The sequence below is a fragment of the Neovison vison genome, chromosome 5 (genome assembly GCF_020171115.1).
Source record: "Neovison vison isolate M4711 chromosome 5, ASM_NN_V1, whole genome shotgun sequence".
Lineage (NCBI taxonomy): Eukaryota > Metazoa > Chordata > Mammalia > Carnivora > Mustelidae > Neogale > Neogale vison.
In genome coordinates this window covers 40,886,292-40,958,380 of record NC_058095.1, presented here as the reverse complement: position 1 = coordinate 40,958,380, position 72,089 = coordinate 40,886,292, and positions in this window count along the sequence as shown.

Genomic DNA, 72,089 nt, shown 5'->3' with positions numbered 1-72,089 from the left:
TTGAATTCCTGGATTGCAATTTGTCCAAGTTTTAGATATATGTTGCATTAATTTTTTTTTGATTTGACAGATTATATTTATTTCTTAAGTAGTCCTTTATTTTAAATTTCGAGATAAAGTTTTAAAAAATGGACTTGCTGAGAAGATGAAGTTCCCTGATGATTATAAGTAAAAAAAATCTGGTTAAAGTTATTATGAAAGAAAAGCAGAGTTATATTATAAAAAATTAAATAGAACTTCAAGGGTCCTGTTCCCTGATATTGAATCATGATCCCCAGGAGCAGAAACTTTAAACTCTCAGCTGACTCTTATGAATTTTATGTCCTTATTTCTAATATGCTGAAAAATACTGTTTTTCCAGTTTTAGGCATGATTTTACTGACTTTCTGTACACAACATTCTCAGCTCCCATTCTCCTGATCTACAGCTGTGACAGTTTTTTTCATGGTCATGATATTAATACCAACTTTTAGCTTATCCAGAAAAATCGTAATATTGGGAAGGTAGAAGTAGTATGTGTATGTATATATACATGAAGGATGTTGGTATATATAAATCTAAGTCCTTTTCATTCATCACTGGTGGATGAAATGATATACAAAAGTGAAAAAATAAAGATTGTCTAAAAAAAGGAAAGGAGGAAGGCTGCTGGGCAGACTCTGCTCTTTGATGAATATATTTGTTTTTAATTAAAATATGTATTTAAAAAATATAATCAAATACATACACAGTGAAATGTTTCTCTTTTGAATAAGCTTTTGTTTTTTCCCAGCATTAATCATTGCCTTAATTTTTGGTTTGCCTGTTTTTCCAAACATGTCTATCGCTAATTCATTCTAATACTCTCTGCTGGAGTTGTGTATTGTGCCTCAATACAAACATTTTTAAATAGTCTGTTAGTTCTATTCTTTTCCCTGAAGTCACCCTAGTGGGAATTTTCTAGCTTCTTGTGCCAATTTTAATAGGTTTCTGGTCTCAATGGCCAGCTGACATCCTGAGACTTCTTTTTACCTTCATTCTGAGACATCTTCCTCCTCCTGTGCGGGAGCCTCTGTTTCCTAGATCCTCTTCCTTGGGCTACTTTCTCATTTTGTAAGGTTTATTTTTCAGGTGTTTGTTAAGAAATGGTGCATGACAGTTAATTTTCTTGAGACAGTATTTCATATCCAAAAACATTTTTATTCTACTCTCTTGCACTCTTGGTTGTGTGTCTGTGTGTGTGTGTGGGGTATAGATTCTATGTGGAGATTCATTCATTTGAATTTTGAAGACATTGTTTCTTTGTCTTCTAGCTTTAAGTGCTTCTGTACCAAAGTCTGATGTTAATATGATTCACAATCTTATATTTGTAATCTATTTTGAGTTCAGTGGAATGAATTGCTTATGCCTTCTTGCCTTTCCTTTTTTATAATGTATACTTTATTAAATTCATTAACTCGGTCACCACTTCTCAATCTCTAAGTTCTAAAATTTTGCTAACATCTTTTTTTATGCTGTTATCATCTTGCACATTGTCTTTACTCTTGTGTATTTGTACCATTTTGATTTATATCAATTCAATTCCTTTGTTTCCTCCCTTTTTGGAACATTTTTGGAGACGAGAAATAAATCTGCATATTCCTGCCCTATATGTATTATTTGGGGAAATCGGGATTTAACCCTCACACACTGATCACTTGACTCAACCCTTGGCCTTTGATTTCAGTAATTTATTTTGTCAGGCTAATCTGACACTCACAATGTAATATCAAGCAGTTATTGAGAGAAATACTGTCTCTGTCTGATTAACATGCTTTTTGGATTAACATTGTTTCTACTTCTTGTTCTTTCTCCTTTGCAGGTCTCCATCATAAAGATGCATAAAGATAAAGGAGACATTTTGTCCACTTTTATTGGGACATTTAAATCATTTACAGTTAATGTGATTATTGTTATGGTTTACTTTGAATATCTGTCTTGCTCTTTGTTTGGTATTTGTACCATTTAATTTTTTTATTCCTTTTCCCCCATCTCCTGTCTTCCTTTGGATTAAGTTAGTATTTTAAATATTCCATTTCATTAGTTGGCTTATTAGCCATGTCTTTCTTTTGTTTGTGGCTTTAGAGTTTATAGTATACATTTAATTTATCGTGGAGTACCTTCAAGTAATATTATAATGTAAGAACCTTACAATTGGGGCACCTAATAGCTTAGTCGTTAAGTATCTGCCTTTGGCTCAGGTCATCATCCTAGGGTCCTGGGATCAGGTCCCATATTGGGCTCCCTGCTCAGCAGGAAGTCTGCTTCTCCCTCACCCAATCCTCCCCCTGCTTGTGTTCCCTCTCTTGCTGTGTTTCTCTCTGTCAAATAAGTAAATAAAATCTTAAAAAAAAAGTATAATTCCATTTCCCCTCTCCTGGCCTTTGTGCTACTTTGGCCATATATTTTACTCATAACTAAGTTATAAATCCCATACTATATTCTTACTACTTTTGCTTAAAACAGTCTTCTGGTGATTAATTATGTCTTTTGTAAGTCTGAAAAAATTTTTGCATTTGTTTCTGAAAGGTACTTTCTCTGGGTTTAAAATTCTAAAGTGGCAGGGTTTTTTTTTTTTTTTTTCCTTTCAGTATTTTAAGGATGTTGTCCTACTGTATTCTGGCTTACATTGCTCCTGAAGAAAAGTCTGCTCTTTTTCTTATTTATAGTCATTTGTGTGTAATGCGTCAATTTTTTTCTTCTGGTTGCTTTTATGATTTTCTCTTATTACTAGTTTTAAGCATTTTGATTAAGCATTTTGATATACCTTGGTTTATTTTTCTTTGTATTTCTTGTGCATTGGGTTCATTAAGCTTCTTGAATCTGAGGGTTTATAGTGATCATTACATTTGGAAAAAAATTTGGCCAATTTTTTTTTCAATATTTTTTCTACTTAACCCTCTTTCCCTTCCCATCAAAGACTCTGATTATATGTTATTAGGCTTCTTCTTTTTTTTTTTTTTAAGGATTTTATTTATTTATTTATTTATTTGGGGGAGAATGTGGAGGAGAGGGACAAGCAGACTCTACGCTGGGAGCATAGCCTGGTGTAGGCTTGATCCCATAACCCTGAGATGATGACCTGAGCTGAAATCGAGAATCAGAGGCTTAACTGACTGAGCCACCAGGTGCCCCTGGTATTAGGCTTCTTGAAATTGTCAACTCACTAATGCTCTATTTATTTTTTGTCTGTTTTTTTCTTTGTGATTTATTTTGTATAATTTCCATTGTTATATCCTCAGTTTCAGTAGTATTTTCTTTTGCAGTGTGCAGTCTTTTATTAATATCATAACATCATATTTTAAATCTCAGACATTATAGTTTCCATCTACAGAAGATCAGTGGGTCTTTCAGAAATATCTTCCGTATCTCCAGTGTTAGTCTTACTTCCACCATCTTGAACATATGGAATATAATAATAATAATAATAACTGTTTTAATGTTGTTGTTGACTGATTTATCACCTTTGTCTTTTTTGGTTCTTTTTTTTTTTAATTGATTTTTCTCATCAGTATAGGTTATATTTTCCTGCATCTTTGCATGCCTGGAAATTTTTTATTGGCTACCAGGCATGGCATCATTGTTGGGCACTGGATATTTTTATATTGTGACAAATAATCTTTAGTTTTGTTCTACAGTGAGTTAAGTTACTTACAAGTAGTTTGATCTAATTTTTTTCCGTTACTGAGGTAGTTTCTTTACGAATGCTAATTTATGAATTATAAGGTTTTCCACCCCGGCTTGTGAAAATGCATGTGAACCCAGCAGTTGTTACCTTCTTTGCCTTGTTCTTGCCACAGCTTCATGTGTTTTTCTTTTAACATGCATTTGCTGGTCAGTACTCAGTTGAATATTTGGGTGGGATCCTTTGAATATTTCTGGAACTCAATCTATCTCTGTGGATATTGTCTCTCAAGGGATTTATCTTGCAAACTGTAGGCATCTTTATCTCCTTGAACACCCTGCTCTTTCTCCTCTATTTAGGAAGATGCATTTGCTTAACCTTGGTTCCACCTTCCTGTACTGCTGCCTGGGAGATCTCCTTGTGGTTTTTTTGGGGAGCCGGGGGGGGAGATTTTATTTATTTATTTGAGAAAGTACGTGTGTGTGAGAGAGAGCACAAGTGGGATGAGGGACAAGGGAGCAGACTCCCCACTGAGCAGAGAGCCCAATGTGGGGCTTGTTCCAGGGACTCTGGGATCATGACCTGAGCTGAAGGCAGATGCTTAACTGACTAAGCCACCCAGGTGCCCTGTGGAAGATCTCTTTGGATAGTAAACTTGGATAGTTGTGCTTCTCATATTTGGTTGCTATCTTTCAGGGATCTCTGTCCTGCATTGCCTTACAGCCAGTGCTTGAAAACCATTGCTATATACATATATTCTTTTTTTTTTTTTTTAAGTGGAAGTTAGATCCAGTCTCTTGGCTCTGAACCACTCAGTTCTACTTTGGAAAGTTTACACAGGCCACTCTAGGTGGCAGCATTGGGCACCATGCTATCATTATAAAAGCTGCTGTGAAAGGTCCTTATTTCTAGTCTGTGAAGCAGTCCTATTCCTGCCTCAACAGATGTTTGTTGAATACTGAGTTACCGATACTTGTGATCAGAAATGAAGAAGACAGATGAGGCTCTCTCTTTAAGAGGAGAAAACATTAATTAAATAACAACAACAACAACACAGTAGCTCCCTACTACTATCTGCTTACCCAACTTTATTTTTCTGTATAATCCCCTTTGGCACCTGATATACCATATGTCCGTTGATTTAATTTTTGATATTATTCCAGTAAGATTGTAAGCTCCATGAGAGCAGAACCTTTTTTAAAAAAATTTTTTAACTGCTATACTCCATTGTCTAGAAAAATATCTGGTGTAGAGTGAGCACTAAAAAATAAGCTTGTCAGATGAGAGTGCTGAATGAAAGTGCTAGAAAGAGGAAGGCAAGGGTATAATGAAGTTCTGTGATCTGGTATACTTCTAAGAACGTGGTACTTCAACCACCTGCCTCAGTCATGTTGGCTGATTGTTTAATATTCACGTTTTTTATTCCACACCCCAAGCCCCGCTCCGCCCTGACCCCAGATCCACTGATCCTGAATTTCTGAGGGTGAGGCCTGGCAATTAGAAATTATAACCTTTCCAAATAATCTGTACACACCTTGAATTTGAGTTACAAGAAAGGGTGAAGAGAAGTAGTTGTGTAGATGCAACTCTGAATGGTGTGGTGTGTGTGTGTGTGTATGTGTGTGTGTGCGCGCGCACATGTGCAGCCTCCAAGTGGAAAGGAGCTATTTCAGGAAGTTTTGTGTTTTTGTTTTTTGTTTGTTTGTTTTTTTAGCAAGAAAGTGACAGGATTAGATCTGTGTTTTTAAAAAGATCACTCTGGCTGTAGTGAGGTCATTTTGTTTAGTTCAAAAGTTGTCCTGCCTAGAAGCTGAGAGTTCCTGTATAGAGAGAAAAAATCATGAGCTTTGTAATCAAATAGACAAACATGACCTCTTATTAGCTGTGTGAGAGAAAAAGGCTATAATTTCTTTTATTTGTTTATTTTTTTAAGATTGTATTTATTTCAGAGAGAGAGAGTAAGAGAGAGAGCGTGAGCAGGGGGTACGGCAGAGGGAGAGGGAGAAGCAGGCTCCCCGCTGAGCAGGGTGTCTGACGCGGGGCTCAGTCCTAGGTCCCCAGGATCATGCTCTGAGCTGAAGGCAGGTCCTTAACCCAGTAAGCCACCCAGGTGCCCTTATAATTTATTTAGACTTACTTTCTTCCCATGTAAAATGGGATAATAATACTATTTTTTTTTAAAAATTGGATTTTCTGAAGGAGGGACTTTTAATTTATGTAAAATAGCTAGTATATACAGATCTGGGGAAAAAATGTTAGTTTCTAATGACCCTTACCCTCAGGGTGCTTTTTGTATTTTGGAAGAAAATCAGGGAAACACATCAGACACTGGCATACCCGGGGCCAACGCTGACAAGTTTGATACTAGTCACAGGTTTGAGGCCCTGAACTGTGTTGGGTAAGACTGTGGGTAAGCAAGGACTCTTAGAGTCACCTTCAGGAAAAGGAGAAGAAAGTTGTGTGGCCAGTTTTTGCTGAAAAAGATATGAAAAATTTATTCACAGTGTGTCATCAGGGACCTGGGACTGGTGGCCAACTATTTAACAAAACCTTTCAAAAACCAGCATAGGTGCGTCTGGGTGGCTCAGTGGATCAAAGCCTCTGCCTTCGGCTCAGGGCATGATCCCAGAGTCCTGGGACTGAGCCCCATGTTGAGCTCTCTGCTCAGCAGGGAGCCTACTTCTTCCTCTCTTTTCTGCCTACTTGTGATCTCTATCAAATAAGTAAATAAAATCTTAAAAAAAAAATAAATCACTTTAGTTCCAGTAATAGATTTTTCCAAACATTTCATTAGATTTCTCTCTTGTCTGGTGATACATTGCTCTTGATTGCATAGGAATAAAAATATCAAGAACATTTTGTACCTTATTTTCCTTTCATCAGTCCTTCCCTATTTCTTTCCCTTTGTCCTTCCCTCCTTCTTTCTTCCTAACTTAGATCTTAAACAGTTAGCCTCTCTACGAGTTAGAACTGTTCTACATTTTCTTGTTACTACAGCTGAGTGATGAATTGAATAGAGATTTATGTTCATAAACCTGCACCATGTGCCTCCCTCCCACACATACCCTCACTGTATCCAATCATCTCTCATTAAGTTTCACAGTGTCTGAGTATAACCTCTTTCCCTTTTTGAGGCTGTCCTTAATGGTCTTGTTAACCTGATTTCAGCTTGTTAGAATTAATGGGGAGATACGCACATACACACACACTCACATAATCTTGAGTGGTTATTATGTGCCTGGCAATATTGATAGGGTGATTAAAATGAAATCAGAATCCCTGCACTTGTGGGGGAGATAAACAAAAACGTGTACACAAGTACATGTGTAATAAGAAGTTGTGTTGAGTTCCATAAACAAAATAGTGTACAAAAACAAAGAATAATAAGAGGGAGAAGGAAAGAGGCCTATTTTAGCATGGTTCAGGGGGCATCTCTGAAAATGTGAGTTTTCAGGATGAGACAAGTCAGTCATGCAAAGAGCAGAGGGAACAGCTTGAGTGACGGTCCAGAGACAGAAAAGAGGTGTGTGTGTATGTGTGTGTGTTAGGAACTTCAAGGAGACCAAGCATGAAGAGAAGGAGTGGCTGAAGATGGAATTTTATTTTATTTTTATTTTTTAAAGATTTTATTTATTTATTTGACAGACAGAGATCACAAGTAGGCAGAGAGGCAGGTAGAGAGAGAAAGAGGAGGAAGCAGGCCCCCTGCTGAGCAGAGAGCCCGATGCGGGACTCGATCCCAGGACCCTGAGATCATGACCTGAGCCGAAGGTAGCGGCTTAACTCACTGAGCCACCCAGGCGCCCTGAAGATGGAATATTATAAGTTAATGGGAATGAAAGGTTAGATCATGTTGCTCTCTGTGGGGTCTGGGTCAGAAGTATGAGTTCTATTGAGAGGTATTGTGAAACGGCAAGAGATTATTTGATTTTTATTTTAGAAAGATTCATTCTGGCTTATGTGTAGAATATGAATTATAGGATCAAGGGAGAATGTAGGAAGCCCAGTATGGAGACTATTGTAGTGGTTCAGAGGAGATATGGCAGTGGTTTAAACCAGGTTGGTAGCAATAGTAAATAAATAAATAAATAAAACAAAATGGGTGTGTATCATGTTCATTTTGGAACCAGGAGTAAAGGAATGGATTTGGGGTTGAGAGAGAGTAATTAAGTGTGGCTTATAATTTCTAACCAGTTATTGAGAAGAGGGAAGGTGGGAGAGGAATGGTTTTGTGGTTATATTAAGAGTTCAGTTTTGGGACGCCTGGGTGGCTCAGTTGGTTGGACGACTGCCTCCGGCTCAGGGCGTGATCCTGCAGTCCCGGGATCGAGTCCCACATCAGGCTCCCAGCTCCATGCGGAGTCTGCTTCTCCCTCTGACCTTCTCCTTGCTCATGCTCTCTCTCACTGTCTCTCTCTCTCAAATAAATAAATAAAAATAAAATCTTTAAAAAAAAAAAAAGAGTTCAGTTTTGAAACTCTTAAGTTTGAGATGTCTGGGAGAAATCCAGGAGGCCAAATCAAACAGGTGATTAAATGTATAAATACAGAGTTGGAGGACAACTCAAGGCTATGATTATAAATGACAGCTCCATGGTATGTATACAGATGGGGTGTCAGTTGAGGTACCAACTAAGATCTTAAAAATGAACCCTGGGTGGCTCAGTGGGTTAGGCCGCTGCCTTCGGCTCGGGTCATGATCTCAGGGTTCTGGGATCGAGTCCCGTATCGGGCTCTCTGCTCAGCGGGGAGCCTGCTTCCCTCTCTCTCTCTCTGCTTGCCTCTCCATCTACTTGTGATTTCTCTCTGTCAAATAAATAAATAAAATCTTAAAAAAAAAAATGAACCCCTAAGTACTATGGATTAAATAAGATACAAGTTTGTTTGTCATTCATGTAGTTGTCCAGAGGTAGGTGGGAGGTCTAGGTTAGGTAGAGAGTTCTGCTCCACGAAATTATTCAGGACTTCAGTTTTCCCTTATCTTACTGATCTGTCATCCCTTTAAATATTATTCTCCTCTGTGTGGTTGAAATTGGCTCACTAGCACCAGGACTACATTCCATCATTCAGAAAAAGGGGAAGAGACAGCATCTTATTTTTAAGGAAGTGACCCCAAATGTTCACATATTACTTAGTTGCAAGACAGGCTACAACATACATTTAGAAACTGACCATGTGCCACATGGTGAGGTGTCAGTTCCACTACTAACTAGAAAGGGAGAATGGTATGTAAGATAATATGTATCTTCTGCTGTAGACACAGTATATAAAGCCGAGGGACTGGATGTGTAGGGCTTCTCAATGTAGGTACTATTGACATGTTGGAGCAGCTAATTCTTTGTTGTGGGAGGCTGTGCATTGTAGGATTTTCCATTCACCACCAATGTGTAACAGCATCTCCATCTTCTACCCTCCAGAGGCCAGTAACATCCTCCCACTCTTGAAAATCAAAAGTATCCTCAGTAATTGATTAATATCCCCTGGGAGAAAAATCATTCCCTGTTGAGAGCCACTAAGTTAAATAGGAAGAGAAGACAGAGAAAGAAGGTAAGAGTGAAGCAGCTGGGGTTTAAGGAGTGCCAAAGTTTAAGACTTGGTAGAAAAAAGTAAAGCAGAGGAGAAAAATGAGCAGAGGAGACAAGGCAAGGAGGAGTCAGTGGATTATAATGAAAACTAGAACTTCTGAGTGTCATAAAAGCTGTGATATAAAAGGTAGGAACAGTTGACTGTGTTAAACACTTTGGTGAGATCAACTGTGATAAGGAAGAAATGTGGATCTGGCAAGAAGGAAATTACTTTTGACTTAGACAAAAGCAATTTCTGTGTAGTGGTGGAGAAGAAACCCAGATTGCAGTGAATAAAGAGTAAGTGAAAATGAATAAGTGGACAAGGTTTTGTAGGCAACTCTTAAACAAAAGAAATAATACGGAAAAATGGAGACACTAGAATTTGTATGAATCAAAGGAAACAATCCAGTATAAAAGGGAGTGGCTAATGATCCAAGAGACGGAGGAAAAGACCAAATAATGAAAGTCTTGGAGGTGATGAGACCCAGTGCACTTGTTGAGAAATTGCCTTTTGAGATGAGAAAGGATACTGGGTGGTAACTGGCAGAAGATGAAGGATACAGTTAGGTTTGCCCATTTGCTGATGTGACTATGAGGGGGTTCCCACAGGTCAGGAACTTTGTGTGAAGTTGGAGATGGGCTCCTGGGTTGAGAGCAGTCGGGTCACAGAGCTGCTGTAGCGTTGTATGGATCTGCAGGGGATAGCACAGAGCTAAGCTTTGAGGCAGGCATGAAGAGGTAGGGATATTGGACAGTGTTGCAGCTGAGATCTGAGGTCACGTGTCTAGCTCCTACAACCAGCCTTTCTGGTAGCAATGGAGGGAGTTGTTCAGTATTCTAAAGAGAAGCAGCCAACAGTGCATACAGGGAACATACCCGAAAGTTTCTCTCCTGGTCTGAATGAAAGTGACTCTTGTCTTTACTCCCATTACTGGAAAGGGGCCTGGCAAGAGGAGAAAGGGCTGGAGTCTTCCACAGTCACGGTGAACTAAGGTGAGACTTGTGAATAGCAGCGAGGACAGGTTGGCTTCTCTAGAATGAGAGGCTAAGGTGGAATTTGGGCTGTAAGATGCTCACTACAGGTTGCAATAGTTAATTTTATGTGTCAGCTCAACCAGGTTAAATGTTGCCCACAACTAGTAAAACAGTATTTGTGGATGTGTCTATGAAGGTGTTTCCAGAAGAGATTAGCATTTGAATTGGAAGACTGAGTAAGGAAGGTGGCCCCATCAATGTGGGTAGGTGTCATCCAATACTCTCAGGGCGTGACTAGAGCAAAAAGGTAGAGGATGGGTGACTTCGCTCTCCACTCAAGCTGGACATCCATTTTCTCCTGTCCCTGGATGTTGGTCCTCCTGGGTCTTGGGCTTTCAGGTTTGGACTGGAATGATACCACTGGCTTTCTGGGGCCTCTAACTTGCAGATGACAGATTTTGGGATTTCTCAGCCTCCATAATCACATGAGCCCATCCTTCATAACAAATGCCTTTCTAAATAAATCCTATTGGGTTTAGTTTCTCTGAAGAATCCTGTGTAATATAGGGAGTCAATACTTGTGAAAGGAAGAGGGAAAGCAAACAAGATTGGTCAGAGGAAAGAGTAGAAGCGGGAAGCAGGCCTGACAGAGTTTTGGCTAACTCCCTGGGAACTAGAACAAGTATTGGGTCAAAATGCACTGGGTCAAAATGGCTGGACATTTATGAAGGTATCGATCTTACCACTGGCTGTGAGCTGCCCTGGGGAGGGCATGACCTTCGGGGAGGGCTATGGCAGAGGGCTCTCTGCTGCTGAGGTTCTGACCGCTGGAGGCTGTGTGCTGCCCTCATGATCCACAGCTGGGCAGCAAGTGCTTCCTTGCAGGAAGATCTGGGCCGTGTATCTCCATGCCGACCACAGCCAGTATCAGACCTGTGGCATGGAGGCCCTCTGTTTCTCCTTCTGTTTCTCCTTCCTCATCTCAGCAACGCTCACTGCCTACTCACAGGCACTTATGTGAGATAACAAATACAGTAGAGTAATAGGGCTATGTTGAACTATTTTTTCTGTTTCTTTTACCAGATCTTTCCCTTTACAATTTTATCAGGAGATAGGATTAAAAAAAATCAAAATTTAAATATATATTTTATTATATGATTTATAATATAAAGATTCTGCTTTGAGGAAAATCTGTTAGGTCTTCTACATCAAATGCTCTTTTGATGTGAATTTCAGAAAGATCTTTCTTTCTCTCTTTCTTGCAGTCAAACATACATAAAATAAAAGTTACCATTTTAGGGGTGCCTGGGTGGTTCAGTTGTTAAGCGTCTGCCTTCCGCTCAGGTGGGATCGAGCCCCACATCAGGCTTCCTACTCAGCAGGAAGCCTGCTTCTCCCTCTCCCACTCCCACTCCCCCTGCTTGTGTTGCCTCTCTCTTTGTGTCTGTCTCTGCCAAATAAATAAATAAAGTTTTAAAAAAATAAAGTTACCGTTTTAGCCATTTTAAGCGTACCGTTCAGTGACATGAAGCACATTCACAATATTGTGCAACAGTCACCATCATCCATCTCCAGAACTTCTTCATCTTCCCCGACTGAAACTCCATATCCATTAAATAACACCTCTCTTTCTTCCCTCTCTCTAGCCCCTGGCAACCACCACTCTACTTTCTCAAGAGAGAGCATATATATATTTATATATATATTTCCAGAGCATAAGTACTGTTGCTTCTGAAGAAATGAAAAGAGAAAGAAGAGTGTTTTCTCAAGGCTTAGAGCACTATCACCCTTGCATCTGGACATTCAGGGCTCAGTGATCCTGGGCTTTAGAAGGTGCCCCGTCGCCTCGTCCAGTAGTTCAGGGTGAGGAGTCTGTGGGGACAGGATCATCTGGAGTCTGCCCAGTCCCCTACACCAAATAATGGCCTGATCACCAGTCCCTCCCAGTCCCACTGAGATCTTGTAAGGGAATCCCACTACTCAGTGAGAGCACAGTCTGAAATTACTAGAACAACAAAACAGTTTCATGTTTCTACCTTGTGACTCGAGACCCCCCACTTAGACAGGCATTCTGGTTAATTACACATGTTGTATGCTGATCAGTTATCTGTCATATACGTTGCACCTGCTTTAAGTAGGGAATTTGAGCTCTTCACCTTATCTTGCAGGGCTTTGAGGTGTTGCCTCCTTTCTCCAAGGCCTTGTCCCTTTCTGATTCTTCTGGGAGTTCTTTGGCTTTGTCTACTGTCCTCTCTACCCTGGCATTGAGTTCCTACTCGGTTTCTGGGACCTAGGAATTTTTCTTATTAACTTTTGGTCTTATTAACATTTGGTTATACAGTTAAATTTTTTCTTTTTGTTGTATTTTCTCCAGTGTTTCCATGTGTTTGATGTGGGAGGGCAGCCTTTCCACATTAACTCAGTTGACCATATTACTAGAAGTCACTCTTATCTAGTTGTTGGCATTTTACAGATGAGGAAATTGAAGCTCATGAAGGATAATCATATCCAGCATTTCCAGTCAGTCACTGATACTGCCAGAAGTAGAATCCGCTTCTCTTAGACTCCAGAGCCCATCCTCTTCACTACACATTTGGGTGGGAGAGGTGGGTAAATGGCCCATGCCAAGGCTAAGAGGCAGAAATGAGCAAGTTTTGTATAGGAGCCAGCATCAGGTGAGGGAAGGAAAAACAAATGGTAGACTAAGAAAGGGTGACTCATAGTAGGGACCCAGAAGGAAGATATTGTGAATGGCCAAGATCAGGCTTCAGTTTTTATATGTGCTGTGACTTAAGATAAAAGAGTATCTCTAAGGGTTCTTGACTATAAGAGCTGCTACAGTGGTTAAGATTAATGGTCCATATTGCTCATCATGAAGAACGCACAGAAGCACTAGAGTGTTGGAGCCATTGCAAAGGAGAGCATGTGGGAAGTTAGAATTAACCTTGAGTGGAGGTTGTAGGATAGACCTTTTCACAGGTAGACCTTTTCACATCTGGGGGAGCTATGCATTTTTTTAGGTGTATTACTGAAGATAACTAAATTTGATTGCAGTTGTGACTAAAGGAATAACTCCAGCAGAAGGAACATTCACCAGTGGCTTAAGGCTATAGCAAGGATTCTTTTTTTTTTTTCACCTTTCTTTAAAGATTTTAATATCTTTTTTTCCAATTTATTTATTTTTAGAAAAACAGTATTTATTATTTTTTCACCACACCCAGTACTCCATGCAATCCGTGCCCTCTATAATACCCACCACCTGGTACCCCAACCTCCCACTCCCCCGCCACTTCAAACCCCTCAGATTGTTTTTCAGAGTCTATAGTCTCTCGTGGTCCACCTCCCTATCCAATTTACCCCAACTCCCTTCTCCTCTCTAACACCCCTTGTCCTCCATGTATAGCAAGGATTCTTAAACCTGCCTGTGCAGCACTATGCCCATCGTGCAGAGGAGAACATGATTTGAAGAGGTTAAAAATTTTGCTTTGGAGACCACAGTTAAAAAGTGGACTGAGCCCCAGGCACCTGACTCCAGCTGTTAACCACTGTGTTCTAAACTTCATGATAGCCAAGAAATATTTCTTGAGCACATTTTGCAAGGTTATATGCTAAACACTGTAGGGGAGAGAAATCTTAATTAGACATAATTCTGATTCATAGTTGAAGATGTCGTAGTTTACTAGGAAAATACTAATTCCCTACAACGCATGGTAGAGAGTTGACTCGGGGATGGATAATTTACCTTTAAGAAGACTCCCTGAAGGGTGTAGTAGGTGAAGTGGACCTTGGAAAAAGGGAAAGATATGTCCATACTGAGCCAAGAGGATAAGAATGGAAAGGGAAAAGCAAGCATTCCAGGTGGCAGGCAGTACAGCAGCAAAATAATAGAGGTGACACAGAGAGACAAGGCATTTTTTAGAAAAGTTAAGTGGCTGGGGTGCCTGGGTAGCTCAGTGGTTAGCCTCTGCCTTCGGCTCAGGTCGTGATCCCAGGGTTCTGGGATCACACCATGCATTGGGCTCTGTGCTCAGCAGGGAGCCTGCTTCCCCACCTCTCTCTGCCTGTTGCTCTGCCTACTTGTGATCTCTCTCTGTCAAATGAATAAATAAAATCTTTAAAAAAAAAGAAAAGTTAAGTAGCCTATTAGTTTGGGCAGTGAGGATACATGGGGAAGTAGAGGGAGAAGTGATGGTAAAAAAAAAAAAAAAAATACAGCGAGGGACGCCTGGGTGGCTCAGTTGGTTAAGCGGCTGCCTTCGGCTCAGGTCATGATCCCAGCGTCCTGGGATCGAGTCCCGAGTTGGGCTCCTTGCTCCGCAGGGAGCCTGCTTCTCCCTCTGCCACTATGTCTGCCTGTGCTCACTCTCTCTCTCTCTGACAAATAAATAAATAAAATCTTAAAAAAAATACAACGAAGATTTAAACAGCATGAGTAATAATTATAGCTAATATGTCCTAGGTACTTAATATATGCCAAGCACTATCCTTGTGGCTTTAAATTCATTACCTAACTGAAAACTTCCAATTAACCTGTGAGATTCGTATTTTCCTTACCACACCATGTCCTCATTTTATAGATGGATAAATTGACAACTAGAGAAGCAATTTGTCTAAGGTCACATGGAGAGTAGTGATGAAGTTGAGACTCAAACCCAGGTTTATCTAATATTAAAACCATGTTATTATTCATGGAACTTAATGGTCACCAAGCAAATGCCACTACTGATGCCAAATGGATTCTGCTTCAGAGCCACAGTTTTGAACAACTGGTGACATTTTCTTTTCCCTCTGATTTTTACTGATGTGATGTATGTTGTCATTTCTTTGAAAACTTTCAAAGGATGGTGGGGGAAGGGTTGGTCCTCATTTCATCCTATTGGAGAAAGAAGAAATAGAAATGGAATCAAATAATCCTCTGCTGAAAAGTTCTTTTTTCCCAGCTTAATTATAGGACGGTTAGGTCACATTCTGCTGTAAGAGAATGGACTCGTTCAACCTTAGACCTACCCTGGGAGAGGGATCAAGGGGATCATTCCCTGAGGCTCTGGATAATATGTCATTTGAAGCATCTTACAAAAGGGGATACAGTGCTGGCTTTTATGTAGTATTACTGATTTAGGGTAACCTGCAACCTGGTTTGCCAAGAGTGATCTTTGTGCTTGTTCACCTGATATAATTATTAATAGCTCCATCTTTCACTATCAAGTTGTACGAGTTTGGATAATAAACTATATGGCCACTCTACTGAAGGTCAAGCTAGCCAAGGAGGTTGAAACAGTTCCCAGCACCATCACGTTGGGTGAGATTTCTTCCTTTCAGGAAATTGCAGCTGAGTCTAGACCATTAGACTTCACCAGTTCTATTCCTTCATAGCCTGGCACACTAAAAAATGTCTTAGGGATGTGAACCCTATCCATTAAACCAAATGACTGCTGGTGTTCTTGGCTGTCCCAGAGACAATGATGTCAGGTGCTCTTCTTGGCACTTGAGGGGATGGACTCAGGGTGAGAGAAGAGGAGAGTCTGTACTCATCCATGAAGTCAGAAGTTTTGGGAATGGGAGGATATGGTCTAAGAACCTCCACCCCAGGGGATCCAACTGAAATCAGTCATGGCTGAGTCATGTGAAAGGAAACACAGATTGAACCCTGGCACTGAAAGGCTCTTTCATGAGTCATTTATGAAGCTCTCTAAGCTTTTCTTAGGAAAGAATGTACCTGTACTGGAAGAGTTATTTGTAGTCATTGAAGTTTCCTTACTGAAAATTAAAAATTGTATAAAATAGAGACTATGGACTCTGAAAAACAGTCTGAGGGGTTTGAAGTGGCTGGGGGTGGGAGGTTGGGTTACTAGGTGGTGGGTATTATGGAGGGCACGGATTGCATGGAGCACTGGGTGTGGTGAAAAAATAATGAATACTATTATGCTGAAAATAATTAATTAAAAAATACGACTTATCTTGGGTAACCTCTTAACCTCTTGGCATGCTTTGATTGTTGATGATTTGGAGGATATTATTTTCTTGTACAATTTATTCAGAAGATATTTGTTGAGTACCTATAAGAGGCTGGGCCACTGGGTTCAGGGCTGAGATCATGAGAAATAGAAACCAAAGTAAGACAATATTATTCCTGCTCATAAAAAATCATTCTCACCATCCAGTCCAATGTGGCATTTAAGAAAATCTTTATAAACATCCCCAATACAACTGGATATCATTTGTGGAAATATTCATACATAATAAAAGCATAGAACATGCATCGGAATAATCTATAACTCGTGGGTATCAGTTAACCTTAGGGAGAGTGGGAGGGAAGGAAAGGGATAGGCCTGGCTTTAGTTGTGTTAGAAGAATTGTATTTCAGAGAGAAAAAGAGAGGGAAGGAGAAAGAGAAAGAGTGAGCCCGAGCCAGTGAGCAGGCTGAAACAAAAATGGCAACATTTCAACATCTAAATCTTTTTTTTTTTTTTAAGATTTTATTTATTTATTTGACAGAGAGAGAGAGAGAGAGAGATCACAAGCAGGCAGAGAGGCAGGCAGACAGAAGGGGAAGCAGGCTCACCACTGAGCAGAGAGCGGGATGCAGGGCTCAATCCCAGGACCCTGAGATCATGACCCGAGCCGAAGGCAGAGGCCTAACCCACTGAGCCACCCAGGCGCCCCTCAACATCTAAATCTTAAAATATTATCTGTGATATTATTTTCTGGACTTTCTTAAATGTTTGAAATATTTTGTAGTAAAACACTTTTATAACTGCTTCTGAGGAAGGTGGGTCTCAGAAAACAGATGTCCCCTTGGAATGACAAAGACTGATCCAACAAAGTGGAATGAGGGAGAGGGGTCGGTGAAAGAGCGTGCGGCTGGCCCTTCATGCGGTCATGAGGTCTGTGAAAAATCTTCCAGGTATGGTTGGACTATTTCACTGAAAGAGGTATCTATATGGAATTTGAAGTTGTATGTGGCTCTAATATAAACTTCTCCATCTGCTCACACACATGTGCCTGAGGAACACTTCCATTTTTTTAAGCTGAGGAGGGTGCATATTTTTTTTTAATACTTTATTTATTTTTAAGATTTTATTTATGTATTTGAGAGAGAGTGAGAGAGGCAGAGGGAGAAGCAGGCTTCCCGCTGAGCAGGGAACCTGAGGTGGGGCTTGATCCCAGGACCCCAGGGTCATGACCTGAGCTGAAGGCTCGGCTTAACTGACTGAGCCACCCAGGCGCCCCCAGGTGCCAGGTTCTTAGCTGAGTGACTGACTCCGGTGTAGAAAGAAAAGTACATCAGGCCCAGAATTGACAACCCCCATGAACTCCAATGGGAGCAGGAGTTGAGAGGGTTGACTGAAAGTCTCCACCTCTTGAGAGGTTCTCAGAAAATTTGAGGAGGATTTTGGAATTTCAGAGGGCAAGGCATAAGAGAGAGGAGACTTAAGGCAGTCTTCTTTAAAAATAAGCAGGGAGGCCTCAGAGGACTCTGGGTAAAATGATTTCTTGCATAGATGAGGTGGGAATTAGTATAACCTTCAAACACAGGTTTTATAAGTGAGACTCTACGAGAAAATAAGTTGGGGGTGGGGAGGAAATGTGAAGGAGATAGAAAGAAAGAAGCAAAAATACGAGTGCCTGTGATTGGAAATCCTAGAGAGGCCAATGGGGATCCCTGAGATCTCTCTGAGGGGCCCCAGAAGGAGACAGGGACACCTAGCTGATGCTTGTTAAACTTGGATCCTCTTGGAACTTGCAGAACAGTGAGGATGTTCAGTGCATTCCACACACATCCACGAGTTCTGGGGGCGATTGCCACACAGGGTGGCACAACATCCAGCTTTATCCTGTCTTTCAAACTGTGTGCCACCAGGCATCTCAAATGGAGTCCTGCTTGCAAAAACACTGGCTACTTCTGACAAGTTACTGACTTACAACCACCAAGTGGATGGGGGTCCATGGTCCCTTTAACCACACAGGCAGGAAGGCAGTAACTTGGAAAAGGCAAAGGCTGGGGACTCCTATTTTGCCATCTGCTACGGTCGCCAACCAAACTTTAATCCTTTTATTTTCTAGGTCTCGCATGAACTAGGGTCATGTAGCAACTTTTTTCCTAGACAGGAAGGAGTTGGTGTGGAGGAGATGGGGTTAGGGCTGAGGCAGGGACTGGGAGAGGGGGAGGCAAGGGCCCCGAAGAGTGCAAAGGAGGAGAAGCAAAACAGGTTTCTTGGAAATGAAACTGCTTCCAATAAAGAACAGCCTGATGTGATAAGAGTGTAGTAATCAAAACCAGACAGCTCACATTTCCCTGGAAGCAGAAAGCCAAACAGCAACTGGATTTTGACTGTTTCCAGATCACTGTATATGTCCAAGTCCTTCCCTAGCCTTCTTCAAAGGCTCCCCACTGGCCCTGTGGCAAAGAGTGCAAAAGCTTTAACAGTGAGCCCTTCTTCCTCCACCTTCACCAAGTATTGCTCTACTAGTGCTATCGTTCAGATGTGGGAAGTCTCATTGCTTGGCCCACCCCTCCTTCCAAACCTTCCTTACCGTTTCTCTGTGCTTGCACAGCAACTTCCCTAAATCATGCAGCACAGAGAGAACTGTCCATATGCTTGCCATTCATCCTCTTCCTGTGGGGAGGGCTTGTCTGATTCTAAGAGGCGGAAGGTAAGAGGAATCTCCAATTTCACACAGTTCACTGCAAGAGGGCTTCATCTGATAGCCTTGCTCAGAGGAGTCAGTGGTGGGGATTTGACATTGGATCAAACAGCTTATTCCTCCCCCTCCCTCCTCACCCTTTGTTTTAGCTGATGTCCTTCTAAGCAGGATCCCCAGAGCTTTCCAAAGCTTGTACCAAAACACAGTCTGACTTGTTGCATCATCAAAAGACTGCAGTTTCTGAAACCTGGCAGGAGCACTCTGTTTTTTTGGCAGCTGGAAAAAGGAAGGAGCAGATCTTTAAGAAGAAAATGGGACCTTGATTCCAAGCTTTGAGATCAATGGACCTGGCTGAGTTAACCCAGAGTTTTCCTTTATGCCTGAGAGCAGCAACAGGGGCAACCCCACAGTGCAGATAGCTGTGCAAAGGCAAAGATGATCATTTGACACCTCAACTAAAACCTAGTTGGGGAAATGAAGAAAATAAGTCAGTTATGCAACTGTCCAACATGTTAGCTGAAGACTGAATCTGGGCACTGGTCCCTCCGTGGGCTTCCCTCTCTTGATCCAAGTGGGCCCTGTGTTTCCCAGTCTTAGAAGCAGCTTAGTGGAATATGATCTCTCCTTTACTTTTAATTGTCCTGGAGCCCAGCACAACAATATTGAGTTCAGATTGTGTCCGGGGGCCCTATGAAGAACTGAGTCCTAAGCATGGATCTTTGCAAGAATTGAAGAGGAAGGACACATTTTGTGATTTATAAATAGTTTAGCTTAAACTTACACAGTGTACAGAGGACTGCCAATTAATAGTGAAAGCATGGTACAAAGTAGTCAGTCTGCCACTTAGAGAAATTTTATACAAGATTCTTATCCATTAAAATTTAAGCTCTATTTGGTCAGGGATTTTTTAAAAAAGATTTTATTTATTTATTTGACAGACAGAGATCACAAGTAGGCAGAGAGGCAAGCAGAGAGATAGAGGAGGAAGCAGGCTCCCTGCTGAGCAGAGAGCCCGATGTGAGGCTCGATTCCAGGACCCTGAGATCATGACCTGAGCTGAAGGCAGAGGCCTTAACCCACTGATCCACCCAGGTGACCCTGGTCAGGGATTTTGACCTGTTTTATTTCCTATCGTATCCCTAATGCCAAGAATATTCTCTAAGGATACTAAACATATTAGATGTTCAATATATTCAATGAATAGATCTGTTCCAGCGCCAAATCTTCTTTTATATTAAGGACCTGTTAGAAATCTTAACTTAATTTTTATAAGTTTTTCTGGTACCCTACAGGTAAGAGACAAAACTTAATTTAAATTTTGCTCGGTGACTTTTCTGTTGTATTCATGTTGTTTTCCTGTATCCTCTTTTGAGGGTAAATTGTGGTTCCAAGGTTTTTTTTTTTTGTTTTTTGTTTGTTTTTTAATTCTTTGAGCATCTACCTATAACCTCTTGAGTTCTTTTTTTTGGGGGGGGTTTGACAATTTTTATTTTATTATCTATTTTTTTATTTTAAAAATTTTTTGGACTTCAGCTTCCTCATTTTATTTTAATTTTTTTATTAACATATAATGTATTATTTGCTCCAGGGGTACAGGTCTGTGAATCATCAGGCTTACACATTTCACAGCACTCACCATAGCATATACCCTCCCCAATGTCTATAACCCACCACCCAGTCCCTCCCCCCACCTCCTCCCAGCAACCCTCAGTTTGTTTCCTGAGATTAAGTCTCTCATGCTTTGTCTCCCTCCCAATCCCATCTTGTTTCATTTTTTCCCTCCCTGCCTCTCAACTTCCTCATATCAGGGAGATCATATGATAATTGTCTTTCTCTGATTGACTTATTTTGCTCCACAAAATACCCTCTAGTTTCATCCATGTCATTGCAAATGGCAAGATTTTGATTCTTTTGATGGCTGCATAGTATTCCATTGTATATATATACCACATCTTCTTTATCCATTCATCTGTTGATGGACATCTAGGTTCTTTCCATAGTTTGGCTATTATAGACATTGCTGCTATAAACATTCAGGTGCACGTGCCCCTTCAGATCACTACATTTGTATCTTTAGGGTAAATACCCAGTAGTGCGATTCCTGGGTCATAGGGCAGTTCTTTTTTTTTTTTTTTTTTTTTTAGATTTTATTTATTTATGTATCAGAGAGAGAGGGCGAGAGAGCAAGCACAGGCAGACAGAATGGCAGGCAGAGGCAGAGGGAGAAGCAGCCTCCCTGCAGAGCAAGGAGCCCGATGCGGGACTCGATCCCAGGATGCTGGGATCATGACCTGAGCTGAAGGCAGCTGCTTAACCAACTGAGCCACCCAGGCGTCCCTCATAGGGCAGTTCTATTTTCAACTTTTTGAGGAACCTCCATGCTGTTTTCCAGAGTGGTTGCACCAGCTTGCATTCCCACCAACAGTGTAGGAGGGTTCCCCTTTCTCCGCATCCTCACCAATCCCTGTCATTTCCTGACTTGTTAATTTTAGCCATTCTGACTGGTGTGAGGTGGTATCTCATTGTGGTTTTGATTTGTTTTTCCCTGATGCCTAGTAATGTGGAGCACTTTTTCATGTGTCTCTTGACCAGTTGGATGTCTTCTTTGCAGAAATGTCTGTTCATGTCTTCTGCCCATTTCTTGATTGGATTATTTGTTCTTTGGGTACCTCTTGAGTTCTGATTTGCTGCTTTGAATCTGTGACTTGAAATAGCTTATTTAGTGGGACAAGAATACAGGTCTTGGGAGTCTGGGTTTGGTTTTTCCTCCTAACATCCTATATGCGTCACTGGACAAGCTGATTAACCGCCGTGGGACTCAGTGCCCTTATCTTGAAACTAGGAATAAAAATACTTTGCTAGTTATTGTGAGAATTTAAAAAAATAACTCATGTTTAAGTCAGATGCCAAGGAACTGACAGACTATGAAAACAGAATATAATGATATTTTATAAATATTTCTCCCATGTCCTACCAATATTCAGCATTTCTTAAGCAATCCCTTGCTATGCCTTTGAGCTCCCCAAAAGCTTTTCTTCTGTTTCTGTCTTGCTTGCCATGTGTGCTGCTCTCAAAATGGTACCTCAGCACTGCTGTAGCCACTTAGATGAGCTCCAGCACCTACACCAGGTTGCTGTTTCCAGATGATCGTGTATATCAGTAGGCTGGAGCACTGCTTGGTTCTATGTGGAATGAAGAAGGAGGGCCTTCTTCCCAGCTGGGCAGCACCTGCGGTGCAGAGCAGCCCTACCTGTATTCAGAGCCTCACAGAGTTCTCCCTGAAGGACTCAGCTAGCTTCTGTGCATCATTGTTTGCCTGAAGTCCTGCTGTGTGTCATAAAAGAAGAGCCCCACCAGTTACTGGCCCATTTCCCCCTAACACTGGTCATGTACTCCTAGCCGGTGGGGCCATGTGGGAATAGGTACTGTTCTTTCTGTTTTTGTTTTTTAATATTTTACTTATTTATTAATTTGAGAGAGAGAGAGAGTAGAGTGCAGATGTGCACGGGTAGAGGAGGGTCCAAGGGAGAGGGGGAAAGAATCCTGAACAGACCCTGTGCTGATCATGGAGCCTGACAGGGGCCTGGATCCCACAACCCTGAGATCATGATCTGAGCAGAAACCAAGAGTTGGGTGCTCAACCACCTGAGTAATTGATCTTGCATTCAAGAACAGATCATGTTGGGCACCTGGATGGCTCAGTTGGTTAAGCAAGTGCCTTTGGCTTAGGTCATGATACTGGACTTCTGGAATCAAGTCCTGCATCGGGCTCCCAGCTCTGCGGGGAGTCTGCTTCTCCTTCTGACATTCTCCCTTCTCATGCTCTCCCTCACCCTCTCTCTCAAACCAATAAATAATAATCTTAAAAAAAAAAAAAGAACAGATCATGTGAAATCCATCCATTCAGCTAATAGTAATTGAGCTCTTAGTATGAGCCAGGCACTCTCCTCTGCTGGGAGTGTGCTGGTGTATCAAACCTCATTGTTCCTACCATAATAGAGACTTCATTCTTGTAGAGGTGAGATATGTGTGTAGGGCTTGGGGTTGGGGTTGGAGGGACAGACAAAAAAAAAAAAAAAGAAGTAAAGAAGAAGAAATACCAGCTTATGATAAAAGCCATGTAGAGAATTGAAGTCAAGAGATCTCATGGGGAGAAATTGCATGTACTTTAGATCAGGTGGTTAGGGAATATCTTTCTAAAGACATGATATTTAAGGGGAAACCTAAATGATGAGAGGAGCCAGACATCTCAGGCCTAAGTTGGGATTAAGCATGGAATGTTGGAAGGTCTGTGTGCCTAGAGTCAAGCTGAGGAGGGGATAGCGTTTGTAGTGGAAGGAGTTACAGATAAAGTCAGAAGACACCAATCAATGTCAGGTCTTATAGGGCTCTGCAAGCCAATGGAAGTTTGGATTTTATTCTAATTGCCATTGGAGGGATTTTAGAGGAAGACTGACACGCCATGATATATTTTTCAGATGGGTCACGAAGGCTGCTGTGTGGAGAATGGACTACAGGGGGCAAGAGTGGCTTTGGGAGAAGGAAGGGAAAAAATGAAGGAAGTGAATCAGAGGGGGAGATGAAGCATGAGAGATTATAGACTCTGGGAAACAAACTGAGGGTCGGTGGGGGATAGGTGAGCCTGGTGATGGATATTAAAGAGGGCATGTATTGCATGGAACACTGGGTGTAATATGCAAACAATGAATCATGGAACACTTCATCAAAAACTATGATGTACTACTGTATGGTGACTAACATAACAAAATTAAGAAAAAAAAAAGAGTGGCTTTGGGTAGTGGGAAACTTTGAAAAGTGGTAGCTTTGGTTTATCAGGAGAGCAGAACTGGCACTGTCAACTGGTAACTGCTCTGGGGAGAGGCATGTGAGAGAAGGAGGAGTATCAGGGATAATTCCTAAGTTTTTGGTTTGGTTAGTTGAATGTATGGTGCTGCTATTTACAAAAGTGGGAAATGCTGCGGTGGAGGGTGGTTGCGGTGGTGGCAGGTCAGGCACTGAGAGCTCTGCTTTAGACACATAAATGTGAAAAGCCTATGTGCCATCCACGTGGATTCTCAAGTCTGGATTTTTGCGGAGAGGAAGGACTAACTATGTATGTTCATTTGGGAGAAATAGCATATAGATGATGTTCACAGCTGTGGGGAGATGTGTGGCTCGGAAAGAGAAGGGAGTCTGACTGGTTAACTTGTGATCTTCATTCATATTTTTCTTCAATGTCTCCTTCCTCATGGATGCCTTCCCAGTCTCTGGATTAGGCGAATCCCGTTGTAATTACTCACAGCCATTGCCTACTTCTCCTTCATAGCACTCAAACAGTTGAAATGGAGGTGGGTGATAATGTGACAATTGTGTCACCCAGCTGTAGCTCCGAGGGCAGAGACAGTGCCTGCTTTTGTTGATCATATTAAGAAAGATAACCCAAACATGAGAAATAAGGCATAAAGGATGGCCGCTTACTTTGAAGTACACATAGAGAATTGTGTAGTAAGTCTGTCCACGGGACCCCACTTATCATTTGAATTACTGTTTACCGTTAGGTAGCATCCAGACTTTGTAAAGTTAGGACTAAACTTGGAGAAAACTGATACTACATAAATGGTTTTGTCTAATAGAGAGGATTATTACTACAAAGTTGTGGTTTTATTATACCATAGAAATTAACTGGTTTTATATGTAATTTAGAAGTCTTCAGCATTTTTTCCTTTTTATTGTGGTAACATATATATAATGTAAAATTTACCATCTTTAAGTGTGCATTTTGGTGGTATTAAATGCATTCGAAATGAAGTGCAACCGTCACCACCATCCGTCTTGAGAACATTTCTTATAAAACTGAAATTCTATACCCATAAACAGTAGCTTCCCATTCCCCCTCCCCCCCACGCCCTTTCAGAACACCATCTTATTTTCTGTCCCTATGAAACTGAATCCTCTGGATACCTCAAATAAGTGGAATCACACAATATTTGCCCCCCTTTTTTTTTTAAAAGAGATTTTATTTATTTATTTGACAGAGAGATCATAAGTAGGCAGGCAGGCAGAGAGAGAAGGGGAAGGAGGCTCCCTACTAAGCAGAAAGCCCGATGTGGGACTCGATCCCGGGACCCTGAGATCATGACCTGAGTCGAAGGCAGAGGCCTTAACCCACTGAGCCACCCAGGCGCCCCTTTATTCTTTTTGACACTATCGTAAATGGAACTTCAGGTAGTTTGTTAGTGTGTGGAAAGGCAACTGATTTCTGTTTGTTGACCTTGTATCCTGCTACTTTGCTGAACTCATTTATCAAGGTTTTTTTTTTTTTTTTCAACCTGATACTTATTTGAGAGAGAGAGTGAGAGTGAGAGAGAGTGTGTGTACAGATGGATAGGGAAAAGAAGACTCCCTGCTGAGAAGAGAGCCTGACACAGGGCTTGATCCCATAATCCTGAGATCATGACCTGAGCCAAAGGCAGACACTTAACCAACTGAGCCACCTAGGAGCCCCTCATTTATCAGTTCCAATAGATTTTTTTTTTTGTGTGTGTGTGTAGAATCTATAGGGCTTTTTACACATAATATATTATCTGAAAACAGATCATCTTATTTTTTTCTTTCCAATTTGGATGTATTTTTATTTCTTTTTCTTGCCTAATTGCTCTGGCTAGTAGTATTCAGTAGTTTATTAAATAAAAGTAGTGAGAGTGGGCATCCTTGCCTTGTTCTTGAACTTAGAGGAAAAGCTTTCAGGCTTTTGCTGCTTAGTATGATGTTTGCAGTGGGTTTTTCATACATAGTTTTATTTATGTTAAGGTAGTTTTTTTCTATTACTACTCTTTTTGAGTGTTTTTATGATGAGAGTGTTGAATTGTGTCACATGTTTTTTTCTGGGTCAATGAGATGATCATATGGTTTTCCTCCTTCATTTAATTAATGTATCTTATATTGATTGATTTTTAAATGTTGAACCATTCTTGTATTCCAGGAATAAATTCCATTTGGTCATGGAGAAATAAAATAAGAAATAAAATTGGGGGCATTAAGAGTTTGATTTGGTAACATTTTGTTGAGGATTTTGCATTAATGTTCATAAGGATTATGGTCTATAATTTTCCTTTACTGTAGTGTCTTTTTTAAAAAAAAGATATATTTATTTATTTGAGAGAGAGAGAAAGAATGCTTGCATGAGCAGGGGGAGGGGTAGAGGGAGAGAGATGGGGAAACAGATTCCCACTGAGCCAGGAGCCCGACACAGGGCTCAATCCAGGACCCTGAGATCATGACCTGAGCTGAAACCAAGTTGGATGCTTAACCAACTGAGTCACCCAGGCACCCCTACTATAGTGTCTTTATCTGGCTTTGGTATCAGGGTAATTCTGGAATCATAGAATGAGTTAGAAAGTGTTCTGTCCTCTTCAGTTCTTTGGAAAAGTTTGAGAAGGGTTGGTATTAGTTCTTTAAATGTTTGGCAGAATTTACTAGTAATCAGTTCAGGGCTTTTCTTTGTTGGGAGATTTTTGATTACTGATTAAATCTCTTTACTAATTATAGAGCTATTCATAATTTCTATTGCTTCATGATTTCATTTTGATAGGTTTTATGTTTCTAGGAATCTGTTCCTTTTATTTGGGTTATCCCATTTGCTGGTATACAGGTGTTCATGGCACTCTTAAAAATCCTTTTTATTTCTATAGGATCAGTATTACTGTCCCTACTATTATTTCTGATTTTAGTAATTTGAATCTCCTTTTTTTCCTTAGTCCATCTAGCTAAAAGTTTGTCAATTTTATTGATCTTTTCAAAGAACCAACTTCTGTTTTTGTTGATTTTTCTCTATTTAACCTATGATATGGAATAACAATGTACACTTTACAGCATAAATATGTATGTAATATATATATATACTATATAATAATATATATAATATTAGATAACTATATATATAATATAATGTTAAAGGAGTGTGTCGTGTTGTTTCAGTATTAATTTGTACTTCCTCATTAAGAAGCTGGTGAAACTCTTACTCAGTTATAGGTCAGAAACATGCCTTTGACTTGATCTACTGTAGATTCTTTCTCTCTCTGATCTTGTTCAGGTTTTCAGTAGCCCACTGATCTTGTTCTTCATCTTAATTTTTTGATCTGTATATTACTATTTCCCTCTTCTTTTGGTGACTTTGTATAAAATGCAGAAAATTCCCAATCTATCTGTGTACAATTGCTAGAAGTTCTGATCTGTGTGTCAAAAGTATTTCTGTAATTTTAGCTACTACTTGGATGCTAAAATCTAGAATCCTGGAAGAAGAGCTCACCTTCAAAATAGCAAAATGCCAGCTGCAGCTGTTGCATTTTTTTTTTTTTACGGTTTAAAAACATGCCAACTCCTGTCTTCTTTTTGTGTTCATCTGCCTCTACTTGTCACCCGTAAATTACTTCAGAAACAATGTGTCTCTTCTTGTGTTTCCTTTCTGTTGAACATGCTGCCTCTCTATCTTGCTTTTCTCTGTTTTGTGCTTTAGAAAGTAGGGGTTGTTGGGTACCTCCATGACATTTGTTGGGAAACAGTGGCATTCAGGATGGGTCTGTCTTGAAAATCTCTCTCTCATGGTGTAGAGACTTACTGCAAACACATTAAACATTTCTGCAGGTGATAAACAGTCCAGGGACTTGCTGCTTAATCATCTATGTGATGAGATGCCCTTGTAAATACTAATTCTTTTGATGGTGTGGAAGCTTTTTGCATTCATCTCAACATTCTTGGCTGTTGATCAAGACCTCCGTGCAACTGAAGCATTACATCATATGGTTCTGGGTGATCTCTCATTAGGGCATGGAAAGGGAATAGTTGCCTAGAGAAGATGGGTGTATAAACTGGCTTTTAAATGAAGATGGTATTGAGGAGGCATGCTAGTGAAGAAGGAGAAAGCCTTTTAGAGAATTGTAGTCTATTTAGGCAGAGACATCAGGCTAAACTATCTTTATCCTATTATTGATTTGTTGAACAAATATTTATTAACCATTTACTATGTGTTCAGCATCTGTTCAAAGTAATGAGGAAAAAAGATCATTAAGACATTAAACAGGCAAAAAAACAAAGAGGCAACCCACGGAATGGGAGAAGATATTTGCAAATGACAGTACAGACAAAAGGTTGATATCCAGGATCTATAATGAACTCCTCAAACTCAACACACACGAAACAGGCAAACACGTCAAAAAATGGGCAGAAGATATGAACAGACACTTCTCCAACCAAGACATACAAATGGCTATCAGACACATGAAAAAATGTTCATTATCATTAGCCCTCAGGGAGATTCAAATTAAAACCACATTGAGATATCACCTTACACTAGTTAGAATGGCCAAAATTAACAAAACAGGAAACAACATGTGTTGGAGAGGATGTGGAGAAAGGGGAACCCTCTTACACTGTTGGTGGGAATGCAGGTTGGTGCAGCCTCTTTGGAGAACAGTGTGGAGATTCCTCAAGAAATTAAAAATAGAGCTTCCCTACGACCCTGCAATTGCACTCCTGGGTATTTACCCCAAAGATACAGATGTCGTGAAAAGAAGGGCCATCTGTACCCCAACGTTTATAGCAGCAATGGCCACGGTCGCCAAACTATGGAGAGAATCAAGATGCCCTTCAACGGATGAATGGATAAGGAAGATGTGGTCCATATACACTATGGAGTATTATGCCTCCATCAGAAAGGATGAATACCCAACTTTTGTAGCAACATGGACGGGACTGGAAGAGATTATGCTGAGTGAAATAAGTCAAGCAGAGAGAGTCAATTATCATATGGTTTCACTTATTTGTGGAGCATAACCAATAGCATGGAGAAAAAGGGGCGTTAGAGAGGCGAAGAGAATTTGGGTAAATTGGAAGGGGAGGTGAACCATGAGAGACTATGGACTCTGAAAAACAATCTGAGGGGTTTGAAGTGGCAGGGGGGGTGGGAGGTTGGGGGTACCAGGTGGTGGGTATTATAGAGGGCACGGCTTGCATGGAGCACTGGGTGTGGTGAAAAAATAATGAATAATGTTTTTCTGAAAATAAATAAATTGGAAAAAAAATAAGACACTATTCTTGCTTCACAGGTGTTCACTGTCTAATGGAAAAAAGTCTTAGGACAAATTATTACCAAAGGACAAATGTATCAAAACTGGATGGTTAAGAGGACATTTAGAGACTTGTGTTGCTTTGATTGATCACCACTTTTCTGTTTTAATAGTGTAATAATGTTTAATAATAATTTTCTAGGCATTATAGCCTAAATGACATTTCTTCATATATATTTACTCTCTTACTTATACTGACTTGTGATGGACATCATGGCATCCATTCACTCACAACCTCAATGGAGTATTAGCAGACACAGCATAGGGAACATAGGTAACAGGATGTCTATGCTACTTTCTTCCTTGATTTCCAAGCAATGTCTCAATTCTGTCATAATTGTTTTCTGATTGCACAACTGTAAAGTTCATTTAAACAGTGCTCTCTGGGGTCATTTGGCTTTCACTTAGTCCCAGTGAAATTACCATCACAAATTCAAAAGTGGACCTAAGGGCGCCTGGGTGGCTCAGTGGGTTAAGCCGCTGCCTTCGGCTCGGGTCATGATCTCAGGGTCCTGGGATCGAGGCTCGCGTCGGGCTCTCTGCTCAGCGGGAAGCCTGCTTCCCTCTCTCTCTCTGCCTGCCTCTCCATCTACTTGTGATTTCTCTCTGTCAAATAAATAAATAAAATCTTAAAAAAAAAAAAAGTGGACCTAAAATTGTGTAGGAAAGCTCAGTTATAAAGTGGCCACCTAGAATGTACAGAATGTACTTGGACTTGTTTTCAATGATTGGTTGTTTAAGCCCATTTAAGTAATTTAAATGGGTTTAAATTATTAAGTTTAGACATAATTTAGATATTCACATGGAACTTTCAGACCTGAGAGTATACTTTTTTTTTTGGCACAGCAGATGTATCTGCTGTTGCCAATTTATGTGCTGTGTATTACTGGTGTTCCTATGCTCTCTTTTTATTTTCCCTCTTCTAACCTTCTTGGCTGAAATCTTATCTGTGCATGGTTTCCTACATCATCATGATACCATACAAATAAAATGTTATATATGGCTATATGTACTTCTATACCTATATCTATGTTTAAGGAAAGAAAAAAGCATCACTGTGTACCTTTTCAAAACTGTTATTTATTCTATCTTACATTATTTATCAATGATGAGGAAGTCTGTTATTATAAATACAAACTGAGCAACTATAGTTGTAAAAGATACTTTCTTTAAAGAATGTGCTTCTCATAGCATGTGCCCTCCTCAGTAGCCATCACCCTGTTACCCCCTTCTGAAACCCCCATATTGTTTCTCATGGTCCATAATCTCTCATGGTTCATCTCCGTCTCTGATTTCTCCCCCTTTGGATTTCCCTCCCTTCCCCTATGGTCCTCTGTGCTATTGTTCACTTTCATCGTATGAGTGGAACATAATGATAATTGTCTTTCTCTGCTTGACTTACTTCACTTAATATACTTAACTAATGAATCATTGACCACTACATCACAAACTAATTATGTATATATAGTGGCTAACGGAACATAATTTTTAAAAAGATAAATTACAAGAAGAAAAAAAAAGTTCATGCTTAAAGTTTTGAAACACAGATTCTCAAATCTAACATTATAGTTCATATCAGAATATTTGGCTGCCAAACTCAGGCTAGAACTGGGATCTTTCATTTGCCTCATCTTTATTTCCTGTAAATATGGGAAGATTGCACCAAGTAATCACTGATGCTCTGATTAAGTCAACTATTTTCCGATTCTTGGTTTTTTCATCTGATTTAATAATACTCTTCCATGGATTACACAAATATTCCTACTGGACAACAAGATCTATGAGGGTTGTGATTGTGTTTATTTTCTTCCCATTTAATCCTCAGCATGGAGCTTTGCATATATTAGATGAACTAAGTGTAGAGTGAGCATTTATTTTTTTTAAACATTTTTTAAAAGATTTTATTTATTTATAAACATTGGGGTACAGATGGCCCTTCTTTTCACGACATCTGTATCTTTGGGGTAAATACCCAGGAGTGCAATTGCAGGGTCGTAGGGAAGCTCTATTTTTAATTTCTTGAGGAATCTCCACACTGTTCTCCAAAGAGGCTGCACCAACCTGCATTCCCACCAACAGTGTAAGAGGGTTCCCCTTTCTCCACATCCTCTCCAACACATGTTGTTTCCTGTTTTGTTAATTTTGGCCATTCTAACGGGTGTAAGGTGATATCTCAATGTGGTTTTAATTTGAATCTCCCTGAGGGCTAATGATAATGAACATTTTTTCATGTGTCTGATAGCCATTTGTATGTCTTGATTGGAGAAGTGTCTGTTCATATCTTCTGTCCATTTTTTGATGTGTTTGTCTGTTTCGTGTGGGTTGAGTTTGAGGAGTTCATTATAGATCCTGGATATCAACCTTTTGTCTGTACTGTCATTTGCAAATATCTTCTCCCATTCCGTGGGTTGCCTCTTTGTTTTTTTGCCTGTTTCCTTTGCTGTGCAGAAGCTTTTGATTTTGATGAAGTCCCAAAAGTTTATTTTCGCTTTTGTTTCCTTTGCCTTTGGAGACGTATCTTGAAAGAAGTTGCTGTGGCTGATATCAAAGAGATGACTGCCTATGTTCTCCTCTAAGATTCTGATGGATTCCCGTCTCACGTTGATGTCTTTTATCCATTTTGAGTTGATCTTTGTGTACGGTGTAAGAGAATGGTCGAGTTTCATTCTTCTACATATAGCTGTCCAGTTTTCCCAGCACCATTTATTGAAGAGACTGTCTTTTTTCCACTGTATATTTTTTCCTGTTTTGTCAAAGATTAATTGACCATAGAGTTGAGGGTCCATATCAGGGCTCTCTACTCTGTTCCACTGGTCTATGTGTCTGTTTTTATGCCAGTACCATGCTGTCTTGGTGATCACAGCTTTGTAATAAAGCTTGAAATCAGGTAAGGTGATGCCGCCAGCTTTATTTTTGTTTTTCAACATTTCCATAGCGATTCGGGGTCTCTTCTGATTCCATACAAATTTTAGGATTATTTGCTCCAGCTCTTTGAAGAATGCCGGTGGAATTTTGATCGGAATGGCATTAAAAGTATAGATTGCTCTAGGCAGTATAGACAATGGCCAAAGTCGCCAAACTATGGAAAGAACCAAGATGCCCTTCAACGGATGAATGGATAAGGAAGATGTGGTCCATATACACTATGGAGTATTATGCCTCCATCAGAAAGGATGAATACCCAACTTTTGTAGCAACATGGACAGGACTGGAAGAGATTATGCTGAGTGAAATAAGTCAAGCAGAGAGAGTCAATTATCATATGGTTTCACTTATTTGTGGAGCATAACCAATAGCATGGAGGACAAGGGGCGTTAGAGAGGAGAAGGGAATTTGGGTAAATTGGAAGGGGAGGTGAACCTTGAGAGACTATGGACTCTGAAAAACAGTCTGAGGGGTTTGAAGTGGCGGGGGGGGGTGGGAGGTTGAGGTACCAGGTGGTGGGTATTATAGAGGGCACGGCTTGCATGGAGCACTGGGTGTGGTGAAAAAATAATGAATACTGTTTTTCTGAAAATAAATAAATTGGAAAATAAAAAAACAAAAAAATGTTTTAGTAGACAAAAAAAAAAGAAAAAAAGATTTTATTTATTTATTTGACAGACAGAGATCACAAGTAGGCAGAGAGGCAGGCAGAGAGAGAGAGAGGAGGAAGCAGGCCCCCTGTGGAGCAGAGAACCTGATGCAGGGCTAGATCCCAGGACCCTGGGATTATGACCTGAACCAAAGGCAGAGGCTTTAACCCACTGAGCATTTATTGAGTCTCATTAATATACTCTGACTATTTGCTTTGCTTCAATCCACCAGCCATACAGATTATTTGATCATGGTATTCTTCCACTTCACAATATCTGAATAGACTCCTAGTGCCTAATTAGAGAATCAAATCTAAACCCCTTCCTATGGCATTTAAGGACATTCACAATCTGGTTCCATCTACATGGTGATGTAGAAAACCACGCACAGATAAGATGTCAGCCAGGAAACATAGGAAGAGAGGAAAAACAGAAAGTATTAGTCCCATTTCCTGACACTCTGCCCCTGTAAAACAGCCCCATGAAACTACTTACTGCTGTTTCACTGCTCCACCCATCAACTTTGAAAGTTCTGGCTGCAAACTAGTGATGTATTTTTACAAATATATGGAGTATGGAGAGCTGAGATTTTCTCAGATATTTTAACTAAGTTATCTTTTTTTGCTTTTATTGTAAATATTGTGGGTCTTTCCTTTCCCCCCTGTTTATGTGGGCATTTTAATGACTTGAGGCATGTGTTTTATTCTTGCTATGTGACTAATTTTATGAGAAAATTTTATGAGAAAATTTTCTCATCATCTTATCATTCCATTTATTTATTCCTTTAACCACTGTCTCACAATTTTCCTTTTGATCTTAAATATTTTAGTTTGTGTAACCCAAACATTCCCTGGAAATGGCAAAATAGTTATTTTCTCTAAACAACTCCCCAAATATATACTATTTGGTTATGTTTATTATGTGCTAATTATTAAGCTTTTTTTCAAAATGTCTTGTAACTTCTCCTGTCCTTTAGTAAATTTGCATAAGCATACTTTTTGGCATTTGTATGCCATTAACAGAATCAATCCTTGAAATCATTAAAAATTGTGTAATATTTCTATTTTCTGTCCCTTGTTCTTGTTTTTACTTGATCTGTTGCTAAACATACTTCCTTCAGGTCATCATTGATTATTAGAAAGTTCATCCTTTTATTTATACTTGGAGATTTTGCTTCTTTGTTTGTTATCTTGTCATTTGTAAGCTAAAAACAGTAAATGCTGAGTTTTTTAATTCCTTAAAAAGCTTATTATGATTTTAGGGAGATGTAGAGATTTTCACACAACTAAAATTTTATCTATTATTGTAAAAGTAATTTCTATACTTGTGTTTAACTAGATAATTCCTAATATTAATAATTTCAGTTTTAGTCAGGTCACTTAGAAAATACTTATTTTTTGCCTCGCACAGAGCTAGACCCCAGGTAAGAGAGGTACATGGTTATGCTCCCTCCCTTCAAGGAGCTCTCCATTTAGCTAGGGAAGAAGACAAAGAGGAGTTGGCATATTAGTCAGGGTTCTCCAGAGAAACAAAAGCAATACCAGGCACATATATAAATAACATATATATTATATATTAGGGAGCTGACAGAAGAAATTATTTGATGTGATTTTGAAAGCTTGGCAACCCAAATTTTGCAGGGTAGGCAAGAAGGTTAGAGACCTAGGAAAGAGCTGCAGTCCACGTCCAAAGGCAGTCTACTGGTAGAATCCCCTTTTGCTCTAGGGAAGTCAGTCAGTGTTCTGTTAAGACTTTCAGCTGATTAGACGAGGCCCACCCACATTATGGAGGGTAATCTGCTTTACTAAAAGTCCATTGATTTAAACGTTAATCTCATCCAAAAAATACCATCACAGAAACATGTAGAATAATGTTTAACCAAATGTCTAGGTGCTCTGGCCTGGCCAAGTTGACACATAAAATTAGCTATCTCAGAGAATACAGCAGTGCATTCAGGGTCATGCCAGCCATGTGAGCAACAAGAGACATGAGTGTGTGGCAGTGAGGAATGGTGATCTCTAATGTTTCTAAATGGGAGAATTCTATGATAATTTCATAAAGGAAGTGACACTTAAAGACTATTAAAAATAAGTAGGTTATAACCAGTAATAAAAGAATGTTTTACCTAAGTCATCTTCATAGAAATGTGGCTTTGAAGATTTCAGTTTTCATTGCTTTAAATGGCTATATTTCCTTTCTAAGTATCCCACTTTGGGGGGGCTGTAGTGCCTTTCATATTGCTCAGTGCCCTTTTCACTCATCCACATTACTGAGTTGATCAGCCCTCCTCTATGTGTAAGGGATTGGTTATAAGTATAGCATGCCATTGTTACAAAGCTGTTGCTTCCTTCTATATTTTTATATTTTCTAATAGAATTTACCTGATATTTTCTGAAGTGTGTTCCATGGAATTCTGGGCCTGAAGGTGCTCTGGGGAATAAAAGGCCAAGTATATATGCAAAGAGCTACGTGTGATTCCTTTCTTAGAGATTAACCATGTCCATCTATATTTACTGACATGGTTTAAAGGGAGGTTAAAAAAAGCTCTGCCAATAGATGGATTTCCTTTTACAAGAAAGAATATTATATTTGTTTATCAAAATACCTTTATAAGCTGCTAGGAGAAGAAGGTGGGGTCTAGGGAATTGGATTAATAAGATACAAAGTCATGAGGGAAACAGTGAAATCATAGTGTATCAGAAATGTACAGGGATTTGTGGGGGAGTGGGGAGGTTAGAAGAGATGAGAAGAAGCAGGAGGAAGAAGGAATGAGATTAACTGGGTGATGGGATAGATACTAGTTATTTCTGTTGTTGCCATGTAACCCCCATTAATCATATAGTTTGTTTTATGCACAAAAAACTTGCGTGAGAAGAATGGGACTGATTTCTTCATTTAGGTCCACACCAGACTAGAGCTAGAGGAAATAGCTGTAAGACACAACAGAGAACCAATATTCAGGGAACTTGGGAAGTCAGAGCATGTGGCAATCATGAGAATGTAAGCCCTGGAGTATTTAATAGAAATCATGGGGAAGAATAATGGATTCCCCCTCAAGGCAAAGAAAAGTGGGTCATGACAATGTTTTTCTAGTCTTAAAGTACAGAAGACCCTGCTTGGCATTTGGATTGCATATATATGCATGTTTTCGTAGGCAGTTGATAGAAATTCACTAAAATACTAGTAATTATCCTTTCTGGGTGATGGACTCTTAAGTGGCCTTTAATTTCTTCTTTATACTTTTCCGTACTTGAAATTTCTTTCACTAATTTTTTTTTTAACTAAGCATATATTATTTTTTTCCCAAGATGTATTTATTTATTTTAGGGGGTGGGCAGAATGAGAGGGAGAGGGACAAGCAGATGCCCTGCTGAGCACAGAGCCCAAAGGGCCCATCCTATGATCCTAAGATCATGATCTGAACCAAAATCAAGACTTGGATGCTCAACCGACTGAACCACTCAGGTGCCCTTCATGTATTATTTTTATAATCAGGTTTCTTAAAAATTGCATTTTCATTTCCAAAAAAATGCTCAAATTTTGTCATATTCAATCAGGCTTTTGGTAGACATTTGGTAATATTGTGCTCCCCAAGACTGGTTACCCCAAGATTATGAACCCTAGACATGCTTGGAAGCAAGCTAATTGAGGTTTCTCATTACAGCTCTACATGTCTTCTTAGATAGGAGGGCTGGGGCAGGGTGGATATTCCTTCATGGAAATAAATCTGAGAGCACAGAGAGCAGATAGAAGGCTATTCTATCTCTACTATGCAGTGGTCTAAGGAAACAATGCCAATTTGGGATCTCACAGCAATCAATATATTGGTTTAGGGTTGAAACATGCTTTAGTTTATTAATGGTCTTCTCTTATTCAAGGGAATGGGGTAGCTGGTTCCTCATCTCATTCTAACTTTGAAGGTCCTTATTTCTTGAAAATGTATTCATACTGTCTCAGTTCTATTTTTAACCACACTGTTCCCTAGAAAGATGAACTTTTTCTGTTTGGTCCCTAGGTCCATATCTCAGCTTTAGGTCATGACCATGGGTACACAAAATTAGCATCCATGCTGTCAGTTAGGCTTGGACCAGCAGTGTTGTTCCTTGGCTTTGCTTCTGCTCCTATGGTATCTTTTCTCCTATCTCTTCCTTAAGAGTCAGTGCAGCATGGAGATAAAGAACATGTAATTAGGAGCTAAATGGTTGACTTCTGATTTTGGCTTGGCCCTTTAATAACAGCATGATTTTGTGTAAGCTACTTGACCTAAGTCTCTGTGACTCATCTATAATGTGCGAATAAAAATAGTTCCTTCTTCAGAATTGGCTGTGAGGATTAGTTAGATCATGCATGAAAAATCCTTCATAGACTCTTCATTACATCATGAGTGCTCAATAAACATAAGCTGTTACTTTTTAAAAAAATTATCTCAATTTCTATTTTTCCTCTACCTTCCATGATGTTCTTATAGGGCGGACAACAGAGCCTACTGAGTCTCCACCCATTTCTACATCTTCACTTTTCAGCAGGATGCAGTTAAAAAAAAAAGCATGAACTCTGAAGTTAGACCTGGTTTTAGGACTGGGGGTACACAGCAGAGTGTGTGACTCTAGTTGCTTATGGTACTTAATGTCCCAAAGGCCCACTTCTCTTATTTACAGAGATAACAAAACCAAATTAAAGAGCCTCTGATGCCAATTATCAGATGCTCTGCCCGAGTTAAGTAATTAATGAAAGTAAGCATCACACTCTTTCCTTGTATCTGAATTTCTTTAAGATTTCACTCTCTAAGTCCCCCATACTCCCATGTGGGATGAACAACTATCCTCCTCCCCTATCTCTCTAGAAAAGCCGTATCTTTATCTTATCTGAGGATAGATCAGTAGGGAATTTAAAACCTGGATTTGATTCCTGTTTTCCCTAAATTTATGCTAGATGACTGGGAAAATTCTAAAGTTTCTGAATTCTATTTTCCCTCTTCTTTAAAATAGAGATAATGATACCTACTTCAAAAGGTTGTTGTGGGGACCCAATTAAACTTACTTACTAGTGTATTTTGAGCACCGAATTATGCACCAGCCCTCATGTTAGGGATTGGGATTCTAATAGCGAGCTAGCTGGGTTATGCGTCCGTATGGTGCTTAGCACAGTGGCTGGCATACAGGAGGCTTCAACACACGTCTACCAACAGCATTATGGTCATCATTATTTTATCTGTGCTGTGCGACATAAAATCAATTCCATTTTAAATCCTCTGGTCTCAATCAAAATAAAAGAATACTTCAGTCTTAGAAATTCTAGGGTGATACATCTTCTCTGAGTGGTATTCATAATCCTCATAAGCATCATGTTATAGTAAAAGGCATAAATAAGGCAAAAAAAAATTATTCGAGTAATTTTAACATACACCTGAGGTTACAAATCATTCATGCCGAGGGGCGCCTGGGTGGCTCAGTGGGTTAAGCTGCTGCCTTCGGCTCAGGTCATGATCTCAGGGTCCTGGGATCGAGTCCCACATTGGGCTCTCTGCTCAGCGGGGAGCCTGCTTCCCTCTCTCTCTCTGCCTGCCTCTCCATCTACTTGTGATTTCTGTCCGTCAAATAAATAAATAAAATCTTTAAAAAAAAAACAAATCATTCATGCCGAGATGACTGCTGTGTAGTTCATACCTGAACAAAGGGAAAGAGTAATCTGGATAGTCCTAAAGAGCAAAGAATATTTTCAAAGTCAAGTGACTGAATCATAGAGTGGATAAATTGAGGCATATTCATACAATGGCATATTCATACTGCACAGTGAAAAATAAGAAGCTACATTTTGTTAAGTGTAAGTAGGCATCTCACAAACATGATGATGAGAAAGGGAAGTCAGACATAAAAGAATACATACTATATAAGCCAGTGTATGGATTAAGCAAGACAGATAAAACTTGCCCATGGTGACAGAAGTCAGCTTATCTTTAGGAGGTAAATATTGACAAGGAGGGGCATGAAGGAAACTTCTAGGTGAGACAAATGTCCTATATCTTGTTCTAAGTGAGGATTATACTCTCTTTCTCTCAGCAGCTTGATACATTTTAATATATGTTTATTAAGGATGTGTATACATTATTAAATGTAATATTACAATGAATACTGTTTTTCTGAAAATAAATAAATTGGAAAAAAAAGTAATATTACATTTAATACACAACATTTAATATTAATTGGAATATGTAACAATACATGTTATAATTAGTGCTATATCAGTACTAAGTAAAATTTTAAAAATTAGATAATATACAAGTATCTATCTATGTATACATTTTCTCTTTCTTTTCTCTCGCTTAGTTACCTTTCAGATCATGCACTGTTGAGGCTGGTATTAAAATGAGTTAGTTTGGGACGCCCGGGTGGCTCAGTTGGTTAAGCAGCTGCCTTCGGCTCAGGTCATGATCCCAGTGGCCTGGGATGGAGTCCCACATCGGGCTCCTTGCTCGGCAGGGAGCCTGCTTCTCCCTCTGCCTCTGCCTGCCTCTCTGTCTGCCTGTGCTCGCTCTCTCTCCCTCTCTCTCTGACAAATAAATAAATAAAATCTAAAAAAAAAATAAAATGAGTTAGTTTGTTTTTTCCAATTGCATCCTTGGTTCTTCTCTTCTTTCCTCAAGCTTCTTGGCAGTACTTATAGGGGAGGAAGTTGATCATTGGGTGGTGGGGTAAAGTCATGAAGCAAATATAAAAGTAGTCTTGGATTTAGAGTGTGCTGTCAGTAATTCTTAATAATTCATGAGTCATCTGTATGTGGGTAATTGCTTGTTATATGAGGCTGTTATTTTTCTCCCTGGTGTTGGCAATGGAGCACTGAGGTGCCTCGGCTTGGCCCAGATTTAAATAGGATAATGGTAATTACAAGTAGGTCCTAGTTCTCCAAGTTATTATTTTGAGTGGATGATAATGGCCCTGGAAGTGTTGAGTATGCTATGAAGGTAAGAAGGGAAGGGGGAATTCCAGTCCTTGAGCACTTTCTTACATAGAGATTTGGGCCTTTGCCAACAATCTGTAGGTTTGACTGACACCTGAGGGAGTAAGGGACGATGCTGGCCCAGTTTCCTGTCTCCTTCTGACTTTGGGGACGGACCCCGATGGTGCCTGTGCAGAGTGCAGCTTGTTCCCTGAGGTTTGGAAGACAAGGAAGTCAATAGTCAAAACACCATGTTACAAGTGGTCACGTGGTCTGAGAGTTCATTTCCCAGCTGGGCCCACAGCCATGGAGCAGGGGAATGGGAAGTGGCAGCGAGGTCTAGAATTCAGAGGGAGGAAGCGACACAGAGAAGCCATCGAAGTAAATAGAATTATTTTTTGTAAGAGTGGGATGAGAGAGAAAGGGATTGGGCTATAGATGAGAAAATAGGAAATGAGTCGAGGGTAGGTGTGAAAGACAGAAACCAGCTACTAAAGAATAGTCACTTGACAACCTCCAAATCATAATTAAGAGAAACTTCCTGGCCTCACATTTTCCACATAAACACTCGGGCGCTGGGCAAAGTTAATGGGTCCCTGACTCCGGCACCAGAGAGCAGCCTCTGTCCAAACCCAGCAGCAATTGACGTCACAGACGGAGTGTCTCAGAGGAATGTGCTCCGTTCCCCTCATTTATATGTTTGACCCTAACCTTTCCCAGATGTGCAAACTGTTCTTCCTTCCAAACAGGGAGTTTCAACACTGGGCATTGTGTGCTCTCTCAGTCCTGTCCTGCAGCAAAAACAAAAGTCCCAGTTCCTGAGCTTTAGAACTGGACTGGTGTGCCGGGGTTTCTCTAGGCTGCTGAGTGTCCCCGCTGGAGGCTTGTATAATGGCGTTTCTGTCTTGCCCATGCTTGTGTTCTCGCCCCTCAAGGGTTCCTCAGCATCTGGCTGGCCGCTTCTCTTTGTTTGGCGGCAGGGGTGGAGTGTGACAAGGCAAGCCAGGTCCTTTATGGTCCGTCTCCAGCCCGCTCCTCCTCTCCTCCTGCCCTTACTCCCTGCCTTCCTGGCTCCAGGCACGTACAATACTTGCGGTTGTACTAACACTTTTTGGTGGCTCATGGCCCTGCGGCTTTGTCTACCCTGTTCAGGCTGTTGGGATGTCCTCTCCCCTTTTCCCTTTCTGACCAGGTGGTACTAAAGGCAGTGCAAGCTTCCCCTACTCCAGAAGCCTTTTCTGACTCCCTTCCTGTTCCCTCCCAGTTTGGATTGGCTTCTCTCTCCATAGCTCTGCAGCTCTGCTTTATATGGACTCCTAACCTTTATGCTTCATGACACTGATGTGTTTAATTTCCTCTCTGCTTTATGTTTGAGTTGGTTGTTCATGTATCTATTTCTCCAACTAGATAGTAAGCCCTTTAAGAATGGGAACCATAGCTTGCCCGTCTTTGAACGTCCCACTTAGTACTTTAGCTTGATATGTAACAGGTATTCAATAAATGTTTGTTGAGTGAATTAATGAATATGCCAGAGGAAATGAGGAAAATGATAGTGGAACAGAAGTCAGGTGTCTTGATAAACTTGGAAGAGTTAGTATTGGCAAAATAGCAAGGCCTTGTTACCATTGATGAAGAAGAGCATAGGAAAATAAACATGAAATTTACACAATAGGAACAATTACGTTTCTTTTATAGGTCCTTAACCCTGTCACTTCCCTAAGTGCTTCATCAATAGTATCTCATTTTCTTCTTATCACATCCCTTTTCCAAGTGGCATGGGGATTCTACAATTGCTGTTTGTATTATTTCAAGTTTCTAGACAACATGATTCTGTAGCCTGCAGTAGAGACATATTTCAAGACCTCTCAACCCTTTGGAAAGCTCTGAAAACACTTGCTGCAAAGCAAGTGTGCAATCTCTTACAAAGGAGCTGGACAAAAGCTTGTGACTTCAAAACTCCTGTGGTGCTTATTACATGGAAAACCAAACTTCTCCCCTCTGCCCACCTTTCCTCAAACCTAAAATCCCTGATGTGAGGCCAGATCCATGAAAAAGTAACAGGGACCACCTGCTGGGCCTAATTAGTATGCTTTTTCCCTAGAAAATAAGAGTCTGTAATTAGGAAAGAGGTACTTATATCTTGAAAAATCTGTACTCCACACTGGGTTTCCATTTGTGAGAAAGGGCACTGGAAATTGTAGAAAAATCCTAAAGAAGGGAGAAATGAAAAGAAGGCTGAGGAAGCATTTATGACAAACTTGCCTTCTTAAGGTTGACTTGGGCCCATCTACCTATTGCATATCCTTTTCCTCCTCCTCAAGGACCTTGACCCCCCATGCACAGAGCTCAAAGAAAGCAAGAGAAACACTGGGTTGTCACTTTAAACAGTCAGGAGGCTACAATCTCTTTTCTGGTGCTATGCAATCAGAGGATGATTTCAGGACTTACAGCAGCTGGAGGGCTAGACGACACCAAGTATCTGTCTGATATCATTTCAATAACGGGAGCTGGGAAAAAAGCCTTCTTGTCTAACTATCCTCTGGGAGAGGAACTAGAAGTGGTGATGTCTTCCTATGACACAGAAATCTTAATGGCTTCTCACTGGGAAAGGGAATTTCCACAAGGAGTTTTCAGTTTGGTGCCTCTGTCTCTGGGTAAGTAGATGTTCACTTTTAGCAGAATTAAGGTCTAAGTGGATTAGGCCCTTCAGTGTTGCTCAGGATTCAGAATTATGTAAAATAATCAGTAAATTCTATAATATAATTATGCATTAAATTACATTTATGTAATTATATATAATATGCATAAATATTGATTATAGGAGATAATTTATAAATTATGTAAATAATGTAAAAACCAAGTCTTAAATACTCCGTTGTTCCCATTTTTCTATGCAGCCTCCTTAAGAACTGCTTTCACTGGAAGTAGGATAAAGTGGCTTCAGAGTTATAAGCATTTTTCCCAAGGAAGCTGTGATTTTGAGAAGCTGGGAGCACTCTTGAAGATTAATATTTTGAATCAGAAGCAAAAGATGTGTTTTTTTCCCGGAGTTATGGGAGATAGGGATGATAGGATTTTATTCTTTTAATTTAAAATTTGGTGTTTTCTTTAAATTTACTACGCATGCTAGGCACAGAACTTAGACTTATGAACATTTTTTTTTTTTTTAAAGATTTTATTTATTTATTTGACAGAGAGAGATTACAAGTAGGCAGAGAGGCAGGCAGAGAGAGAGGAGGAGGAAGCAGGCTCCCTGCTGAGCAGAGAGCCCGATGCGGGACTCGATCCCAGGACCCTGAGATCATGACCTGAGCCGAAGGCAGCGGCTTAACCCACTGAGCCACCCAGGCGCCCAGACTTATGAACATTTTGAAATCATAGAACAAACCCTGTATTCACCTAAACTTTAATTAACTGATATTTCTAGGGAGATAAAGAGAATGATGGGGAAAAAAGTAAAAAAAATCCCAGCCAAATCAGAAAGAAGAACAAGAGAAGGAGGAGCAGAAAAAGAAAGAAACACACACAACACCCCCAAAAGGAGGAAGAAAACCCAGGAAAGGGGAGCTGTCCTAGTATTGCCTTCGTCAGCCAATTATTGCTAAGTTAATTTAACTAGTATAAAGGAGAGTAAGGTCAATACATTATGGTTCTAATTAGAGATTTAACTCTCAGTATTTCAGTGTTTGCAAAAAACATTCCACTCCAGTGACTACAGGTGGGAAAGAATAATAATACCTATTAGTGCTGCTTTAGGGGTTATGGTCCTCTGAATTACTGTCTCTAACAAATGCTTACAATGAACCTACTATGTGCAAAATACAGGTAAGACATTTGTAGGTATAAAGGTAAATAGGTCACTTAATCTTTCATCAGAATGGCCCCGAGTTCTCTGAAGGAATATGAACTAAAGAGAGAAGGGAGGCGGGTAAAACTGTTGTCTTGGATGAGTCCCTCTTGCCTCAAGGTTCTAAACTGCTACACAGCTAGTATTATGAATCATTTTTATATCCTTTCCTCCTGTGTTCCCTCCCTGTCTCTCTTCCTCCTGTCTTTTGTTCCTTCCTAGCTTCCTCCCTTCCTTCTTTCTGTCTCCCCTGGACTCCTCTTCTCCATCTCCCTCTGTCTCTTGCATGCTTACCATTATCTGATGAAGGAAGTTTGCTAAGAGTTAAAAAAAATTATAAATATTTTTAAACTACTAAAATATTGTTAAATTTTGTGACTTTTTTTTCCATCCATGAAAGTCATTGTATTGTTTTATCTTTCTTTATTCTATTAATTTGGGGAATCACACTGGTTGACTTTCAAATGAACTAAGCATGCACACAGGGAATAAACACAACCTGGTTGTTCTTTTTATGTAATTTCCGCATTTGGCTTCTAATACACTGTTTTGGTTCTTTGCATCTGTGTTCATGAGTAAGACACTGGCCCATAAGCTTTCTTTTTTTATAAGGCCTTGTGCATTTAACCTCATATCAAGATTAAAATGGCTTCAAATATTGAGTTTACAATTGTTCCTTTTTTTTTTAAATTCACTGAAAGACTTAGGCTAAAATTGGTTTTATTTCTTCCTTAAATGTTTGGAAGAATTTTTTGGTGAAGTTACCTGGGCCTAAAGTTTCTTTTTATCCATTTAATTAGGATTCAACTTCTTCTTCTTCTTCTTTTTTTTTTTACATATAATGTATTATTTGCCCCAGGGGTACAGGTCTGTGAATCATCAGGCCTACACACTTCACAGCACTCACCATAGCACATAGCCTCCTCAATGTCCATAATCCAGCCAACCTCTCCATACCCACCTCCTCCCAGCAACCCTCAGTTTGTTTTGTGAGATTAAGAGTCTCTTATGGTTTGTCTCTCTCCTAATCCCATCTTGTTTCATTTTTTCCTTCCTTACTCCCTAAATCCACCCCCCACTTTCCCTCTCAAATTCCTCATATCAGCGAGATCAGAGAGATAATTGTCTTTCTCTGATTGACTTGTTTTGCTCATCATAATACCCTCTAGTTCCAGCCACACTGTTACAAATGGCAGGATTTTGGTTTTTTTTCTTTTTTCCAATTTATTTATTTTCAGAAAAACAGTATTCATTATTTTTTCACCACACCCAGTGCTCCATGCAAGCTGTGCCCTCTATAATACCCACCACCTGGTACCCCAACCTCCCACCCCTCCACCACTTCAAACCCCTCAGATTGTTTTTCAGAGTCCATAGTCTCTCATGGTTCATCTCCCCTTCCAATTTACCCAAAAGCACATACCCTCCCCAATGTCCATAACCCTACCCCCCTTCTCCCAACCCCCCCTCCCCCCAGCAACCCACAGTTTGTTTCGTGAGATTAAGAGTCACTTATGGTTTGTCTCCCTCCCTATCCCATCTTGTTTCATGGATTCTTCTCCTACCCACTTAAGCCCCCATGTTGCATCACCACTTCCTCATATCAGGGAGATCATATGATAGTTGTCTTTCTCCGCTTGACTTATTTCGCTAAGCATGATACGCTCTAGTTCCATCCATGTTGTCGCAAATGGCAAGATTTCGTTTCTTTTGATGGCTGCATAGTATTCCATTGTGTATATATACCACATCTTCTTGATCCATTCATCTGTTGATGGACATCTAGGTTCTTTCCATAGTTTGGCTATTGTGGACATTGCTGCTATAAACATTCGGGTGCACGTGCCCATTTGGATCATTACGTTTGTATCTTTAGGGTAAATTCCCAGTAGTGCAATTGCTGGGTCATAGGGCAGTTCTATTTTCAACATTTTGAGGAACCTCCATGCTGTTTTCCAGAGTGGTTGCACCAGCTTGCATTCCCACCAACAGTGTAGGAGGGTTCCCCTTTCTCTGCATCCTCGCCAGCATCTGTCATTTCCTGACTTGTTGATTTTAGCCATTCTGACTGGTGTGAGGTGATATCTCATTGTGGTTTTGATTTGTATTTCCCTGATGCCGAGTGATATGGAGCACTTTTTCATGTGTCTGTTGGCCATCTGGATGTCTTCTCTGCAGAAACGTCTGTTCATGTCCTCTGCCCATTTCTTGATTGGATTATTTGTTCTTTGGGTGTTGAGTTTGTTAAGTTCTTTATAGATTTTGGACACTAGTCCTTTATCTGATATGTCGTTTGCAAATATCTTCTCCCATTCTGTCAGTTGTCTTTTGGTTTTGTTAACTGTTTCCTTTGCTGTGCAAAAGCTTTTGATTTTGATGAAATCCCAAAAGTTCATTTTTGCCTTTGCTTCCCTCGCCTTTGGCGATGTTCCTAGGAAGATGTTGCTGCGGCTGAGGTCGAAGAGGTTGCTGCCTGTGTTCTCCTCAAGGATTTTGATGGATTCCTTTCTCACATTGAGGTCCTTAATCCATTTTGAATCTATTTTTGTGTGTGGTGTAAGGAAATGGTCCAATTTCATTTTTCTGCACGTGGCTGTCCAATTTTCCCAACACCATTTATTGAAGAGGCTGTCTTTTTTCCATTGGACATTCTTTCCTGCTTTGTCGAAGATTAGTTGACCATAGAGTGGAGGGTCTATTTCTGGGCTCTCTATTCTGTTCCATTGGTCTATGTGTCTGTTTTTGTGCCAGTACCATGCTGTCTTGATGATGACAGCTTTGTAATAAAGCTTGAAGTCCGGAATTGTGATGCCACCAACTTTGGCTTTGTTTTTCAATATCCCTTTGGCTATTCGAGGTCTTTTCTGGTTCCATAAATTTTAAAATTATTTGTTCCATTTCTTTGAAAAAGATGGATGGTACTTTGATAGGAATTGCATTAAATGTGTAGATTGCTTTAGGTAGCATAGACATTTTCACAATATTTATTCTTCCAATCCAGGAGCATGGAACATTTTTCCATTTCTTTGTGTCTTCCTCAATTTCTTTCATGAGTACTTTATAGTTTTCTGAGTATAGATTCTTAGCCTCTTTGGTTAGGTTTATTCCTAGGTATCTTATGGTTTGGGGTGCAATTGTAAATGGGATTGACTCCTTAATTTCTCTTTCTTCTGTCTTGTTGTTGGTGTAGAGAAATGCAACTGATTTCTGTGCATTGATCTTATATCCTGATACTTTACTGAATTCCTGTATAAGTTCTAGCAGTTTTGGAGTGGAGTCTTTTGGGTTTTCACATAGAGTATCATATCATCTGCGAAGAGTGATAATTTGACTTCTTCTTTGCTGATTTGGATGCCTTTAATTTCCTTTTGTTGTCTGATTGCTGAGGCTAGGACTTCTAGTACTATGTTGAATAGCAGTGGTGATAATGGACATCCCTGCCGTGTTCCTGACCTTAGTGGAAAAGCTTTCAGTTTTTCTCCATTGAGAATGATATTTGCAGTGGGTTTTTCATAGATGGCTTTGATGATATTGAGGTATGTGCCCTCTATCCCTACACTTTGAAGGGTTTTGATTAGGAAGGGATGCTGTACTTTGTCAAATGCTTTTTCAGCATCTTTTGAGAGTATCATATGGTTCTTGTTCTTTCTTTTATTGATGTGTTGTATCACATTGACTGATTTGCGGATGTTGAACCAACCTTGCAGCCCTGGGATAAATCCCACTTGGTCGTGGTGAATAATCCTTTTAATGTACTGTTGAATCCTATTGGCTAGTATTTTGGTGAGAATTTTTGCATCTGTGTTCATCAAGGATATTGGTCTATAGCTCTCTTTTTTGATGGGATCCTTGTCTGGTTTTGGGATCAAGGTGATGCTGGCCTCATAAAATGAGTTTGGAAGTTTTCCTTCCATTTCTATTTTTTGGAACAGTTTCAGGAGAATAGGAATTAGTTCTTCTTTAAATGTTTGGTAGAATTCCCCCGGGAAGCCGTCTGGCCCTGGGCTTTTGTTTGTTTGGAGATTTTTAATGACTGTTTCAATCTCCTTACTGGTTATGGGTCTGTTCAGGCTTTCTATTTCTTCCTGGTTCAGTTGTGGTAGTTTATATGTTTCTAGGAATGCATCCATTTCTTCCAGATTGTCAAATTTGTTGGCGTAGTTGCTCATAGAATGTTCTCATAATAGTTTGTATTTCTTTAGTGTTAGTTGTGATCTCTCCTCTTTCATTCATGATTTTATTTATTTGGGTCCTTTCTCTTTTCTTTTTGATAAGTGTGGCCAGGGGTTTATCAATTTTATTAATTCTTTCAAAGAACCAGCTCCTAGTTTGGTTGATTTGTTCTATTGTTTTTTTGGTTTCTATTTCATTGATTTCTGCTCTGATCTTTATGATTTCTCTTCTCCTGCTGGGCTTAGGGTTTCTTTCTTGTTCTTTCTCCAGCTCCTTTAGGTGTAGGGTTAGGTTGTGTACCTGAGACCTTTCTTGTTTCTTGAGAAAAGCTTGTACCGCTATATATTTTCCTCTCAGGACTGCTTTTGTTGTGTCCCACAGATTTTGAACCATTGTATTTTCATTATCGTTTGTTTCCATGATTTTTTTCATTTCTTCTTTAATTTCCCGGTTGACCCATTCATTCTTTAGAAGGATGCTGTTTAGTCTCCATGTATTTGTGTTCTTTCCAAACTTCCTCTTGTGGTTGAGTTCTAGCTTCAGAGCATTGTGGTCTGAAAATATGCAGGGAATGATCCCAATCTTTTGATACCGGTTGAGTCCTGATTTAGGACCGAGGATGTGATCTATTCTGGAGAATGTTCCATGTGCACTAGAGAAGAATGTGTATTCTGTTGCTTTGGGATGAAATGTTCTGAATATATCTGTGATATCCATCTCATCCAGTGTATCATTTAAGGCCTTTATTTCCCTGTTGATCTTTTGCTTGGATGATCTGTCCATTTCAGCGAGGGGAGTGTTAAAGTCCCCTACTATTATTGTATTATTGTTGATGTGTTTCTTTGATTTTGTTATTAATTGGTCTATATAGTTTGCTGCGCGCACGTTGGGGGCATAGATATTTAAAATTGTTAGATCTTCTTGTTGGACAGACCCTTTGAGTATGATATAGTGTCCTTCCTCATCTCTTATTATAGTCTTTGGCTTAAAATCTAATTGATCTGATATAAGGATTGCCACTCTTGCTTTTTTCTGATGTCCATTAGCATGGTAAATTCTTTTCCACCCCCTCACTTTAAGTCTGGAGGTGTCTTCGGGTTTAAAATGAGTTTCTTGGAGGCAACATATAGATGGGTTTTGTTTTTTTATCCATTCTGATACCCTGTGTCTTTTGATTGGGGCATTTAGCCCATTAACATTCAGGGTAACTATTGAGAGATCTGAATTTAGTGCCATTGTATTGCCTGTAAGGTGACTGTTACTGTATATTGTCTCTGTTCCTTTCTAATCTACCACTTGTAGGCTCTCTCTTTGCTTAGAGGACCTCTTTCAGTATTTCCTGTAGAGCTGGTTTGGTGTTTGCAAATTCTTTCAGTTTTTGTTTGTCCTGGAAGCTTTTAATCTCTCCTTCTATTTTCAATGATAGCCTAGCTGGATATAGTATTCTTGGCTGCATGTTTTTCTCGTTTAGTGCTCTGAAAATATCATGCCAGCTCTTTCTGGCCTGCCAGGTCTCTGTGGATAAGTCAGCTGCCAATCTAATATTTTTACCATTGTATGTTATAGACTTCTTTTTCCGGGCTGCTTTCAGGATTTTCTCTTTGTCACTAAGACTTGTAAATTTTACTATTAGGTGACGGGGTGTGGGCCTATTCTTATTGATTTTGAGGGGCGTTCTCTGAACCTCCTGAATTTTGATGCTCGTTCCCTTTGCCATATTGGGGAAATTCTCCCCAATAATTCTCTCCAGTATACCTTCTGCTCCCCTCTCTCTTTCTTCTTCTTCTGGAATCCCAATTATTCTAATGTTGTTTCGTCTTATGGTGTCACTTATCTCTCGAATTCTCCCCTCATGGTCCAGTAGCTGTTTGTCCCTCTTTTGCTCAGCTTCTTTATTCTCTGTCATTTGGTCTTCTATATCGCTAATTCTTTCTTCTGCCTCATTTATCCTAGCAGTGAGAGCCTCCATTTTTGATTGAACTTCATTAATAGCTTTTTTGATTTCAACTTGGTTAGATTTTAGTTCTTTTATTTCTCCAGAAAGGGCTTTTATATCTCTGGAGAGGGTTTCTCTAATATCTTCCATGCCTTTTTCAAGCCCGGCTAGAACCTTGAGAATTGTCATTTTGAACTCTAGATCTGACATATTACCAATGTCTGTATTGATTAGGTCCCTAGCCTTCGGTACTGCCTCTTGTTCTTTTTTTTGTTGTGAGTTTTTCCGCCTTGTCATTTCGTCCAGCTAAGAGTATATGAAGGAGCAAGTAAAATACTAAAAGGGTGGCAACAATCCCAGGAAAATATGCTTTAACCAAATCAGAAGAGATCCCACGATTGGGTGAGGGATCTCCTCTGATTGTGATCTCCTTTGATTGGGATCTCCCAATCTCTTCTGATTGGGATCTCTTCTGATTTGGGGATAAAAAGAGGTTCAAAAAGAAAGAAAGAAAAAAAAGAATTAAAAAAAAGAGATTGAATTAAAAATTCAATCAAGAATTTAAAAAAGAATTAAGAAAAAAAAGATTGAAGAGATTAGGATCTCTTCTGATTTGGGGATAAAAAGAGGTTCAAAAATAAAGAAAGAAAAAAAGAAAAAAAAAGAATTAAAAAAAAAGAAAATGCATAAAGAAAAGTATAAAAAAGAAAAATATATATATATTAGATAATCTTGTTAAAAAACGTTAAAAAAGAAAAGGGTAAAAGTTATAAAAAATTTTAGCAGAAGAAGAGAAAAAAAATGAAAAAGAAAAAAATTAAATTAACTGCAAGACTAAAAAATCACAGGCAGAAAGCCATGAGTTCCGTGGTTTGTTTTCTCCTCCTCTGGAATTCTGCTGCTCTCTCCTTGGTATTGAAACTGCACTCCTTGGTAGGTGAACTTGGTCTTGCCTGGATTTCTTGTTGATCTTCTGGGGGAGGGGCCTGGTGTAGTGATTCTCAAGTGTCTTTGCCCCAGGCGGAATTGCACCGCCCTTACCAGGGGCCATGCTGAGTAATCCGCTCGGGTTTGCTTTCAGGAACTTTTGTTCCCTGAGCGCTTTCCGTAGAGTTCCGGAGGACAGGAATACAAATGGCGGCCTCCTGGTCTCCGGCCCGGAGGAGCCGAGAGCCCGGGGCCCTGCTCCCCAGTGCGCCCTCAGCGAACAGCTCCTAGTAACTCGCGTCTGCCTAACCTCCGGCCGCGCTCCGAGCTCACCGAGCTTGCAACCGGTTCAAGGCAACACCGAGCTGCGAGCTTACTGTCGGCTCTGTCTCTGCAGCCGGCTTTCCCATTCCAATAACCGCAAGCTCTGCGACACTCAGACACCCTCGATCCTTCTGTGACCCCGCGGGACCTGAGGTCACGCCGACCCCACGTGGGCTTCGCCCCGGTTTAGCCTCCGGAGCGATGTCCCTCAGCGGAACAGACTTTTAAAAGTCCTGATTTTGTGCTCCGTTGCTCCGCCACTTGCCGGGAGCCGGCCCCTCCCCCCGGGGTCTATCTTCCCGTCGCTTTGGATTCACTTCTCCGCCAGTCCTACCTTTCAGAAAGTGGTTGTTTTTCTGTTTCTAGAATTGCTGTTCTTCTTCTCTTCGATCTGCCGATGGATTTGCAGGTGTTTTCAATCTTTAGATAAGCTCTCTAGCTGATCTCCTGCTAGCTGAGGTAGTCTCAGCCTGCTACTTCTCCGCCATCTTGACTCCTCCCCAGGATTTTGGTTTTTTTGATGGCTGCATAGTATTCCATTGTATATATATACCACATCTTCTTTATCCATTCATCTGTTGATGGATATCTAGGTTCTTTCCATAGCTTGGCTGTTATGGACATTGGGGTGCTATGGACATTGGGGTGCATGTGCCCCTTCAGATCACTACATTTGTATCGTTAGGGTAAATACCCAGTAGTGCGATTGCTGGGCCGTAGGGTAGCTCTATTTTCAACTTTTTGAGGAAACTGCATGCTGTTTTCCAGAGTGGCTGCACCAGCTTGCATTCCCACCAATAGTGTAGGCGGGGTCCCCTTTCACCTCACCTTCACCATCATCTGTCATTTCCTGACTTGTTAATTTTAGCCATTCTGACTGGTGTGAGATGGTATCTCATTGTGGTTTTGATTTGTATTTCCGTGATGCCGAGTGATGAGGAGCGCTTTTTCATGTGTCTGTTGGAATCTGGATGTCTTCTTTGCAGAAATGTCTGTTCATGTCTTCTGCTCATTTCTTGATTGGATTATTTGTTCTTTGAGTGTTGAGTTGGTAAGTTCTTTATAGATTTTGGATACTAGCCCTTTATCTGATAGGTCGTTTGCAAATATCTTCTCCCTTTCTGTCAGCTGTCTTTTGCTTTTCTTGACTGTTTCCTTTGCTGTAAAGCTTTTGATCTTGATGAAGTCCCAGTAGTTTATTTTTGCCCTTGCTTCCCATGCCTTTGATGATGTTTCTAGGAAGAAGATGCTGTGGCTGAGTTCGAAGAGGTTGCTGCCTGTGTTCTCCTCAAGGATTTAGATGGGTTCCTTTTTCACATTGAGGTCTTTCATCCATTTGGAGTCTGTTTTTGTGTGTAGTGTAAGGAAATGGTCCAGTTTCGTTTTTCTGCATGTGGCTGTCCAATTTTCCCAATACCATTTGTTGAAGAGACTGTCTTTTTTCCATTGGACATTCTTTCTTGCTTTGTCAAAGATTAGTTGACCATGGAGTTGAGGGTCTATTTCTGAGCTCTCTATTCTGTTCCATTGATCTATGTGTCTGTTTTTGTGCCAGTCCCATACTTCTTGATGATGACAGCTTTGTAATAGAGCTTGAAGTCTGGAATTATGATGCCACCATCTTTGGCTTTCTTTTTCAACATTCCTTTGGCTATTCAAGGACTTTTCTGGTTCCATATAAATTTTAGGATTATTTGTTCCATTTCTTTGGAAAAAATTGATGGCGTTTTGATAGGGATTCCATTAAATGTGTAGATTGCTTTAGGTAGCATAGACATTTCCATGATATTTGTTCTTCCAGTCCATGAGCATGGAATGTTTTTCCATTTCTTTGTGTCTTCCTCAGTTTCTTTCAGGAGTACTATATAGTTGTTTGAGTACAGATTCTTTGCCTCTTTCGTTAGGTTTATTCCTAGGTATCTTATGGTTTTCAGTGCAATTGCAAATGGGATTGACTCCTTAATTTCTCTTTCTTCTCTCTTGTTGTTGGTGTAGAGAAATGCAACTGACTTCTGTGTGTTGATTTTATATCCTGACACTTTACTGAATTCCTGTACAAGTTCTAGCAGATTCAGAGTGGAGTCTTTTGGGTTTTCCACACATAGTATCATATCATCTGCAAAGAGAGATAGTTTGACTTCTTCTTTGCTGATTTGGATGCCTTTGATTTCTTTTCATTTTCTGATTGCTGAGGCTGGAACTTTTAGTACTATGTTGAATGGAAGTGGTGATAATGGACATCCCTGTCGTGTTCCTGACCTTAGTGGAAACACTCTCAGTTTTTCTCCATTGAGGAGATATTTGCTGTGGCTTTTTCATAGATGGCTTTGATGATATTGAGGTGCTTACCCTCTGTCCCTACACTTTGAAGAGTTTTGATCAAGAAAGGATGCTGTACGTTGTCAAATGCTTTTTCAGCATCTATTGAGAGTATAATATCGTTCTTGTTCTTTCTTTTATTAATGTAATGTATCACATTGATTGATTTGTGGATGTTGAAACAACCTTGCAGCCCTGGGATAAATCCCACTTCTACGTGGTGAAAGTCCTTTTAATGTACTGTTGGATCCTATTAGCTAGTGTTTTGGTGAGAATTTTTGCATCTTTGTTCATCAAGGATATTAGTCTGTAATTCTCTTTTTTGATGGGGTCTTTGTCTAGTTTTGGGTTCAAGGTAATGCTGACCTCAAAAAATGAGTTTGGAAGTTTTCCTTCTATTTCTGTTTTTTTTTTTTTTTTTTTGGAACAGTTTCAGGAGAACAGGTATTAATTCTTCTTTTAAATGTTTGGTAGCATTCCCCTGGGAAGCTGTCTGGCCTGGGTCTCTTGTTTGTTGGGAGATTTTTTTTTTTTTTTAAGATTTTATTTTATTTATTTGAGAGAGAGAGACAGTGAGAGAGAGCATGAGCGAGGAGAAGGTCAGAGGGAGAAGCAGACTCCCCATGGAGCTGGGAGCCCGATGTGGGACTCGATCCCGGGACTCCAGGATCACGCCCTGAGCCGGAGGCAGTCGTCTAACCAACTGTGCCACCCAGGCGTCCCTGTTGGGAGATTTTTGATGACTGCTTCAATCTCCTTACTGGTTCTGGGTCTGTTCAGCTTTTCTGTTTCTTTCTGGTTCAGTTTTGGTAGTTTCTTTGTCTCTAGGAATGCATCCATTTTTTCTAGATTGTCAAATTTGCTGGCGTATAGTTGCTTATAATATGTTCTTATAATTGTTTGTATTTCTTTGGTGTTGGTTGTGATCTCTCCTCTTTCATTCATTATTTTTTTTTAGAAAGGTATTGTTAAGATAAACTAGTTAAAAGAGGAAAAACCATTAAAGGAGGAAAGAGGAAAAGTTAAAAAGATTTGAATAAGAAAGAAATAAAATTTAAAAAATTTAATTAGCTTTGCAAGACTAAAGAATCATGGGGAGAAAGTCATGAATTCCATGCTTTGCTTTTTCCTCCTCTGGAATTCTACTGTTCTCCTTGATCAATGAGCTTGGTCTTGACTGGATGTTCTTGCTGATCTTCTGGGGGAGGGGGTCTGTTGTAGTGATTCTCAAATGTCTTTGCCCCAGGCTGAATTTTACCATCCTTGCTAGGGGCCGGGCTAAGTAATCTGCTCAGGTTCCCTCTCCGTAGCTTTTGTTCCCTGAATGCTTTCTGTAGAGCTCTGAGGATAGGAATGAAAATGGCAGCCTCCCAGTCTCTGGCCTGGAGGAGCTGAGAGCTCCTCCATACTCCTTCGGATATAGGCTGTCAATCACTCCCATCTCCCTGGTCTGGCTGTGCTCCGAGCTCACCCGGCCTGTGATCGAGCGTTTCTGTCTCTGCCACATGGCCCCGTTTGGAGTCTCCAGACCCAGAGATTCCTGCTGCCTCTCTTCTGTCAGAGAAAGGTGGGTCTCCCTGGATCTGCCGCTTGTGGGGTCCTTGCTCAAAGAGCAATGGTATGACTGTGCCATGGATCACAGTTTAAGGTAACCCCAAGCTGAGAGCTCACTCCTCGGCTCTGTCTCTGTAGTCAGCTTCCACTCTGATACCTGCAAGCTCAGCTACACTCAGACACCCCCGATCCTTCTGTGACCCCGCGGGACCTGAGACCACAGTGTCCCCACGAGGGCCCCCCCTTCCCGCTTAGCCTCTGGAGTGATGTCCCTCAGTGGAGTAGACTTCTAAAAGTTCGGGTTTTGTGCTCCACTGTTCTGCCACTTGCTGGGAGCTGGCCCCTCCCCCCGCAGTCTATCTTTCCTTTGCTTCAGATTCGCTTCTCCGCACATCCTACCTTTCAGAAAGTGGTCAATTTTCTGTTTCTAGAATTGCTGCTCTTCTTTCTTTGATCTCCTATTGGGTTTGCAGGTGTTTGGAATTCTTCGATAACTATCTAGCTGAACTCCTGCGACCTGATCTCATCTCAATCTGCTACTCCTCCACCATCTTGACTCTCTCCCTGGATTCAACTTCTTTAATGAACATAGGACTATTCATATTTTCTATATCTTCGGTATCAGTTTTAGAAACTATATTTTTATACTAGTTTGCATGCTACAAATATATTTTTAGAAATTTATCCATTTAACCTAATTTTGAAGTGTATTTGCATAAAGTTATTCTTTATATTTATTATCTATGTAGCATTGTAGTAGTGTCCACTATCACATTCCTTTTTTATTTTTTAAGATTTTATATATTTATTTGACAGAGAGCTAGAGAGCACAGGTAGGCAGAGCAGCAGGCAGAGGGAAAGGGAGACACAAGCTCTCCACTGAGCACAGAGCCTGATGTGGGGCTCGATTCCCAGATCTTGGGGTCATGACCTGAGTTGAAGGCAGCTGCTTAACCAACTGAGCCATCCAGGTGTCCCCACTTTCACATTCCTGATACTGGTTTATTTCCCCATTTTTATTGGTCTAGCTAGGGATTTATCAATCTTATTGCATCTCTTCAATGAATCAATTTGTAGCTTTGTTGAAAGTATATTTATTGCTTGTTTTCTAATTCATTAGTTTTTATCCTTTTAAAATTATTTCCTTTTAAATTTGGGGGAATATTCTTAACAACTAGTTTCTTGAGGGGAACCTGACTGGCTCAGTCAGTAGAGCATGCAACTCTTGATCTCAGGGTTGTGAGTTCAAGCCCATGTTGAGTGTAGAGATTACTTAAAAAAACTTTTTTAAAAATCTTGTTAAAAACTGTAATTTCTTAAAAAAAAAACCTCTAATTTCTTGAGATAGATTCTTAGATTATTTTCACCTCTTATTCTTTCTAATATATGCATTTAATGCTATGCATTTTCCTCAAATGTGGCTTTATTTTCATCACATTCTGATATCATGTTTTCATTAGTATTCATTTCAAAATATTTTCAAATTTCCATTGTTATTTCTACTATGATCCACTGATTATTTAGAAATGAATTGTTTAATTTCCAAACATGGTGATTTTGTTACATATTGGTACCTTAATTCAATATTCAGAGGACATACTCTAGATTATTCCAGTCTTTTGAAAGTGTTTGAGACTTACTTGTTAAACCAGCATGTGGCAATTTTTGTCAAATCTCCAGTTTATTTTTGGGTTTGTAGATATTGTATGTAAGTCTTGCTAATTTTAGCTTTATGTAGGTTGGGGCTAAATAATTAGATGCTTATAGATCAAGGACTATTATACCTTCCTTTTGAATTGAACGATTTATCATTAAGAAATGCCATCTTTATCTCTAATGGTTCTTCAGTCTATTAAGGTAATGTTAATACAATCACAGTAGCTTTCTTTCAGTTAGTGTTTGCATGGTTTATCTTTTCCTGTTCTTATATTTTCAATGTGAACATGTTCTTATTTGTCTTTTGTAAATAGCTTATATTTGTGCTATTTTGTTTACCTACCATAACAGTCTGTCTTTTAATTGGACTATTTAATCTGGTTGATATAATTATTCATAATTTGGATCTGTTTTTACCATCATAGCTTTTATTTCAGTTTATCCCACTTTATATATTTATTTTTAGTCCCTTCATTTTTTGTTTTTGAATTATTATCATTGATTAGCCCCATTATTACAAAATGTTTGCCTCTTCTTATATGATTGTTCCCCATCTCCTGCTTGCCTGTTACAGTGATAATACTCAGACCAATGGTTCAAATATTTTGGTTTCAGAAACTCTTTATATTGTGAAAAAAATATTTGGAACTCCAAAGACTTTGTTTATGGAATTTATATCTATTAAAATCTTTCATCTTAAAAATTAAAACTGAGAAATTTTAATATATTTATTTAAAAATATTTAATATATAATATATTTATAATATGTTTATTTAATAAACCCATTACAACTTAACATAAAGAATATATTCGCATGAAAATAACTGAGTGGTGGGACGCCTGGGTGGCCCAGGGGGTTAAGCCTCTGCCTTCGGCTCAGATCATGATCTCAGAGTCCTGGGATTGAGCCCCACATTGGGCTCTCTGCTCAGTGGGGAGCCTGCTTCCCCCTCTCTCTCTGCCTGCCTCTCTGCTTACTTGTGATCTCTCTCTCTCTGTCAAATAAAGAAAGAAAATCTTAAAAAAAAAAATAGAAAATAACTGAGTGGCATTGTTTCACATTTTAGCTGATCTCTTTTTGTCTGGCTTAGAGAAAATAGCCAGATTCTCTTATTTACTACTACATTAATTAAAAAAAATTATAAGTCATATAGCTTCTGGAAATCTCCTTTCTATACTCATGAGAGGGAGTGTCAAGACAAATAAATTTAGTATTATGATTGAAATTGGCTGGGCTCCATACCCAGAGTTTCTGATTCAGCATGTCTAGGATGGGGTCTGATAATTTGTATTTCTAACAAATTCTCAAATAATGCTGCTGTTTCTGGTCCACTTTGAGAATCACTGATCAGGACTTTTAATTCTGTATTATTATGGATATAATTTCTCTCTGCCTTTGCTTGTATCTACTTTTAAGACAACATCAAAATCTACTAAGGTATTTCATCACTGCCACCTCACATACATCTTACACTATCTACCGGAATTTCTTCTTCTCTAATTGAAATACTTAATACAACACTGATTTCAGTATGAGTGTTTTTGTGATAGTCTGAGGTTTTTGATGCTTGAGAATATTATTAGCATCACCTTATATTTAAATAGCAATTTGAGTGAATATCAGTTTCTTGGTTTTATGGTTCTAGATACTTTTTTTCCCCAATACTTTGAAAACATTAATTTTTAAAAAAATTTTTATGGCTGTTTCTCCTGTTCTGTTGAAACATCTGAAATAACTTAATCTGTGCTTGTTAATCCAGGATCTGTCCTTTTTCTCTAAGAGCATTCACAATTTTCTCCTTGCTTTTGATGCTCTCACATTTTCTTATGGGGTTCCTCTTTGTATCTCTTCTTTGGGACTCTCTGGCCCTTTCAATTTGAAGCTTTCTCCTCCATGTTTTTTCTTCTTTTTTATTCAGGGAAATTCATCTTCATTATTTCTTCAAATATTTCCTCTTCATTATTGCTCCCTCTTTCAGGGATTTCTGTGGTCCCACAGTTATTACTTCCACTTCTATTCCCTCTACCCCTCACCTGTTAGATTTTTAAATATATATATATATTTTATGTGGGGCTTTTTTGCCTTTTTCTTCTTCCCGCTGGGAATTTTTTCTCAGTGCAGTCTTTTCATTGCTAACGCATTCCTTTAGCTAATTCTTTCTACAATCTCTTTCATATATATTCTTTACTTCAACTAGTTGTCTTTTTATATCTAACATTTCTTTGGTCCTTTTAATGCTTTCTTCTTACTTTGCATCACTTTGAAATAACTTCTGTTATCTCTTCTAAATTTTTCCTTAGGCAAACAAATTTGTGGTGCTAATATGTTTGTTTTTGGTGGAATATGTAACCCACTATTTTCATTTGAAATAGTCACACTCCTCAAATGTCTTATTCTTTTGGCTTGTGACCTCATTTTCCTCTGAGATATTAGTTGTTTTGTCAGGCAACCATAGACCTTAGTTTGTAGCAGCCCTAACTAGCTCAGGTTGGGGAACTAAGCCCTGTGAAAGAGAAGACCAGGCATGGAAAGCCAACCAGCCACTTCCGGCTTTAGGTCAGGGCCCTATTCTTTGCCCATCAGAAGGAAGGATCCTTTGATTGTGTAACTAATCAGCCCTGGGAGTTTGGAAGGGAAGGAGTGGAGAGCTGCTCAAAGTTAGTCTCCACTTAATTTCTTAGCACCTCACAAATACATGTCTTGGGAGCTGCCTTATTTGTCTTACCCGGAACACCTGGACCAGAGTCAAGAGCCATGTATGATGGCAGAAATTGTTTGCTCAAGACTGTAACAGAAGAGAGAGCAGAACACCAAGAGTCCCTATTTTCTTGTACCCTCCCAAAGGGGGCAATTATGCTTCCTATTAAAGGCCAGAGCCTTACTCATACACCAGTTCAAAATACATAACTTTAGTTCTCCCAGAAACTTTTTGGTATTTTTCTTTTTTAGTTCTTTGGGGAAAGCAGTCAGCCTTTGTACTGGTTCAGCTCCTTAGAGAGTCTTGATCCCGATCCATTTCTAATTTTTCCAAAAGTATGATCTTGGACAAGTTACTTTACTTCTCCTAAGTTTTCTTATTCATGAAATGGGGCCAGCATATAATATCAATAGCAATGTAAAAATTAAAAATAACATATACACATATTGATATAATATTTTAATATCAGTATGTAATACATGCATATATATGCAGATTACATATATTAATATATTAAAATCAGTTAATATTATTGTTGGTACAGAGTACACACTGTTCTGTAGCTGCTATTATAAGTGTTGTGGTTATCACCAGTCAGAATGGCTAAAATCAACAAGTCAGGAAATGACAGATGCTGGCGAGGATGCAGAGAAAGGGGAACCCTCCTACACTGTTGGTGGGAATGCAAGCTGGTGCAACCACTCTGGAAAACAGCATGGAGGTTCCTCAAAATGTTGAAAATAGAACTGCCCTATGACCCAGCAATTGCACTACTGGGAATTTACCCTAAAGATACAAACGTAATGATCCAAATGGGCACGTGCACCCGAATGTTTATAGCAGCAATGTCCACAATAGCCAAACTATGGAAAGAACCTAGATGTCCATCAACAGATGAATGGATCAAGAAGATGTGGTATATATACACAATGGAATACTATGCAGCCATCAAAAGAAACGAAATCTTGCCATTTGCGACAACATGGATGGAACTAGAGCGTATCATGCTTAGCGAAATAAGTCAAGCGGAGAAAGACAACTATCATATGATCTCCCTGATATGAGGAAGTGGTGATGCAACATGGGGGCTTAAGTGGGTAGGAGAAGAATCCATGAAACAAGATGGGATAGGGAGGGAGACAAACCATAAGTGACTCTTAATCTCACGAAACAAACTGTGGGTTGCTGGGGGGAGGGGGGGTTGGGAGAAGGGGGGTAGGGTTATGGACATTGGGGAGGGTATGTGCTTTTGGGTAAATTGGAAGGGGAGATGAACCATGAGAGACTATGGACTCTGAAAAACAATCTGAGGGGTTTGAAGTGGTGGAGGGGTGGGAGGTTGGGGTACCAGGTGGTGGGTATTATAGAGGGCACAGCTTGCATGGAGCACTGGGTGTGGTGAAAAAATAATGAATACTGTTTTTCTGAAAATAAATAAATTGGGAAAAAAAAAGAAGTGTTGTGGTTGTTACTATTATAGTTGAGGACTAGAGCTGAGCCTGACTTTCTATTTTGCAGCAGAATATTCTGGATAAGGAAGTGCAGTACTGCTATACCTGTAATGTAGAAACTTGTCTTTAGTGTGTTTAAAATACATTAATGACATAGTATTTCCTTTTCCTTTGGGGTTATATATGTGTAGTTACTCAGACGATTTTGAGGGACTGGCCTTTAAGAAAGGGAAATGTGGCCCACGGAAGTCTCACTGAGGGGAAGTAACTGACCCATTGTGGGGTGGGGTTGGATGCCATTGTGGAAAATGGGAATAGTCATATTCATGATCTGATACTTACTTTTCTTTTTGCTTCTTGCAGTTTTCTTTTGTTAGAGCCCATTGCTTTCAATTATGTGATATTACACATGGCAGAGTGATCTTGCTCATGCTTGGGTAATTAAGGGACAGAAGCTAAGGGATAGAAACAGTTCTTGAGGAGAGAAGTTTGAAATCAAGGAGTCAAAAAGGCCATGTTCCTTCTAGAGAAGGACCCTTCCTTGCCTATTCCTAGCTTCTGGGGACCCCTTACATTTGTTGGCTTGTGGCCATATCACTACAATCTCTGCCTACCTGTTTTCATGTGGTCTTCTCTCTGTCTCTGTGACCTCTATTTTTGTTGTAAGGATTATTGACATTAAGGATAGAGTGGGATGCATCCCCCCCATTCCTGGGGTGATGAGTCTTAATAAGTTGATCATGAAATATTAAGAAGCATCTTCTATAAAAAACCTGATCCCGTGTCAGATGGTTGACTGAGGTGACAAGGGACAAATCGGATGGACCTGTGGGGCACCCCAGTATGCCACAGGGATTCTCTGAAATATCTGAGGCAAGATTCAGGTTTTACCTGATTCCTTAATCAGGTAGAAGAGTAGCCCAGGGGATAGAGAAGTTACAATTTGCCATTAAAGGCAATTGTACTCTCTATAGGATGGAGAACCACAACTGTTGCATTGCACTGTTCTGAACGCTATATGTTAACATTATCACACTCTAGCACTTGGGATGCACACTAATGACAGATGTCTTTTGCCTCATCTCCAGCTTGGATGGCTTCTGGGGGTAGATCTCTTGACCTTAAGCCACTTGATTTGTTAGTGCCCTGCCATGGGTGCCTGGCTACCCTTCATTCAGCCATCCTGACTTTTCAAGTGGACCCAGTGACGTCATAGTCATCCACACCTACTGTAAGTTCTCAACAACATGCATCCTCAATTTCTCTCTTCTCAGGGTGGGTATGGTATGGGAAGCAAAGAAAATATGTCTGCTGGTTTCTTAAACTCACATTATTTATTCTTAAAATATATGTTTCTTTTCTCCCTTGGGGGGCCAGTGAAACATGCTTGAGCTTTCATTTCCACAACTAAAACAATGTGGCTCATTTCTTACCCTCGTCCAATGAATAGCCCAGTTGCTGGTGGGTCAGTGAACTCCCCAGGGGGATAAAATGGAAGCTAATGCTGTTTTAAAAATACCAGGAAATCTTCTACTATGCCTAAATATGGGTACAGGAGACCTAGGTTCTTTAATTACATTCTCCCAAGTTCAATAATTACTTTAAGAAGCTTCTTGGAATGAAGGATATCTGAACAATTCTCTTGGAGTCAAGGACATCTGAACAATTCAGAGGGGCTTTGACTGCCTCCTGGGCCACTTGCATAAACTTCACAGTGCAGAACTCATAAATTCCAACGAGGCTGGACAGAGCAAGCCCCCCGCTTCCTTGGGGACAGAGCCTGTTTCCCTCTACCCTGAGAGTTAACACTCACAGCCTTTGTTATGGCCTCCTTGGAACTCTGTACATAGCAACCAGGGCAGAAGGTGAGCTGGTCTCTTCCCATTAAATATGATGCCGCCAAGCTGTTACTGTCAGTTACTGCCATTAAAATGACAGCTGTTGGTCAGCCCTTAGTGGAAAGAAGCAATCTTCTCCCTCCTCTTGTTTCTCAATTAGAACAAACTTTTTGCTCTATCCCAAAATGTGCATACTGACCCAAAGAGGGTTACTCTGAGAATTTCCCAGGCATCATCTACCCAGCAGGCTCAGCATTCTGAGCTGAGGACAGAGCCAGGATCTCAGTGAAGATCAGTACCTTGGCTTTGAGCCTTCACTGTTCCCACCCTCCCTAGCCTCCTCCTAAGCTTTTCCAATGATTGGGCACTGAGCTAAGAACAGTTTTCTTCTTTCAAAATTGTGAAATCCATTAGGAACTACTCTCCCTTCCCCACCCAAGTCAGGGAATTGTCATGGTGGAAAGAAAGAGACAGATGTGTGTGTGTGTGTGTGTGTGTGTGTGTGTACACACCTGCCTGCATGTGCATGTGCATGGGGTCCTTACATGTGGTTTTAACGGGCATATGTGAATTTTTGTGTGCATGTTTATATCATGTGTGTAGTGTGTTGACAGAGGACTTCAGTGTTCTTTCCTCCCATTTCCCCATCCACAGCCAGATTTTCTTTATGGCCAGGTAGCCAATTATAACTTATTTGCTTTATTTTATCTGTTTTCATATGTATGTACACAGCAAAAAAAAAAATGATCACAATTTTAACAAAGTTTTGTTTGCAGATGTGAAAGATTCCTCTTGGTTTGGTGAAGGTCTTTTTCCTAGGACCCAGTGTTTGGGGCCCATGTAGAGTAGAAGCACGTTGTCCCCTCTTTATGTCATAGCCTCTTCCCTCTTCCCCACCTATCCAGCCTTGATTAGGAGGCTCTGTGTTTTGGGTGAGAAAGAATGACCTGAGGCAGCTTGTCAGCTAACTCTTGACTTCTTTTTAAATTAAGCCCAAGTGCCTGTGTTTGTTCCAAAGCTTTTTGTTTAACAACATGTTCTGAAAACATCTCTTGGATTTAGTATCTCATGATCCTTCTTCAGGGACTCACTGATACAATCATATTAACCCTATCTCTGCCTCCTTCGTATGTCTGGAAGTATAACATGAAATTGGGAGTCAGACAGGTTCAAATCTTGAATTGGGTTACTGTTCGTGTAAACTTGAGTTGATTAATGAATTCTTATTTCATCCAGAAAAAAAAGGTTGGCAACAATAGTGATCAATTGTGGTATTGTATTAAATGACACTCACCTTGTGAAAGTCTTAATTCTATACTTCACAGACAGTAAGTGCTCTGTTAGCTATTTTTATTTCCTCTCCCTGCTCCCAGCTATTGCTGAAGCTAACTCTCTCCCTCCTGTCCCTCCCTCTTGCTTCCCTACTGTGTTATTTCCTAGTGCTGCCATAGCACAGAACCACAAATTGGTGGTTTAACACAACAAAAATGTACTCTCTCACAGTTCTTGAGACTAGAAGTTTGAAATCAAGGAGTCATAAAGGCCATCTCCTTCTAGAGACAGACCCTTCCTTGCCTATTCCTAGCTTCTGGGGCCCCTGACATCCATTGCCTTGTGGCCACATCACTCCGATCTTTGCCTACCTCTGTCTTCATTGGTCTTCTGTCAGTCTCTGTGACCTCTCTTCTTGTTGTAAGGATTATTGTCATTAGATTTAGGGCCCACCCAAAATTCAGTATGATGTCATCTTGGGATCCTTAACTAATAACATCTGCAAAAACCCTGTTTCCAAATGAGGTAACATGCTGAGATTCTGGGAACAACCTCACTATAGCTGCAGCCTTGACAGACTCCAGGGCGCTGTCTTGGAGATCAGGCTCATTTACATAGTAGGTTTGTGGAGAGTTCCTCAGAGCAGGTGTTAACTTGGGGTAGGGGTGTGAGGAGGGACATTGGAAGCCAGCTTTAGAGAACCTGAAGCAGGCACCAAGTTTGAGGAGTGAGTTTAGTTCCACAAACAGAGATGGGAGCTTTGGAGCAAAGGAAATCAAGATCAGGTTTGGAAAGGGAGGACAGTTGGTGAAATAACACTCTAATGCCTGAACTGAATGAGTGCGATACATTCATTCACATATTAGGGGCTAGCCAGGGGTCTAGGCTGGGCTAGGGCATCACTAGGGCAGGATGGAAAGTGCATTCTCTGTGGTCAGTCCTGCACATCTTTCTGGTCATCAGGGAGGGATGCATGGACCACAGAGCCCAGTGACCTAATCTTTGTGACTCTCTGCTCTCTTTCTTCCTGTTTATTCTGTGGGATTTAAGGCACTGACAGTTCTAGGTCAGACCTTGTGTTTGTGGGTGTTTGCCGTTGTGGTTTCTTAAAACAGGTGGGCAAATGGAAGAACTGAGCTTTCACTGTTTGTGAGAATATCAGGTCCTGTTTGTTTTGACTCTTGCTCTTTTGCACTTTTAATATCTGAGTTAAGTTTAGACCTCGGTTGAGCATGAATCAGGAGGCTGAGCTTGACTTCATGTTGCCTAAGGGGTTCCCTCTCTGACACTTTATGTCTCTGAATCAGGCAAATTAGCTGAATGAAATGGCATTTTCTCACCTTCCTTGATTGGGCCAGTAAGCTCAATGCATGAATTCTGAGTAGCTGACATCCCGTAACCCTCTGGCATTGGTTGCAGCATCAAGAAGCAATGAGGGACTTAAGCTGTTTCAGAAGTGATTTATGAGGCTCACAAGATATAACCACTTCTCAAACCCGTGTTGCAATTTATTACAAAAAGTTCTTTCTTCTTCTCCCTCTTCCTACCCTTCTTCTTTCCCACTTACTCTCCTCCCTTCTCTTCTTCCTCCTAATCATTTCCTTGAGGTCATTACAGGGAATTAATAGAGGGTTTCATGTTGGATTAGGCCTTGGGAATTACTGTTTCTAGCTTAATCAGTTCAGGCTGCTAGAATGAAAATACCGTAGACTGGTGGCTTAAACAACATTTATTTCACAGTTCTGAGTTTTGGAAAGTACAAGATCAAGGTATCTGCAGATCAGGTGTGTGGGGAGGGCCTGCTTTCTGTCTTGTAGATGGTGACCTTCTTTCTTCATTCTCACACTGCTGAGAGATTATCTCTTTTGTGTCTCTTCTAACAGGGGCACTAATCCTATTCATGAAGTCTCCACTCTCGTAACCTAACCATCTCCCAAAAGCCCTACCTTCAGTTACCGTCACATTGGGGATTAGGCTTTGACATATGAATTTGGGGGGGCTATACATATTCAGCTCATATAAATATTCAGTCTAGCATCTTTTTAAAATTAACATGTGATGTATTATTTGCGCCAGGGTACAGGTCTGTGAATAATCAGTCTTACACATTTCACAGCACTCACCATAGCACATATCCTCCCCAAAGTCCATAATCCAGCCACCCTCTTCATACCCTTCCCACCCCCCAGTAACCCTCAGTTTGTTTCATGAAATTAAGAGTCTCTTATGGTTTGTCTCCTTCCTGATCCCATCTTGTTTCATTTTTTTCCCTCTCAAATTCCTCATATCAGAGAGATCAGAGAGATAATTGTCTTTCTCTGATTGACTTGTTTTGATTATCATAATACCCTCTAATTCCAGCATCTTCTTTATCCATTCATCTGTTGATGGACATCTAGGTTCTTTCCATAGTTTGGCTGTTGTGGACATTGCTGCTATAAACATTTGGGTGCACATGCCCCTTCTGATAACTACACTTGTATCTTTAGGGTAAATACCCAGTAGTGCGATTGCTGGGTCATAGGGTTTGCAACTTTTTGAGGAATACCCATACTGTTTTCCAGAGTGGCTGCACCAGCTTGCATTCCTACCAACAGTGTAGGAGGGTTCCCCTTTGTCTGCATTCTTGCCAACATCTGTCATTTCCTGACTTGTTAATTTTAGCCATTCTGACTGCTGTGAGGTGGTATCTCACTGTGGTTTTGATTTGTACTTCCCTGATGCCAAGTGACGTGGAGCACTTTTTCATGTGTCTGTTGGCCAGTTGGATGTCTTCTTTGTAGAAATGTCTGTTCATGTCTTCTGCCCATTTCTTGATTGGATTATTTGTTTTTTGAGTGTTGAGTTTGAAACCAAGAGCCAGAGTTGTTCAACCAACTGAGACACTCAGGCGTCCCTATATTTTCTCTTCTTAATAAATGCTTCTAAAGAGTTCTCATTATAAGAATATTACCAGGGGTGCCTGGGTGGCTCAGTGAGTTAAAGCCTCTGCCTTCTGCCTGGGTTTTGATCCCAGGGTCCTGGGATCGAGCCCCACGTCTGGCTCTCTGCTCAGTGGGGAGCCTCCTACCTCCTCTCTCTCTGCCTGCCTTTCTGCCTACTTGTGATCTCTGTCTGTCAAATAAATAAATAAAATCTTTTAAAAAATTAAGAAAAAAGTATATTATCATTTTATCAAACACTTATAAACATTTTCCAATATGCTGTTATTTCAAATTCTTGTTCACAGTATTTTTGCTATTCCAGAGTCATATTTACTGTTATTTTAAATGTGTGGTCTCTGGGTTTTATACCATCATTAGGAGGGACTCTAAGGGACTCTAATCTTCCTCTAAGACTAATTTGAAAAAATTACTTATATTTCTCTTTCTTAGCACATTCAGGTATTTTTAAAAAAGTGTTTGAATCTTTGTTACACTTGGAATTTATTTTTGAATAAGGATCAGGGTAGGTGTCTAGCTTTATTTTTTTTCTAAATAATTTGATGGTTATACTTATATACTGAATATTTGATATATTTTTCCACTGTACTCATTTGTGTATGTTTCTTACTAGATATCCACATGTATATCAGTATTTTTGGTTTCTTTGTACTAGTCCATTGACTTATCTGTCTTTTCTGTGCTAACATTAAGTAGTTTAATGTAGTTTTATAATTTAAAAATAACATCCCACTAATGCTAACTCATTGTTCTTCTTTCAGAATCTCCCTGTTTGCACATTTTTATGTCATGAGATAAATAATTTTTGTGAAGTGATTGGATTTTTTCTGATTACAATGAATTTATAGATTACATTAGAGAAATCGATTTTTTTTTTTTAACATGAGATCTTATAGTCTTCTTTGTTCCTTAGATGAATTGTAACATTTTAAAAAAAATGTCCTGGACGTTTCTTATTAAGTCTTCCTGAATATTTTAGTTTTTTATTTACTCTTATGAACTAGATTTTAAAAATTGCATTATGTTTTCTAATGAATTTTTGTTATCAACCACTTACTCAACCACTTACTCTTATCCACTACTTACTCTTATTTTTAAAAAAGATTTTCAATTAATTCTCCTAAACTTCCCAAGTATAAATCACATTATTTATAAATAGTGATCCTTTTTCCTTCTCTAATCTTTTTTTTAGCTCCTATTTTTTGTGTCAGACTGCACTGAAAAGTATTTCCAGGGGGACCTAGGTGGCTCAGTCGTTTAAGAGTCTGACTCCTGGTTCTGGCCCAGGTCATGATCTCAGAGTCCAGGGATCAAGCCCTGTGTTGCGCTCCGCACTGGGCACAGAGTCTGCTTGAGATTTCCTCCCTCTTCCTTTGCCCCTCCTCCTGCTTGTGTGCTCTCTCACTCTCTCAAATAAATAAAATCTTTTAAAAAAAATTCTTAAAAAAAAGAGTACTTCCAGAAAGAAGTTACATAAAGGTAGTAATAATTTTTTTGATAGTGATAATTTTTGTTACTATTTTGCTTATATGAATGTCAAATGTGTTACTACTTTGCAAGTATTTTATTTTTTGTGATAATTTGCTGTTTTTTTTCTATTAACAGGAGTATTTATAAAAATTTACCATTAAGCAGGTAGCATAGTTTGAAATGCTGATTTTTTTATGTTAGAGAAGTATCCATTATGACTTTTTAGCATCTACTGAAACGAGTATATTCTTTTTGGCCTCTTCACGTGTTAATGGGTGACTTGTAAGAACATATTTCTTAACATTGAATTATCTTTGGATTTCTGAACAAGCTTCAGATAGTCGGTCCTACTGTATTATTACCCAATGTACTGCTAATTCTTTTTGTAATATTTATAAGTGTTGCATTGACATACATTAGGTTGGTCCTTACGTCTTGTCAGATATTGCTGTTATCATTATACCGGCTATGTGATTACAGTGTGGGATCTTACTTCTTACTCTATCCTCTGGCATGGTTTTAAAAACAATCATGCTCCAAAAAAACAAAAACAAACCACTCATGCTCTTTGACAGCTTTCACAATTGGTCTGCTTTATTTTTTTTTCTCTCTGAAGTCAATTTTGGGAGTTTCTATTTTTAATGAAAAAAGTCCATTTGTTCCAGGTTTTAAAGTATGTTTCCTTTGTAAATATTTCTTAAAATTATTTTCATTTCTTCTTTGTCTGTGGCTATTTTTCTATTCTTATTCCTTCTCATGTTTTCTCTTGATTGGTCTAGGTAGTGATTTGCTTAATTTATTGCTCATTTTAGTTACAGTTTTTTTTCAAAGACCCATTTCCTATATTCTTTTTTGTTTATAATTAATTAATTCCTGCCTTTACTTTTATTGATTGCTCTATTTTAATTTGCTTAGGATTTTTTTGTTATTCTTTTACTACTCTGTAGAAAGTATTTTCTCAAATGCCTAATTAATCAATGTGCTTATTTATTAATATATACACTTATTAATTTTTAAAAAATTTTTTCAATTTATTTATTTTCAGAAAAACAGTATTGACTTATTAATTTTGATTAATTTAGTTCTAAATCAACTTCATTTAGGTCACACAGTTTTTTTTTTTTAACATTTATCAAAGTCATGCATTTATATTATTTATAGGCTTAAATAATATCAAATAGTAACACAAAGCTTTATTATTGACACAAGAACTGCCTGTTTTTGGATTTTAGTTGCAGGTAGATACAGAAATAGATCAGCTCTAATCCTTACTTTCATTTATGCTTTCATCCATGTATTGTCTATTCGATCTGCCATATGTTATGGAGTTGCTGTAGGAAGAGGCACCAGGGGATACTCAAGGGACCTTTATTTGTGGAAGGGGCTGTATTCCTGTCTTGGCCACAACAGTTCCTTTTATTTCTTTTATATAGTGCTTTATTTGGAGAGTTCATAAGAAGACAAATTTCAACAGTATATAGTGTTTAAACTTACATACATGCACATTGTATAGAAACCCACTTGTAAAAGCTCAATACATTATTGGACTCCAAGAAGCCACTGATGGCAAAATACATTATTATTTAATGTGACACTAAGAAAAAAAAAAGACATGGCTCATTAGATTATATGACACAATCTTATTTTTAGAGAGAGATGTAGAGATGCTAGAATATGAAAAAAAACTATCTTATTATAGACTAAATATGGCATATGCTTTTTATTTTTATTTATTTATTTATTATTAATTTTTTTATAAACATATATTTTTATCCCCAGGGGTACAGGTCTGTGAATCGCCAGATTTACACACTTCACAGCACTCACCAAAGCACATAGTCTCCCCAATGCTCATAACCCCACTCCCCTTCTCCCAACCCCCCTCCCCCCAGCAACTCTTAGTTTGTTTTGTGAGATTTAGAGTCACTTATGGTTTGTCTCCCTCCCAGTCCCATCTTGTTAACTGTTTCCTTTGCTGTGAAAAAGCTTTTGATCTTGATGAAATCCCAATAGTTCATTTTTGCCCTTGCTTCCCTTGCCTTTGGCGATGTTCCTAGGAAGATGTTGCTGCGGCTGAGGTCGAAGAGGTTGCTGCGTGTGTTCTCCTCAAGGATTTTGATGGATTCCTTTCTCACATTGAGATCCTTCGTCCATTTTGAGTCTATTTTTGTGTGTGGTGTAAGGAAATGGTCCAATTTCATTTTTCTGCATGTGGCTGTCCAATTTTCCCAGCACCATTTATTGAAGAGGCTGTCTTTTTTCCATTGGACATTCTTTCCTGCTTTGTCGAAGATTAGTTGACCATAGAGTGGAGGGCCTATTTCTGGGCTCTCTATTCTGTCCATTGATCTGTGTGTCTGTTTTTGTGCCGGTACCATGTTGTCTTGATGATGACAGCTTTGTAATAGAGCTTGAAGTCCGGAATTGTGATGCCACCAACTTTGGCTTTGTTTTTCAATATCCCTTTGGCTATTCGAGGTCTTTTCTGGTTCCATAAATTTTAAAATTATTTGTTCCATTTCTTTGAAAAAGATGGATGGTACTTTGATAGGAATTGCATTAAATGTGTAGATTGCTTTAGGTAGCATAGACATTTTCACAATATTTATTCTTCCAATCCAGGAGCATGGAACATTTTTCCATTTCTTTGTGTCTTCCTCAATTTCTTTCATGAGTACTTTATAGTTTTCTGAGTATAGATTCTGTGCCTCTTTGGTTAGGTTTATTCCTAGGTATCTTATGGTTTGGGGTGCAATTGTAAATGGGATTGACTCCTTAATTTCTCTTTCTTCTGTCTTGTTGGTGTAGAGAAATGCAACTGATTTCTGTGCATTGATTTTATATCCTGACACTTTACTGAATTCCTGTACAAGTTCTAGCAGTTTTGGAGTGGAGTCTTTTGGGTTTTCACATAGAGTATCATATCATCTGCGAAGAGTGATAATTTGACTTCTTCTTTGCTGATTTGGATGCCTTTAATTTCCTTTTGTTGTCTGATTGCTGAGGCTAGGACTTCTAGTACTATGTTGAATAGCAGTGGTGATAATGGACATCCCTGCCGTGTTCCTGACCTTAGTGGAAAAGCTTTCAGTTTTTCTCCATTGAGAATGATATTTGCGGTGGGTTTTTCATAGATGGCTTTGATGATATTGAGGTATGCGCCCTCTATCCCTACACTTTGAAGAGTTTTGATCAGGAAGGGATGCTGTACTTTGTCAAATGCTTTTTCAGCATCTATTGAGAGTATCATATGGTTCTTGTTCTTTCTTTTATTGATGTGTTGTATCACATTGACTGATTTGCGGATGTTGAACCAACCTTGAAGCCCTGGGATAAATCCCACTTGGTCGTGGTGAATAATCCTTTTAATGTACTGTTGAATCCTATTGGCTAGTATTTTGGTGAGAATTTTTGCATCTGTGTTCATCAAGGATATTGGTCTATAGCTCTCTTTTTTGATGGGATCCTTGTCTGGTTTTGGGATCAAGGTGATGCTGGCCTCATAAAATGAGTTTGGAAGTTTTCCTTCCATTTCTATTTTTTGGAACAGTTTCAGGAGAATAGGAATTAGTTCTTCTTTAAATGTTTGGTAGAATTCCCCCGGGAAGCCGTCTGGCCCTGGGCTTTTGTTTGTTTGGAGATTTTTAATGACTGTTTCAATCTCCTTACTGGTTATGGGTCTGTTCAGGCTTTCTATTTCTTCCTGGTTCAGTTGTGGTAGTTTATATGTTTCTAGGAATGCATCCATTTCTTCCAGATTGTCAAATTTGTTGGCGTAGAGTTGCTCATAGTATGTTCTTATAATAGTTTGTATTTCTTTGGTGTTAGTTGTGATCTCTCCTCTTTCATTCATGATTTTATTTATTTGGGTCCTTTCTTTTTTCTTTTTGATAAGTGTGGCCAGGGGTTTATCAATTTTATTAATTCTTTCAAAGAACCAGCTCCTAGTTTCGTTGATTTGCTCTATTGTTTTTTTGGTTTCTATTTCATTGATTTCTGCTCTGATCTTTATGATTTCTCTTCTCCTGCTGGGCTTAGGGTTTCTTTCTTGTTCTTTCTTCAGCTTCTTTAGGTGTAGGGTTAGGTTGTGTACCTGAGACCTTTCTTGTTTCTTGAGAAGGGCTTGTACCACTATATATTTTCCTCTCAGGACTGCTTTTGTTGTGTCCCACAGATTTTGAACCATTGTATTTTCATTATCATTTGTTTCCATGAT